This window comes from Haliotis cracherodii, unplaced genomic scaffold, assembly GCF_022045235.1.
Source record: "Haliotis cracherodii isolate W230 unplaced genomic scaffold, xgHalCrac1.p SCAF_8, whole genome shotgun sequence".
In the NCBI taxonomy this organism is placed as follows: Eukaryota; Metazoa; Mollusca; class Gastropoda; order Lepetellida; family Haliotidae; genus Haliotis; species Haliotis cracherodii.
In genome coordinates, this window is record NW_027266341.1 from 14,366,503 (window position 1) to 14,424,753 (window position 58,251).

Sequence of the window (58,251 nt, forward strand, 5' to 3'; positions counted from 1 at the left end):
TGTTCTACTATGTTAAATACCCTGGGCCTCGTTCCAAAATTGATCTTAGCTCTACGATTGTCGTAATTCAGTGTTAAAGTTTGGGAGTTTCGATCGTCGTAGCGCGAAGATTGCTGTGTAAACGGGGCTCTGGATTCCTTCGCCAACAAAATTCCGTATCGGAAGTGACGTCACAATCTTTCTCTTATGTCCTTAGCAGAGCATTTCCCTCGCTCATGAATGAAAACTGACTCGACGGTTATTGTAACGTCATTTAATTTGAATCGAGGTCAAAACGAAGCTAATGCAACGAATGTGCCCAGGCTATTAAGATGATATAACACCCTAGATTATCGAGGATGTCCAACCACATGTGTATTGTAAAGTGTTCAACTGCGCTGATGAAACATCAGTCACAGGGGTCCAGCACGTGTTTCCAGCTAGGATGAAGGGGTGGTAATGATTGGGGTGATAATATGGCCCGATGTCATGAGTTCACAGTAACTTCACGAAAACATAACCAGGAAACGATTTGACCAATCCAGCGAGAGCACCTTTCCTTTTACAGGTGTGACAATGCTTGTTGGTTTTAAACGATCTTAATACCACACATTTATAGTCTCAACAGTAACAACTCGTGAACTCGAACTTCCTTAACTCGACATGTATGAAAATGTATGTCCTCAGTAGAATCCTTACGGGTACTGATGACTCCGTTTGTCTCGAACTACTGATAACTCGACGTGTTTTCTATAGTTTACACGAGTTCGAATTAGCATTGTCTTTATGGTGTCTGGCACAAAATATGTATACGAGCTACTCAAAGGAAGGTAAGAACACCCGTTTTTTTATTTGACTGTATAGTTGTCTGTCTTGTATCGACAGATCAACTATAGTCATATAAAACAATCGGGTGTTCTTTAACTTCTTTTTAGTAGTAAACATAAGGCCACGGCAAATCGATTTATTGTTCTTTGGATTTTTACTTCCGAATGTGCATTTGTTTGTACTTGACAACCTGTTTTGCTAAAAAGGCTGGAGTTGGATATTTTATCATGGAACATATTAATCTACCGTTATACTGATTCTATATTTCTTTTCTTCCCTTTGATCTAAAGCATAAGTGGCCCGAGGTCCTATAATCTTTGATAGAGCTGCAATCCTCATCCAATACATAAATACTGTTATCGTGGGTTCAAAGCCATCTCGCCTGAATAATAATCCCTGGTTTGTCAGAACCAGACTGGTACCCGTGGGTGTCACCAAAGTGCCCCCACACCCCACACCACCCCACCCCAACCCCCCTACACATTGTGTCCTATTTCGCTTTCAGCCCACGTTGAGTTGACACGCCGTCACGCCATTACTGAACTACTGCACAACGTGGCGTTGAACCCAAGTCAGAAAATAATTATCAGCCTATCAGTACAATTAAAAACAATATCCTGTCGTTAACCTATCTAGTGAAATATTCATGACAGGTAATATGTTCCGGGGGATGAGTCCGGCTTCAGTGGCGACTGTATTCAACACAGTCCTTGTGGCCAGTACAATGCATCTTCATTACTGTAAACTATCAATGACGCCAGAGCTATGTTCTGAAGCCGGTCGGATAAAGGGTTAAGCATTAACTATTAATAACAGATTGATCTGAGCCGTGAGGCAAGGCCATGATGTCCACAGATGTGATACCTATCGAATAGCCAGGTAAAATCGCCGTTGATAAGCCAGATGTTCGCTAGATAATTATCTAACGATTCCTTTATTGACCAAATACATTCCAGCCTTGCTCGACTTTTACCTTCTGATCTAGAACAGTGTGTATCGAAGACAATTAACTTGAAATACATCTGTTTTTGTTGATTTTGTCCTTCACGGTACGCAAGCCATCCTCGATAAACCAGGGTATTATATCTCTGTTCTACTATGTTAAATACCCTGGGCCTCGTTCCAAAATTGATCTTAGCTCTACGATTGTCGTAATTCAGTGTTAAAGTTTGGGAGTTTCGATCGTCGTAGCGCGAAGATTGCTGTGTAAACGGGGCTCTGGATTCCTTCGCCAACAAAATTCCGTATCGGAAGTGACGTCACAATCTTTCTCTTATGTACTTAGCAGAGCATTTCCCTCGCTCATGAATGAAAACTGACTCGACGGTTATTGTAACGTCATTTAATTTGAATCGAGGTCAAAACGAAGCTAATGCAACGAATGTGCCCAGGCTATTAAGATGATATAACACCCTAGATTATCGAGGATGTCCAACCACATGTGTATTGTAAAGTGTTCAACTGCGCTGATGAAACATCAGTCACAGGGGTCCAGCACGTGTTTCCAGCTAGGATGAAGGGGTGGTAATGATTGGGGTGATAATATGGCCCGATGTCATGAGTTCACAGTAACTTCACGAAAACATAACCAGGAAACGATTTGACCAATCCAGCGAGAGCACCTTTCCTTTTACAGGTGTGACAATGCTTGTTGGTTTTAAACGATCTTAATACCACACATTTATAGTCTCAACAGTAACAACTCGTTAACTCGAACTTCCTTAACTCGACATGTATGAAAATGTATGTCCTCAGTAGAATCCTTACGGGTACTGATGACTCCGTTTGTCTCGAACTACTGATAACTCGACGTGTTTTCTATAGTTTACACGAGTTCGAATTAGCACGTCACTTGATCTGCCTACACTGTGATAGCAGCGGTCGGTAATTTCAAGCTTTATCTTCGGTAGCGTATAAAAATTGAAATATGAATGTTAAAATGCTTATCAAATATTCATTTGATCGATTATACAAATATTTCCGTCACGCCTGGCTACAAGATTGTCAACCTTTCGTGTTGAAGCATGCTAACATAGCATAGTGTCATATGTTTTGAGGGCGGTCGAGTAGCCTAGTGGTTAAAGCGTCCGCTCGTCACGCCAAAGACCCGGGTTCGATCCCCGACATGGATACAATGTGTGAAGCCCATTTCTGGTGTCTCCCGCCGTGATAAAGCTGGAATATTTCTAAAAGCGGCGTAAAACCATACTCACTCACTCACTCACTCACTTATTTTTTGGCCAAAATGTTATGTCTATTTTCGGAGTTGATGGTTGTATACGGTTCCCCAATGCGTATTTAACATATCGTCCAGTGCACTGCACTAATTCTCGTATATTATTACCCTGTGGGAATTAAAGGTGTATCTGGCCTAAACTGTAACATGTTTGTCGTTAATAGTTAATAAAATAGGACGTTTATGGTATGGTGATAAGGCTAATTATGGAAGCGTATAGAACATAAATTGGCGTTCACTCAATTTTATATCGCCAGCGGTCATCGGTTCAGGGACAGAACCGGGAGTGGACATTGGAAGGTGCAAGGCGAAGGTCAACTATCTACAATCTATATTGTTTTCTGTGTACCTGAGAAACATCAGCTGACTTGAATCAGCTGTTTCCAAGAAGAAGGTTAAATTAATATCAGACATTGATGTGTTTCCAGGCATTAGGACCGTCTAAAAATAATGAAACCTTGTAGGATTTCAATTTTGGAAAGCTTGCCATTTGATTTATAATCAAAAATAGTGTTCGACATTATTTTCAAATCATTATAAAATACAAAACTGTGCACCCCACAAAATAAATATGCGTCACCATCCCGTATCAGTCATCAAAAATGTCACAAATACAGTCGACTCGATATTTAACGGGCCTGTGTGGTAGCCTAGTGTTTGAAGTGTTAGCTTGTCACGTCAAAGACCTGGGTTCGATTCCCATATTGCAAAGGAGAAATACTTTTTAATAATAATCCTTCAGGCTGCTGAAAACTTAGAAATTGTCGGCAACAATAGTTGCAAGGTGTTCTTTAAGACAATATATTCAGGCTTGTAATTTTTAATTACAAAAATATCTAAACATTTCTAATCCTCAGTCAAAATGCCTGTCCCACTCCCTAACAGAGAGCATGTCGCGTTTATGTCTGATAATCCGGGACACCGTCAGTTGCGGGGACCATCCTCGATGTTCTAGAGTATTATATCTCCATTCCACCATGATAACCATTCTAGGCCCATTCGCCACCAAGGCTTCGTTTCGGAAGTGAAATCATCATCTTCTTCTCTCCTGTCAATGACCTACCACAGAATGTCTGTCGACTAAGGGTGTAATGTAATTTAATTGACCCCGTGTTGATTCCGGGTCAGAACTGGTCCCCAGCAAATTCTGCTGGTCGTAAGAGGCGCCTTAATGGATCGGGGGGTTAGGCTCGTGTCATCGTACCCCGACGGCGTGGAACGTCGCTCACAATATCAGTCACTGGATTGTCTGATCCATCCTCGATTATTTACAAACAATTTAATTGGACAGGTATTGTTAGCGTCGTTGCAGCGAGTGCATCCAGGATATCAAAATAGAATGTAGATAAAATACACTGCATCATCGAGGTTGGGCCTGACCCTACATCTTTATGAAGTTCTGTAAATGGTTAAGAGGTAAGGTGAAATGGGGCTTTACGTCGCGTTCAAGATTATTGCACTTATATAGCGACGTACATGCACGTACGTGTGTGTGTGTGTGTGTGTGTTCGTACGCGCGTGCGTGCGTGCGTGCGTGCGTTCGTGTGTGTGTGCTTGAACTAGTTCCGGACTAATGCCGATTTTATAGTGCTAGCCCACTGAGATACCATGCCGCAGTTTAACATGGATACCCCACTCAGACACAGTATACTGACTCCGAGCCGACCAGTCCTTGTTTTAGCCCCTTAATGCCGAGCGCAAGACAGGGTAACAACAAGTACCATCTTTAAACATCTTTTGGTATGACGCGGCCGAGGACTGACGCACTACCATTAGACCACGGAGGCGGTTTAAATTGTTAAGAAAAGGCTTTATGACTTTATATGACCACCGTACCAGTCTGTGACATATCGGCTAAAACATGACACATGCCAAAGCCGTATATACGTCTTTGCACATGCTGAACGACACTACAAGCAAATTACAAACCCATCAACCCACCAGATGAAGATCGTAAACGTGATTCTTAAAGCCCTGGGGGTCAAAGTCAAGACACGGCCACATACGACGAGAGCCAGCATACATACAAATATTGAATCGGGCTGATATGTCAAATGCTTCGAGTATCCGACCCACGTTGGCTTTTGTTGTTCCTAATTCTGTATAATCAACAATCTATATACCTACACAATGGTTTCCCTTGATGCAGACACAGACTTATTGATCCTCTTATGCAACTGTGGCTTAATTAATGGATTCCCCGACCAGCCCTCGTCTCCCGGGGGTTGCTGAAACACGTGATACGCCATGAGGGATATGCAGTTGGTTTAGCATTGTGTTAGGTGAAACTGTTGGAAGTTATAGGCTTGATGGCAGAGGAAGGCAGTGTAAGCCAACAGTATTAGGTCGTCAGTGTATTTCTAACAATGACTGACTTCTGAAGGACAGCTGGTTGTCACAAGGGAATAAGTTTCGTCTGTTCGAATATATTTGAATAAGTCTGTAGACAGTTTTCACACAGCTCCGAGTCGAAGCTGATAGTATAGACTGTTGTTATTTGGGTTTCATATTTGATAGAACAACAGAAGCTGTTTGGACGGTGGATGGTGTTGTTGCTTGAGAAGTGGTGAGTGTGTTGGGATTAAAGGTGGTTTAGGCCTGGAGTAATTGTCAGTCCAACATTAACAAATCTTTAGAAGTCTTCCTTCTCAGTCTCATACTTAAAATTTATGACGTTTCTGTCGAAAATAAATTAATTATCGAAAAAAAATTAATTGTCCCCGAAATTCTTGAAAAATATGATTATGCTTCAGACTGTTGAAAAACATAGTCTGTCACCCAAATTCCTTTTGTTGCAAGGTGTTTTTCTTTTTTTATAATCTACTTTTTTTTAATTAAAAAAATATATCTGGTTTTGTATATGAAGCTGAAAAAATATTTGATCTCGATATAAAATCTCCCATATCCCCGAATATCTAATGGTCTGTCCCATAGGTTCAAACACGGCACCAGACAATCCACCGAAGTGTCCCTTTAACGCTGCTTTGAACAGTATTTTAGTAAAATCACGGCGTGTCAGTTTGATGTTGGAGGAAGCCCGAAGTGATGCAGGTCTCAACGTTCACCATTTTGGTGAAACCAACGAGCACAGGTTTGGTGCTGACAGAACAAGGATCTTCGTCAGGATGAAGAGGGATTCAAACACATGAGACGCAATGAGAACACAACGGGGCCACCAGGGCTCAGGAAAGAATGCACCCATCTTTGATGGTGACTAAAATTACACGAAATGGTTTTGATAACATTTGTATTGTTTTGGTAAAATCCAATTTTCAAGTGCATACTTTCTTTAGCCCGGCACATTATTTGACGCTTGTTGGTGCGATGTAATATTGCTAAAATAACATGAAACCCGATTCATATTAACAGACTAATTGTGTTATTATGTTTTATGCAGTAGAAATAGGGCGAAGGAAATACATGTATTTGGTATGAGGAATTATCTCCTGTTTGGGAAGTAATGAATAGAATCGTGCGTGTTATTATGTATAAGATTACACAAAAACTTAAACATAGATTGCACTCTGGGCTCAGTGAGACCATTACTTACGTTCTGACGTCACCAGGTGTGAGTTCCGTTGACTGTTGGCGACGTTACTGGATTTCTTTCCACTTGTCCTTCATGTGCCGTGCCCAGCTTATATAAACTGATTGTTACGGCGTAACTCAACGCTATAAATCATTTCGAAAAACATGATGCTGTAAAGATTTATTCGAAACTTTAATTGTCATTTGACGTGAAGAGCGTTGATGATTTACAGGATCGTGATCACTCAATGGACATTGACGCCAGGACTTTCCCATTTTAGCGAAATACGGATTGTTCTTATTTTTGGATAGACTTCATATGGGGTTCTGATGTCATCGTCTCCATAGCAACAGAAAGCGTGTTGAAAAAAGGACGAGTCCTCAGAAATGAACTTCACACATTGCACCCATCCTCTGGAACCCTGGTTTCGGCAAGAGCTTACTCTTTTAAGATGGATGTCATCGATCGGTAAACAAAGACTGGAAGACCTAAATTAACACGTGACTAAATACGTCAAAACGGAATTCTCTTTCTGCACACGACACCATCCAGTGCTACAATCATTAGTTAGGACATGTATAGAAGAGACTTAGCGCCGCTACAAATACACGATAATGTAAGGCTCGCTTGGAGTGTTTGTTTGAACGCTGCACTCAGCAATGTTCCAGCTATATGAATAATCTGTGAATAATGAGTCTGGACCGGGCAATCCGGTGATTGGTATTATGAGCAACGATCCACGCCGTCAGGGCACTTTGAAGCTCCATCAACCAAGTCACCGAGCCTGACCAACCGATCCATAAGTCCCGTTTTACATCCAGCATAGGTCAGTAGGGACGAATTCCAACCCGGAGTCTCCACGGATGGACGCGTTTTCAATGGCTGCCTAGAAGAGGATTACAAATGGCCGTTCACATCGGTACCAGACATGTCCATTGCATGTTCATTTAATATTTACCTTTGCTAATTATTTCACCTGTCCCGAAGTAGGGATTCGAGTGAACTATGGCCTTGTCCAGAGTTTCGGCCCCGAGCCATGCCAGGATCCGCTAAATGGATACTCTCTGATTATGAACCCTGGTCTGTATGTACGAGGGGATATCAAAAGGTTTTGAACCTCACACAGTATTCCTAGTCGAATGGTACAATGCGCTACACCTGATGTACATGAATGTCTTAGCTACTGATGCTATGTAGAAACATATTGCTGGCTGCAATTTTTGTCACAACACCTCGTGGAAGAGACCTAGCCCTTGTGAATTGGCAAAATGGACAAATCTGAGTACAGAGCTGTGATAAAGTTCCTTGTCCTAGAGGGTCAATCTGCCAAACAGGTGGGAGAGTGATTGACTGCAGTTTATGGAGAGTCTTCCCCATCGTGTCCAACTATCAAACGGTGGGTGAAGGAATTTCAGCGTGGCAGAGAGAGCTCAGAAGATGATGCCCGGTTCGGACGGCATCAACCAGTACCAGCCCTGAAAACATGGACACTGTACACAAACTAGTGATGGAAAACCGCCGTATTACTCTCCATAAGCTAGAAGAAATAGCAGGCCTATCATATGGATCCATACATAATATAATTCATGGCAAACTCCACATGTCCTAAGTGTGTGCCAGATGGGTCCCGAGAATGCTAACAGATGACATGAAGCTATCAAGGGTCGCCATCAGTGGAGCCTTGCTAACTCGGTACAACGCCAACCCAAATGATTTTCATTTTAGGATTGTAACCAGTGATGAAACCTGGGTTTATCATTATGATCCGGAGAGCAAACAGGAGTCGATGGAATGGAAACACGCCACATCTCCAAAGACAAAGAAGTTCAAAGCCACCAGATCCACCAAGAAGGTTATGATGACCATCTTTTGGGAGAGCAAAGGAGTGATTCACATCGACTACCTGCCCCATGGCACCTCAATGAATGGGGAGTATTTACGCCAAGTTATTGAAGCAGGTGCGCCAATCCATCAAGGTGAAACGCCGTGGAAAAATCCGTCGTGGGATTCTGCTTCACCAGGACAACGCACCAGTCCACACGAGCCGTGTTGCAATGACAGCTGTGCAATAATGTGGCTACGAACTCCTCCCTCACCCACCCTATTCTCCAGACCTAGCCCCCAGTGACTTCCATCTCTTTCCCAGGCTGAAAAAAACACCTCCGGGGCCGGAGATTTGAAGATGCCGATGAGCTAACTGGTGCTGTGGAGGGTTGGTTAGGGGACCAGAATGTTGACTTCTAACGATCGGGCATCAGTGACTGGCAAACTAGGTGGAACAAGTGTGTGGAGTTGGGAGGGGGACTATGTTGAAAAATAAAGTAGTAACAATCCCATTCTTTTACTTTTTCTGTGTGAGGCTCAATTTTTTTTATATCCCTTCGTGCTATATGTTTACAACAATGAGATCAACTTCCATGATTGTGTCTCCGTCTCTTTGATTTTACCGCCCAAACAGACACATAATTCCGTGGTTTAAGGTGAGGTGAGGTGAAATTGGCTTTAACGTCGCGTCCAAGATCATTGCACTTATATAGCATCGTGCATGTACGTGTTGTGTTTGTGTGGCAGCTTGTACTAATCCGGACTGATACCGATACACTACCGATAGTGTTAGCTCATTGAGATACCATGCCGCAGTTTAACATGAATGCCCCACTCCCGACTCCGAGCCGACCAGTTCTTGTTAAATGCCGAGCGCCAGACAGGGTAACAACAAGTACCATCTTTTAACGTCTTTTGGTATGACGCGGCCGGGGATCGAACCCCGGACCTTCCGCTCTCCGGGCGGACGCTCTTCCACTAGACCACGCAGGCGGTCCCATATGAAAGGGGCCATAACGACAACATGAAGATGGTGATCTAATATCAAGGATATTCAAAACAACTCATTATTGTGAGTTTTGCCTTGTAAGCAACATCTTGCAGACGTAACAGGAAACGATCCCCCCTCTCCCATCCCTTAGTTATCCAGTGTGTAATATTTCCATTCTTTCATGATATATAAGGGGCGGTCAGGTAGCCTAGTGATTAAAGCGTTCGCTCGTCACGCCAAAGACCCGGGTTCGATTCCCGACATGGGTACAATGTGTGAAGCCCATTTCTGGTGTCCCCCGCCGTGATATTGCTGGAATATTTCTAAAAGCGGCGTAAAACCATACTCACTCACTCACTATGGTATATATCATTGCCGAACTTAGTTTCAATCACGAAACTGTTTCATTTGATTGGACTGTTATCGTGACTCCAACGGCTATCGTGACGACACCAAATGAAGCTATACTCGCTGTATTCATATGTACAAGTAAACTGAGAGGTAAAAGAAAGTGGACAAAGTTTGTTTTTATGTAATTACGTCTAATAATATATCTGTTTAACAATCACTCATTCCTGCAACCTTTTAAAAAGCAATCAGTGGGTGGGTAATATAATTGGTTAAATAAAGACTGGGTTAAGAAATGAATTTGCAACATGACGCCAACCATATCTCAAACGTTGTAAATGTGTGGCGAAGAAAGCAAACTTATTGATTTTTAAAGACAAGATAAGTTGCTTAGTACACGATTTTTTTTAATTTGAAAAAGTTTAAATCAAATTGTATTTGTAAGAGTAGAACCACAAAGAAGTAATCTTTAAGTGTTGACTAAGGGCCATTATAGTTCATTTCTGAGATATGATATCTTTAACTAAGAGAATTTCAATTGAAAATCAAACATGTGAGGAATCAGGTGAGAGGATTCTCTTGCCCCTCAGTTTGTGTAACACAAAAGTACACGGAACAATTGAATATTGGAATAGATAGCTCCAGTGCAGTGCACCCCCACGCACACCCTCACCCTCACCCCCCACCCCCCTACACACACCCACACCACAACCACACCCACGACCACACACACACCATAACACACACACACACACACACACACACACACACACACACACACACACACACACACACACACACACACACACACACACACACACACACACACACACACGACGCCTGCTGCCAACACACTGCACGTGGTGGTTGATGCTGACCAAGTGGGGAATATTCATGCACATGGCCCGTTTCCGGAATATGACGTTGTGTAAATATCAACTACTGCACACATTTTCTGTACTCTATATTTATGCAAAACATAATTGCACTCCGAGGCATTCCTGCCGCTGAGTGAGAAAAAGTGCAAACAATATGCGTCATTCATATAAATAAAGCATCACATTCTGAAATTGAAATGCTCTTTTCTCTTGTGCCAAGCCGCAATGTTGTCTAGCCTCATGACAGATGATGCATGCATATACTCAAACACTGAGAGACGGAACACAACTGCAGCATGTCAGTAAAAACATCATTACCTGTTTATCAATGTCGGGACAAAATAGGCCCTAGGTTCATCATGATTTCGCAATAGGCGATTAAAATAAGGATTGGGTGGTAACAATGTGTGTGGCAAGGGGGGAATTAGGCGTCAGAGCTTTGAATGCAGGGGTGATATGTTCTTTCATCATGATTCTGATACGAAATAGACCATCAATGCATCGGTTAACCGACTCACCCGTAACACACATCACGTGATATAATGACCCGTAACAACCACGTGATGTAAGGACCTGAATATAGCAGGACATGTACAACTAAACATGTGATAATTGAACGTGTAACACAGACCGTGATATAAGACCCGTAACAGACAACGTGATATAAGACCCGTAACACAGACCACGTGATATAAGGACTTCTAAAGCAGACCCACCTATATAAGGACCCGAACACAGCACATTAAAGGAGGACAATAGTCATTTAAACACGTCACATATGAACGATGCAGGTTCTATGGTATCAGAACATGCAACAGATAAAGGGACTGTAACACTGACAAGGCCGTAGTTAACTTTCTTTTTGACAGGGGGGTCAAATATTTGTACAAGTATTACTTGGCCCCAACTTGATTCAAATAAAACTGTTTCCTATATAACATCCAGAACTGCGCCCCCCCCCCCCCCCCCCCCCCTTGACTGACCACGTGATATAACGACATGCAAAACTAGTCACGTGATAGATTAAATTTAACAGACAACGTGATATAATGACCTTTAACACAAGCCCAGTAGCACAAGGACAGCATGAGTTTCGTTTGTAATGAGCTTCCAACTAAATGTTATGTGAGGTTTATTAATGGCACACCATGTACGTACATGTACGTGAAGTACAGGAGAATATTTCAACAAGCAGTTAAGTCACTCGTCCGGTCCCACATACCGTTACATTGGGTCCAAATTAAGTGGGATATATAATTTAGTGATAAAAATATATATGATGGGATACACTTATACATTGATTAAAACTGCAGCATACAGTGCAATAATTGCAGTACAGTAAACTACGGTTATAACGAACACGCTTATAACGAACTGACCGATATAACGAACCTATAGTGCCAGCAATTTGTTGTATGTATGCTGTATATATGCTTATAACGAACAACGGTTATAACGAACTAAACTTAGTGGCCCCTTTGAGTTCGTTATAACCGTAGTTTACTGTATTACGCATTTGTTCAATTGCTCCATTATTATTCCCATAAGACTCATTGTATCGCAGAGTTATGTACAACATGAATGGTTAGTTTAGTTGGAAGTTACCATACAAATAGACCGCCTCCGTGGTCTAGTGGTAGAGCGTCTGCCCGGAGAGGGGAAGGTCCGGGATTCGATCCCGAACCTCATCATACCAAATAAGGTTAAAGGAGGGTACTTGTTGTTTTCCTGTCTGGCGCTCGACATTAAAGGGCTAAAACAAGGCTGGTTGTCTCGGAGTCAGTATACTGTTTATGAGTGGGGTATTCATGATGTAGTTGTATGATGAAGAACGTGATGTACGTATAGCTGTGTAGGGAATAACGTGATGTAAGTGTAGCTGTGTGGGGAATAACGTGATGTACGTATAGCTGTGTAGAGAATAACGTGATGTAAGTGTAGCTGTATGATGAATAACAAGATGCAAGTATAGCTGTGTGGCGAATAACGTGATGTAAGTGTAGCTGTATGATGAATAACATGATGTAAGTATAGCTGTGTAGGGACTAACGTGATGTATGTGAAGCCGTGTGGGGAATAACGTGATGTAAGTGTAGCTGTGTGGGGAATAACGTGATGTAAGTGTAGCTGTGTGGGGAATAACGTGGTGTAAGTATAGCTGTGTAGGGAATAACGTGACGTATGTGTAGCTGTGTGGAGAATAATGTGATGTAAGTGTAGCTGTGTGGGGAATAACGTGATGTATGTGTAGCTGTGTGGGGAATAACGTGATGTAAGTGTACGCGTGTGGGGAATAACGTGGTGTAAGTATAGCTGTGTAGGGAATAACGTGACGTATGTGTAGCTGTGTGGAGAATAATGTGATGTAAGTGTAGCTGTGTGGGGAATAACGTGATGTATGTGTAGCTGTGTGGGGAATAACGTGATGTATGTGTAGCTGTGTGGGGAATAACGTGATGTAGGTGTAGCCGTGTAGGGAATAACGTGATGTAAGTGTAGCTGTGTAGGGAATAGCGTGAAGTAAGTGTAGCTGTGTGGGGAATAACGTGATGTAAGTGTAGCTGTGTAGGGAATAACGTGATGTAAGTGTAGCTGTGTGGGGAATAACGTGATGTAAGTGTAGCTGTGTGGGGAATAACGTGATGTATGTGTAGCCGTGTGGGGAATAACGTGATGTATGTGTAGCTGTGTGGGGAATAACGTGATGTAGGTGTAGCTGTGTAGGGAATAGCGTGAAGTAAGTGTAGCTGTGTGGGGAATAACGTGATGTAAGTGTAGCTGTGTGGGGAATAACGTGATGTAAGTGTAGCCGTGTGGGGAATAACGTGATGTTAGTGTAGCTGTGTGGGGAATTACGTGATGTAAGTGTAGCTGCGTGGGGAATAACGTTATGTTAGTGTAGCTGTGTGGGGAATAACGTGATGTAAGTGTAGCTGTGTGGGGAATAACGTGATGTATGTGTAGCTGTGTGGGGAATAACGTGATGTAGGTGTAGCCGTGTAGGGAATAACGTGATGTAAGTGTAGCTGTGTAGGGAATAGCGTGAAGTAAGTGTAGCTGTGTGGGGAATAACGTGATGTAAGTGTAGCTGTGTAGGGAATAACGTGATGTAGGTGTAGCTGTGTGGGGAATAACGTGATGTAAGTGTAGCTGTGTGGGGAATTACGTGATGTAAGTGTAGCCGTGTGGGGAATAACGCGATGCAAGTGTAGCGGTGTGGGGAATAAAGTGATGTAAGTGTAGCTGTGTAGGGAATAGCGTGAAGTAGGTGTAGCTGTGTGGGGAATAACGTGATGTAAGTGTAGCTGTGTGGGGAATTACGTGATGTAAGTGTAGCCGTGTGGGGAATAACGCGATGCAAGTGTAGCGGTGTGGGGAATAACGTGATGTAAGTGTAGCTGTGTAGGGAATAGCGTGAAGTAAGTGTAGCTGTGTGGGGAATAACGTGATGTAAGTGTAGCTGTGTGGGGAATTACGTGATGTAAGTGTAGCCGTGTGGGGAATAACGTGATGTTAGTGTAGCTGTGTGGGGAATTACGTGATGTAAGTGTAGCCGTGTGGGGAATAACGTGATGTTAGTGTAGCTGTGTGGGGAATTACGTGATGTAAGTGTAGCTGCGTGGGGAATAACGTTATGTTAGTGTAGCTACATAATTCCTGGGCTGATGTGAATGCATCCAACATGGCGATCACACAGTAAAGAAAATATAATTCTAATTGAAAAATATAATCTAAAATTCGAAAAATTAGGAATGGTTCATTTCGGAACCGGGAAATTGACCTACGATAACATTTTCATATATTTTCATTTTAGATCTAATTGGCCCCAAATGTCTATTATATTATTGTCCTTTCAACATTTTGAATCGTGATGACATGAGTTGAAACGGGGTTAATTACGTTAAAAGTAGCACGGAAGTCATCGCCCGTCATTCATTTTAACAATACAAGGAAGCTGTTGGGTTGTAAGAGATATATCCTGCTATTTGTTCTGAGTGTACACACGTTTTAAATGATTGACACCTACCCCGCGGTTCAAGCACGGTGGCAGAATGTTCACAGCAGCGCTAATATGCGTTGAACAATATTCCTGGAGTGGGCTCTGACGCCCACGTTGACAAGGCCTGTCGCTCCAGGCATGCTAGGCGATATGTTGATTATATAATTTCTTTATTCAGCTTATTTAATATAATATTTATGTTATTTGTAATACATATTCGGTGGTTATATTATGTCCTAAATGTGTTCTCCTTTCCTCTGAAATTGTTTCTTCCGTGTTGTTCACAGATCATCAGGAAATAGAAGTTCAGTCATAAACACCTGACACGTTATTTGCGAAATGTTTTTATCGTGGTTTCGATTTCGAATGATTAATCGCTCATTTCAACATTCTTCAATGACTGTTTACTTCAAACAGTATCGTTTAAAGGTACCCAGGCCAGTCCTGTGTCAACCAGTGTATAGATGGTGTCCAGCATATGTACTTACTAACCAGTGTATATAGATGATGTCCAGCATATGTACTTACTAACCGGTGTATGTAGATAGTGTCCAGCATATGTACTTACTGACCAGTGTATAGATAGTGTCCAGCATATGTACTTACTAACCAGATTATATAGATAGTGTCCAGCATATGTACTTACTAACCAGAGTATATAGATAGTGTCCAGCATATGTACTTACTGACCGGTGTATATAGATAGTGTCCAGCATATGTACTTACTAACCAGATTATATAGATAGTGTCCAGCATATGTACTTACTAACCAGGGTATATAGATGGTGTCCAGCATATGTACTTACTGACCAGTGTATAGATAGTGTCCAGCATATGTACTTACTAACCAGATTATATAGATAGTGTCCAGCATATGTACTTACTCACCGGTGTATGTGGATAGTGTCCAGCATATGTACTTACTAACCAGTGTATATAGATAGTGTCCAGCATATGTACTTACTAACAAGTGTATATAGATAGTGTCCAGCATATGTACTTACTGACCAGTGTATATATATAGCGTCCAGCATATGTACTTACTGACCAGTGTATAAAGATAGTGTCCAGCATATGTACTTACTGACCAGTGTATATAGATAGTGTCCAGCATATGTACTTACTGACCAGTGTATAAAGATAGTGTCCAGCATATGTACTTACTGACCAGTGTATATAGATATCTTGTGTATACATTTATTGTCTTGTGTATACATTTACTGTCTAGTGTATACATTTACTGTCTTGTGTATACATTTACTGTCTAGTCTATACATTTACTGTCTAGTCTATACATTTACTGTCTAGTGTATACATTTACTGTCTAGTGCATACATTTACTGTCTTGTGTATACATCTACTCTCTAGCGTATACATTACTGTCTAGTCTATACATTTACTGTCTTGTGTATACATTTACTGTCTAGTGTATACATTTACTGTCTTGTGTATACATCTACTCTCTAGCGTATACATTACGGTCTAGTCTATACATTTACTGTCTTGTGTATATATCTGCTGTCTAGTGTATACATCTACTGTAGTGTATACATTTACTGTCTAGTGTACACATCTACTTTCTAGTGCATACATTTACTGTCTTGTGTACACATCTACTGTAGTGTATACATCTACTGTATAGTGTATATATCTACTGTCTGGTGTATATATCGACTGTCTAGTGTATACATCTACTGTAGTGTATACATCTACTCACTAGTGTATACATCAACTGTCAGATGAATACATTTACTGTCTGGTGTATATATCTACTGTCGAGTGTAGACATCTACTGTCTTGTGTAACCTGGATTCATTCATTGCATCACTTTATCGTCATTACGACATTAAATTCAGTGAAGAATGATTTCTCTCCTGCTGAGACGATTGGAAGGACAGTGGTGATTTGAACTCGCTTTAGTGTGTTTGCAAACCTGGAGCCGGAGAAAACCTGGGTTGTAGCAGTTACGTCCCTTTGACCAGGCGAGCCTTTCAATTTCAAAAACGATTTCTAGTCTGGTTTGAATGGACGCCTTCTCGTAACGGAATACCTTTTACGTTGTGCGCAGTTTGTGATTCGTACTCCATCGTATATACTCCTCTCTATAAATCCGTATACGCCTCATATACACAATTTATGGCATATATAATGTCTATACATGTGTACTAAACACACACACACACACCATATTATGTACATTATCTATATTCTCCGAGATCATGCTCCATGTGCACTGTCTATGCTGCAAGCTATCTCATGGGAATTGTGGTACATATGTTCATATTTATAAACAGGGAAATATTATCTGTGTGGTACAACAATATGCTTATTTAAGAAATCATGAAATATAGTCTACAAGCCAAGGGGATGCACTGTAATCATGTCCAAGGCGATTAATTGTATTAGTGTCTTTAATCCAAGGGGTTGCACGTTTGTGTCATTAATCAAAGAGAATGAACTGTACAATGAACGTTTAATCCAAGGGAATGCATTGTAATCATGTCTTTACTCCAAGGGTTTGCACTGTATTTGTGTCATTAAACCAACAGGGTGCGCTGTAAAATGTTCGTTTACTCCAAGGGAATGCATTTATTGGTATATGTTTAGTCCACGGAATGCATTTATTGGTACATGTTTAGTCCACGGGATGCATTTATTGGTATATGTTTAATCCACGGGATGCACTTATTGGTATATGTTTAGTCCACGGGATGCACTTATTGGTATATGTTTAATCCAAGTTATGCACTTATAAGTGTATATTTAATCCAAGTTATGTACTTACCAGTGTATGTTTAATCCAAGTTATGCACTTACTAGTGTATGTTTAATCCAGGGGATGTACCGTTTTAGTATTGGTTTAATCCAAGGGAGGAACGTCATGGTGTATGTTTAATCCAAGGGATGCACTTATTGGTGTATGTTTAATCCAAGGAATGCACTAAATGGTGTATGTTTAATCCACGGGATGCACTTATTGGTGTATGTTTAATGCAAGGAATGCACTAAATGGTGTATGTTTAATCCACGGGATGCACCTATTGGTGTATTTATAATCCACGGCATGCACTTATTGGTGCATGTTTTATCCAAGGGATGCACTTACGAGTGCATGTTTAATCCAGGGGATGCACTTATTGATGTATGTTTAATACCAGGGATGCACTCTGTAAGTGTATGTTTTATCCAGGGGATGAACTTATTGATGTATGTTTAATACAAGGGATGCACTGTGTTAGTGCATGTTTTATCCAGGGGATGAACTTATTGATGTATGTTTAATACAAGGGATGCACTGTGTTAGTGCATGTTTTATCCAGGGGATGAACTTATTGATGTATGTTTAATACAAGGGATGCACTGTGTTAGTGTATGTTTTATCCAGGGGATGAACTTATTGATGTATGTTTAATACAAGGGATGCACTGTGTTAGTGTATGTTTAATCCAGGGGATGAACTTATTGATGTATGTTTAATACAAGGGATGCACTGTGTTAGTGTATGTTTTATCCAGGGGATGAACTTATTGATGTATGTTTAATACAAGGGATGCACTGTGTTAGTGTATGTTTAATCCAGGCAGCATGACATACAAATATCCGATGTCAGTTCATATTGTAAAATGTTATCTTTGTACTGAGACGTTAATACACTGAGAATAGTTAACTTTAAGGAATTTAAAGATTTGAAGAAAAGACTTTGTTAAAGATTCTCAAAAACCTCCTTCTCATAGTTTCAATCATGCGAACTCACCTAAACATTACCCATACTGGGTTGAATGATCTTATGCAATAACAATTAGCGATTCTCAATCCTGACTGGTCAAATGAAGCCATATGACGTCGCAGTGCTTCATTGTTGAGGGGGCGGTCGGGTAGCCTAGTGGTTGAAACGTTCGTTCGTCACGCCGATGACCCGGGTTCGATTCCCGACATGGGTACAATGTGTGAAGTCCATTTCTGGTGTTCCCCGCCGTGATATTGCTGGAATATCGTAAAAGCGGCGTAAAACCAAACCCACTCACTCATTGTTGAGATAACTACGATATAGCGTTATCCATTGTTCACGGCGTCACAAATTGATTACATTACATCATCCGAACAAAAGGCTGTCTTCAGTGAAGTTTCTCTGTATGGATGACATTCATACGTTTTTTCCTCATTTTCTCTCTTAAAATGTCAATGAATTATATACAGAATAACCTACTCTAAACTCGGAAGATTATCTGCCCCTCGACAAAGGCTCTGGATTAACACCATTCATTCATTCGGGACAGATGATCCGTAATTCCCCGCAGCTCATTGGTGATTTTTTCTAAATGTATACCATTGAAGCGACTTACAAAGTAAATAAAGTAGACACAATTTATGGATAACAACTTCTTTAATACTGTAAAGGCGACGTTTCGGTATAGATCCTTATACCGGTGTCAAGCAAAACTGAATGAGGAACATTGTACAGAATATTAGTATTAAAGAACATGTTATCCATAAATTGTGTCTACTTTGTCATCCGTCAACTTCTATGTAATGCATATCAAACTATACATTGACAAGGTAAACAAAGAATATTAAAACATTTCTATCCCCCTTTTTTAGGCGATAGGGCCCACCTGGGCGATAGTTTACATAGGCTGTATTGGGAGAAACCTTGACCCCCCGGGCAGATAGGGGTGGCGCAGCCCTGACCCGTCATCACAAAGCTAACACGTTCCCGGGGTCAGATTGTTCCGCTTATTGCCCTCACCCAGATCCAGAATCCTTTGATGTAGGTGTATGTCTATATCGAGACTGATGCAGCACTTCTACTCATAGGAACCTTCTACCCACCTCATTATGTGATCATAGGATAAATATTTGTCCACAGCTATTGAATTCAGCTGCAATCATCCCACGATGTCCCCGCGTGGCTCTATAGTTCGGCTTACATATATTCCGAATATGCAACGGGTTCAACTTGTTTACATATATAAGGAAAACGAGACTCGGAGAAGTAAGATACGTATTTTGACTTGTGATGAGCCTTAGATAAAGAAAGGCATATGTTTAATACGGGGTTGCCCTAAGGTAGGTGGTGATCACGCATTTGCAAGTCATCCCCGGGCAGTGTGAACATACGATACAAACTCGCATGCACGTTGCTATATACGTGCAATAATCTTGAACACGAAGTTTAACCCCATTTAACATCGCCTCATAGTAAGTAACCCTTAAAAATGTAAATTTTGAGTGCTTTATGTATCTACGAATCTACTGTAATGTGTTAGTCTAATATTTTGCGTTGCTTGCCAAATATTGTCTCCCTGCCAAAGTATCAACTGGCTTTAGAAAGGCGTACATTTAAACAAAACTCGGATGTTTCTTCGCAATTGCGATTGCCACATGGCTTTAAAAGTTACCGAGGATAAAAAAATATGTCCAACTATTTGTCTCATTCATTGAAAGGCCGCTTCACTGAGACAACCGTTATTAGAAGGACACTTAACGCCTTTCTCGTAACACTGTTTGTAATTTGTCACCACACTCAGCGAGGAATTTAGCGTCTATGTATCACACACATGGTTTTGTCCAGAGCATATATGTCCGATATACCGGGATATGGTCACTGGTGTGTCCAGTCGCCATTGACGTCCTTTTGGGGCACGGGTGGCCCAGTCGTCCAAGGCGCCGTGATTCGCTGTGCAAAATTGCGTCCCTTGGACATGCCAGAAACCTACGACTGTGGCTTCGAATCCCGGTTCGTCCCGATTATGTTTCTAGGTTTGTCAGCACGATACCCGTGCTCGTGGGTTTCGCCGAAGTGGTAAACGTCTGAGACCTGCATCACTTCGGACTTTCCTCCCATATTAAGCTGACAGGCCGTGATATAACTGGAATACTGTTAAAAGCGGCGTCAAACCCAACTCACTCACTCACTCACTGACGTCTTTCAGACACTGGGGATATGTATATTTCAGTTGCTTGATATTTAAGATTTTTCAGAGCTTGGGGACACTATTAACTTCGTTGCTGGATTATGTCATATTATGCAGTGTCCGCCATGGATATTGTAATAGTCAGCCTCGGTCGTAAACGATCGAGTCCTTCAGTTTTCGCTTTCGTTCCCGAAATTGTTTGTCTGTGGTTGAACGCCGCATTCAGTAATACTCCAGATGTATGACGGCGGTATGTAGATAATCGAGTCTGGACAAGACAATCCGGTGATTGACATCGTGAGCATCGATCCATGCCCCATGACATGTATCAACCAAGTCAGCGAGTCTGACCACACGACCCCGTTAGTCGCCTCTCATGACAAGCATCGTCGCCTTTAACAGAGAGCATGGGTTGCTGAAGACCTATTCTACCCTGAATTTCACGGGCCTCCCAGAATTGCATTGGATTTTATGACTGTTTGAGATATCATTATTTATTATTACATATGCGTCCTGTGTGTGAAACCTATGCATATTGTAGGTTAAACATCAATTAAATGTATCATCCGAATATTACTATCACAGACTCTGTCGTCAGTGATTCTATCAACAGTGACATTATTCAATCAGTGCACGATTATATTGTCCAAACTACACGACTCAAATATCCATTACAATATTATACAAATCAATGTTGAATAAAATATTGAAATTGGGATAAATGTATATGAATTATATGTATGTACATTTATATTAAACATTTACATATTTATATTAATTCATAAGCAGCGTTCTGTATTTCAATAGTTTGCTTGTATACGTCCGGAATTATGTTTCAACATAATTTATATTAATTCATAAGCAGCGTTCTGTATTTCAATAGTCTGCTTGTATAAGTCCGGAATTATGTTTAAACATAATTTATATTAATTCATAAGCAGCGTTCTGTATTTCAATAGTCTGCTTGTATAAGTCCGGAATTATGTTTAAACAAAGTTGTGAGGTAATCTGTTTCGTAACTCAAATTTTGTCTTCTTCTTTAATATTAGGACTAATGAATATGACTGTTAATCAAAACTTACATCTGAATAGTATAAAACGTAAAAATGTCATAGATTACAATTTTAGGAGATGACTGTTCGAAACCGCATAGAAATAAACACTTGGCAAGGCCTGACCGTAATGATAATGAGTTCACAAGTCATTGTGACTGTTGTGTTTAATATTACATATGGAAAGGACATGCTTTGATCTTCGCGGCCATGCATCACAACCGGTGTTTGTATTGAGTACGTTGCAGAACACAATGGGAGCATGACTAATTACTTATGGACTAACATCTAATCTCTGAAATTAACATACGGTATTTTAAAGAGAAAATAAGTTGTTAAATTATTGTTTTAAACTATAATAAAAAGGAGCCAAAGGACTTTCTTCATTTTCACATTCTATAAGTCTAGACTTGCCAATTATCATAGACTTGCATAGGTTGTTGGTCTACTGTGAACAGTCCGACCACGAGATGAACTTACAGGTGTAATAACAAACTTGTTTCAAGGCCACCTGCGACTGTGACGCGAACCTTTCAGCTGAGGATTATTGCAGTCTCAAGACAAATCTGTTTTTTCAAGGAGAGTGAGGACCGAATGAGAGAAAAACATTTGGAAATCAATGGAACTTAAATTGAAATTGGGCTGTTATTTGTCGCAGACATGAACATACTCCTAGTCTGAAAAGAAAAAGGTTTTGTCTAGACTTCCTGCACTTCTCACCGGCAAACTCTGTCCTGACACTGAAGCTGCTGTGATACATGATACTATGATACATGATACTATGCTACATGATACTATGGCGTGACTTCGACACGCTGTACAATCCTCTGTCACACATATGATAAGACATGAATAAACCTATTCCTCAATGCAAGAGATTGGTTGAATTTGTTTTAGACCTTGAAATCGAAGTTCAAAGGCCGTGATATAACTGGATACTGTTAAAAGCGACGTTAAACCCAACTCACTCACTATAAGTATTGCTACTGTGTCTATACTTTCACAGACGATGTACAATTCATGGTTAAATCCATTAATAGGATAGCAGAAAAAACGAAAAAAGGTGAAAAGCGATGTTAATGCATTATTGCTGGAACCTACTTTAATCACCAGCATGTACCCCAATTGGGACCGGACTAATTGTTGGCCATGCAATGTCTCTTGTTATACATACATGGGCCGATGCACTCGTATTGAGCGACTGAACATTTGGTAGTTTTGAAGAGTTGTAATATAAAGGGTCTGTCACAGAAATATAGCTAGGAAAATTCAACATATTTTCATCGCAAGTGCATTTATACCCCAAAACATGTACTGTCACCAGGTATCTATAATAAGGCTATACACCATCATGTTCATGAAACGCCGTGAGTATTGTCTGACGCCGTTGTTAGCAACATTCCAGCATTATCACGGCGGGGACACCACAAATGGCCTCCACACATTGTACCCATGTGGGAATCGAACCCAAGCGTTCGGCGTGACGAGGGAACGCTTTGACCACTAGGCTACCCTACCGCCCCGAGTGAGTGAGTGAAATGTACACGATGGTCTGTAAACATCATCAAATCTGGATCAGACAAACCAGTAATTGGTAATATATGATGAAACGCATTGACACAAGTCTCTAAGCCGATCCGTCAACCTCAGCGTGTCAAAAAACAAGTAAACATTGCAAGATATTCGTTGCATTTTGAGTGAGATTCGGCCAAATCACGGACTGAGAGGCGGGCCTTGTTAATGAGGATGTAGGCAGTGAGTGTTGGCTGGTTGGTTGGTTTTACGAACGGTCATCAATATTCGAGTTGGGGCCTGGCAAACCCGTGACATATGTATGTGAACGATCCACAAAGTCGCGGCACGATGACGCACAGACAACAATGTCATACGTTGTGGCCAGGCATTCTTCATTACAATGATCTTTCGAAATCATGATATGTTTGTTTCTTAGTTTTTTATTTACGCCGCACTCGACGGTCTGTAATAATCGAGTCTGGACCAGACAATCTAGTGACTGACATCAAGAGCTTCGACCACGCAACTAGGATACGATGACCTGCATCAACCAAGTCACCGAGCCCGCCGTCCCGATCCCGTTAGTCGCCTCTTAACACAAGCGTAGTCGCCATTTACGGCAAGCATGGGTTGCTGAAAGACCTATTCTACCCCGAATCTTCACGGGTCGCGCCAAGCATGAGGAATCGAATACCACAACAGCTAGCGATTTACTTACTACAGAAACCCTCCGTTGACACAGAAAAACATGTTGTTTTTTGTTCAAAATACAAGCTTTTAAACCAGGCAAAATTTAGTCAACAATTTTATTTTACATGTATGAATATATTGTCTACACCTCACACACATGATCCTGGCAAATATATATTCCATTGTCTAAGAGCATTACAAAAATTTAAAAAATATCACAATATCAACACAATACAGTTCCTATATGATATGATATGATATAATATAATATAATATAATATAATATAATATAATATAATATAATATAATATAATATAATATAATATAATATAATATAATATAATATAATATAATATAATATCGAATAATTTTATTTAAAACACCAATCGAATAACTAAACGTTGGACTATACTCAGTTTTGCATTAACTGTACAAATGTTGATAGTGCTTTCGAATTATAAGTTTTGGGTCACCGACCGTGAAGGTCGCAGTGCACATACAGTGTTACTGCCAAATGAATGTACAGCGTGACCTTTTTCAGATCTATATATTGGTGGTAGGAAACCCCAATGGAATTTCTAGATCTACTGAGGGTTTGGATTTGTCACCGAGAAACCACTTTACAACAGGACTGACAAGCAGAGCATCTCAACACACGCCAAGCTGTACACTAAGACACACCTCCCAATAACAGATGATGTATCTGCAGTGAGAAAATGAAATTGCCAGAGCATCGTGTTAACAGCCAGCAGGTATTGTGTTGTTCCGCTCTTAGCAACATCCCAGCGTGAACACCAGAAATGGGCTTCTCACATTTCACCTGTCTGAGGAATCGAACCCAGGCTTCCGAGTGATGGACACTTTGTCCACTGGGCTACCCTTCCCTTCCGCCCTGAACTGTAATGAGCTCTCTCACAAAAAAATATGTTTTGAAAAGCACACAAAACGACCTTGACAAACTGTAATGCAAACACACGTACGGTGCATAGAACGACATATTACCATATAGTGTAATAGTCAAAATGTGCTCCAAAGTATCATTGCAAAAAAGGAACTTACCATTGTGTAATGACAGTTTCGAGTCAATTTCATTCTTAATCTCTGTATCGGTCATGAATATTATTTAAAAGTTCTACTTTGATCCAAATCTTCAAGCGTAGTCAACAAACCGAACTGTTTCTTATTTTTATAGTTCGTTTAATTACCAGCAAGAACAACATTCCAAATGTTCCGACAACCCACTTGACCAATAGTCCGATACTAGGTAAACTTTGCATTAGGATTGGTCAGTAAAATCAGAGCTGTGTTATAATTCTATCGCCCGTTTGATTTTCAATACGAATTATCTCAGTCTTCAAATCAGAAGAGCAAATGTTCCCAACAAGCCATTGACCAATACCGGATACCAGGTTAGAATGAGGATACTTTGTCCAAATCAAAACGAGATGAAGTACTCCTGAGCGGAAATACTAGAAGATGTCCCGGTACAGCTCTAGTAGAAGAAGCCAAGCAGGAAGGCCGTGACAACCGCCGACACAATAGCGGCGATATTCGCCACCCTCCGGGCGCGGGGATGTTCGGATATTGACGTCATCTTCTTCTTGATGAGATCCCTTTCCTCCTTGGTGATCTTTGGCTTTGGTTTGTCATCGATGCCGCACAGCCAGTTGTACAGCTTCCGGCCCACCGACTTGTTCTTTGCTGCAAGCATTGAGGTGAAGGTGTGAGGTGAGGTGAGGTGAGGTGAAATTAGGTTTAACGTCGTGTCCAAGATTATTGCACTCATATGGCGACGTGCGTGCACGTGTGTGTGTGTTTGCCTGCTTAGTGCTAGCTCACTGAGATACCAAGCCGCAGTTTAACATGAATACCCCACTCAGACACAGTCCTTGTTTTAGCCCCATAATGCAGAGCGCCGGACAGGGTAACAACAAGTACCAAGTACCTCTTTATCGTCTTTTGGTATGACGCGGCGTACTGCTCTCCGGGCGGACGCTCAACCACTAGACCACGGAGGCGGTCTAGATGAAGGTGTGGTGAAGCGTAGTAACATTCAAGGTTATTGTACTTATATGCCGACGAGGGTGTACGTTTGTGTGAGCGTGTGTGCATCCATGTGTGCGTGTCTCTCTGTGTGTCCGTGTGTGCGTTTTGCTTGTACTAGTAGTTTACCAGTTTAACAGTGCTACCCCACGGAGAGTATACGCCGAGCGGACCAGGCCTTGTACCGTGTAAAGATACGAACGTTAACTATCTAAACCACGTTGGTCGTCACGTGTAACGTAATGCAACCAGTGACTGTCAGTAATTCTTAGCACCTTCAAAAGTCGTAAACTCGAGGTCCCTCGGGGCCTCCGAGAATGTCGTCATTACCTTTGCCCATACCAAAGGTAAGAATCAGCAACGTGAGATTAGATACCTGTATCTGATATGTGATAGCGAGTTAACAAAACAAATATCAATTTTCCTTAGACCTTTCTTTCATTAATTTATTTTTCTTTTGTTTATTCCGAAAGAATACTGAGCTAACAGAGTAGGAAGTATTAAATGACAAAGGAGAAAACTCACGTATTGGAGTTACTGGCTCGTCATCACCATCCTCAGGACCAAAGTCATTTTCAGAGTCCGACTCCTCGGCGTCCAGCGGGTCATGGCGGGTCCACCACGTGACACGGCGCAGCTAAACCAGGCAACAGTTAACTTATATTTAATGTGTCCCAAGAAAAACTAATACAAAGTTCTATATGAAATGGATTCTACAGAGAAGGTGTATAAATGAATTAACGTTCAAAGGGGTGTTTCCGTATCTCTTGGGAAATGAAGTTTCATCTGAAGCAGACACGTGATTCGGTCATTCAGGAAGTCACATCTTCATTCTTGAATCCCACCCTATAATGACGATCATCCTGCGTTGGATATTTCCATTATATGATGCACATCCTTGTCCCATTCGCACCATGTTATCGGTACGGAAGTGACGTCACCACACCACCTAGTGCACACTCCGGCGCAGTGGTGACTCAGCATAACACCACTGCCACAGGCTAATTTGCATATCATGTGACCGGACTTTTCTCTTGTTTGTAAACAAACGCGCTTTTTCAGAAATCAGTGTAGAACGGATGCAAGTATTTGGGGGCGATTTACATATTGTTTTGCAACATTATATAGATATGCTACTACAACTGCGACAGTGAGTTGCATGACAATATATATTTATACATCAATGTGACCGTATCACTAGCTCTCCATAGGGCTTCGATGACAGCACGTGGAGCCGTACAGCCAATGTAAACAAAGGATAACTACGCAAAAACAAGTAGATTTTCACGTATTAAGATACTTTCTTAATGTACCGTAAACATTCTTTGACATTTGTTTATGAAAATGTGTAGACCTGTCAAACATGAAACGGATGAAAAGCATATGCAATATCTTGCATGGACTGTGAAAGATGTGACGAATCGTCACATGGCGCTGGCCTGTGGCAGAGGTACTATGCTAGCTGGCTGCCGGCCGCATGGAACTCTGGGTAGGAGAGTGCCCCTAGTGATCTCACTCGTGACAACTTGATTGGTTGGCTACTTTTTGCGTTATGCTATTTGAATCGTCCTAGATAAATATCATGGTATGAAAATACACCATTGTAGCTGACCTGTGCACCACTGATGTTGCCTCTATTGTATCTTCTACAATTTCTGGTTCTTTTCTTTTCCTGCCTTTACGGACCATAGTGATGAATGGAAATAATTGATGTGAACTCTCTAAGTACTTATGACAAAATGATACTGTAATGCACAGACAGGTCATTTTATAGACGGTGACATGTTGCAAACCTAACGGCGAGTGATCAACCACCGATAGGTCGCCACTAGGTTGCAAAGAGTCAAAACCCTTGTGTAGACGAAACCTATCGCCGCACAGTGGAAACCAATCAGCGATTAGAACAACATCACTTGGGGACCTCTAGGGGACCAATGAAACCTCCGAGCGGCGGTGTCGGTCGCAGCCAGTCTTTTGCGCATGTCCAAATGACTGGTTACGACTGAATGGGTTTTGCGACCGCTCTGAAACCTTTTAGCGACCTCAGTGAAACCTTTCAGAGACCCCTGAAACCTCATTGCGACTATCAAATATTTTGTCCCCCAGGAGGTTGCATCGCGGTTGCATTATCCGCGTGACTGAGGCTTAACAGAAACAGTTGGAATGTCACAATGTATTACCTCTTTCATCATCTTTTGGGCAAATGTGTGTGTCGGGAGGGTGGTGGGTATGGAATCGGGGTTTAATATTTACCTTCTCTGGGGGTCGGGGTTTCGTCAAGAGAGATATGATGACGGTTGAGAGGACGGAGACACCGGACAGGATGATGGCGAAGTGAAGGAAGCCGATTTTAGATAACACTACCGGTCTGTTGTCTACATCATCGCTGCCGCAGAAGGGAGCCGGGTAGGAGAAATCCATCCCCATTCGGATGACTCCAGCCACCAGGCTGATCATAAGACCCCAGAACGCACCCTGATAACAGAAGCAATTTTGTTCTCATACGCCCAGTTTACCAAGATGTACACAGGATAAATAACTCCATTATGTACCACTTTCATATTACCTTTAAGTTTAATGAATAAATGTCGTCTGTTAAAAAGTATGTAATGTCCTGAGCAGCTAATATATTCATGCAGTAACGAATTGATAACACGAGAGCTAAAACAATGAAAAATGACTTCTAAAAATCTACTTTGTTTTGTATTGTTTGATTGTTTGGTGTTTAAAGCCGCACTCAGCCAGCTGTAAATAATCGAGTCTGGACCAGACAAACCAGTGATTTGTATTATGAGCATAGTTCCACGCAATTGGGATACGATGACATGCATCAACCAGGTCAGCGAGCCTGACCACCCGATCCCGTTAGTCGCCTCTTACGACAAGTATAGTCAATGCTGAAGACCTATTCTACCCCCGTACATCTGCTATCCACTTGCACTATAGGCACGTGACTTGTCAGTATTGCTGCAATAATGACTTGAAATATAAAAATATAGATACCTGAGATTATTTCATGTGATATTTCTATATAACAGCCTTTGATATTTCACTCTAAACCTGATTAATCTGCCTTCGATAAACGAGTGAGTGAGTTGGGTTTAACGCCGCTTTTAACAGTATTTCAGTTATATCACGGCGTGTCAGCTTAATGTGGGAAGAAAGCCCGAAGTGATGCAGGTCTCAGACGTTTACCATTTCGGTAAAATCCACGAGCACGGGTATCGTGCTGACAAACCTTGAAACATAATCAGGGCAAACCGTGATTCGAACCCACAATCATAGGTTTCTGTCTCGCCCAAGGGACGCAACTCTGCTCAGCGAATCGCGGCGCCTTAGACGACTGGGCCACCCCTGCCCCCTCGATAAACGAACAGCTGTTATGAATATATTTCATAAGATAACAGCTAAAACGATTTCAATATAATACACGGCTGTTTGTTTGTTGTTGCTGCTGTTGTTGTTGTTGTTGCTGTTGTTGTTGTTGCACAATATTCCAGGGATATGTGACGGCGTTATGTAAGTAATCGAGTTTAAACCAAAACATCCAGTGATTGACATCATGACGATCGATCCAAACAATGGGATACGATGACATGCAACCAATCAAGTCCACAGATCAATTTAGTCGTCTCCTACACGGGCTGCTGGGGACCTATATTCTTACCCGGAATTTTCACTGCAGGGATGTTCATTAATCAAGTAATTAAAACAAGACCTTGTTAAACAAGAAAATGTCAATATTTATGTGACCGTACTAAAAACTTAGTTAGAACCGTGTTCTAATATTATGACTTATTATCGGACTTCTAAATATGACTTGACATGTGTTTTATTCAACTTAAAATGTTTTAAATCTTTCTCGGAAGAAGGAATATTGGAGAACATGATCCAGGATATTACAGAAACGTCCTGTCTCCTTGATGCATGCGTCTGGCAATAAGAGAGAAAACTGACTGACTGACTCACTCATTCACTCAATCGCTCGCCCACCCACCCACCCAGCCAGTCACTCACTCACTAACTCGTCCCCACTCACTCACTCACTTACTCACCCGCCCGCCCACCCTCCCACTCACTCACTCGCTCGCTCGCTCGCTCGCCCACCCGCCCGTCCAGCCACTCACTCACTAACTCGTCCCCACTCAATCACTCACTCACTCACTCACTCACTCACCCGCCCGCCCGCCCGCCCGCCCGCCCGCCCACTCACTCACTCACTCACCCCCACTCACTCGTTCGCTCGCTCGCTCACTCACCCACTCACTCACTCACCCCCACTCACTCACTCACCCCCACTAACTCACTCACTAACCCACTCACTCACTCACTCACTCACCAACTCACTCACCCCCACTCACTCACTCACTCACTCACCCCCACTCACTCACTCACTCACTCACTCACTCACTCACTCACTCACCCACTCACTCACTCACTCACTCACTCACTCACTCACTCACTCACTCACTCACTCACTCACTCACTCACCCACCCACTCACTCACCAACTCACTCACTCACTCACTCACTCACTCACCCCCACTCACTCACTCACTCACTCACTCACCCCCACTCACTCACTCACCCCCCCCTAACTCACTCACTCACCCACTCACTCACTCACTCACTCACTCACCAACTCACTCACCCCCACTCACTCACTCACTCACTCACCCCCACTCACTCACTCACTCACTCACTCACTCACTCACTCACTCACTCACTCACTCACTCACTCACTCACTCACCCACTCACTCACTCACTCACTCACTCACTCACTCACTCACCCCCACCCACCCACTCACTCACTCACTCACTCACCCACCCACTCACTCACCAACTCACTCACTCACTCACTCACTCACTCACTCACTCACTCACCCACCCACTCACTCACCAACTCACTCACTCACTCACTCACTCACTCACCCCCACTCACTCACTCACCCCCACTCACTCACTCACTCACTCACTCACTCACCCCCACTCACTCACTCACCCCCACTAACTCACTCACTCACCCACTCACTCACTCACTCACTCACTCACCAACTCACTCACCCCCACTCACTCACTCACTCACTCACCCCCACTCACTCACTCACTCACTCACTCACTCACTCACCCACCCACTCACTCACTCACTCACTCACTCACTCACTCACTCACTCACTCACTCACTCACCCCCACCCACCCACTCACTCACTCACTCACTCACCCACCCACTCACTCACCAACTCACTCACTCACCAACTCACTCACCCCCACTCACTCACTCACTCACTCACTCACTCACCGGCTCGGTGGTCCTGTTCCAGAAGAGTGCGAGGAGGAAGATGCAGGTCCAGGGCGGGGCGGTGTAGGATGACACGGCCTGGAGGTAGCTCCACAGTTGACCACTCTGCGCCGCTTGAAGGATGGGGAGCCACAGGATGCTGATGCCGATCAACACCAGGACACACACTCGCCCCACGATCATCAGCTCCGACTGGGACGCCTTCGTCCTGAACCTCTTCCAGATGTCCATGGTGAACATGCTGCTGGCGCTGTTGAAGATGGAGGTGAGGGAGCTCATGAGGGCGGCGAGGAGGGCGGCTAGCATCACCCCCTTCAGACCTGTTAACACGCGTGGCAGAGAAAATCAGTTGCCTTAATCTGAATAAAACTGTCTGTCTGTTATTTCTGTGACTAACTCAGAGTGATATGACATGCACAGATACATCAGTGGTTGATAGCGTGAGCACCAACCAATCTGGGTCAGATCATAGGTAAATATCGGTATACCAAATATGTCCCGAAAAGAACTATAAACATCTTCATCATCCATACTTGTAACCTGTCCTCATGTTAATAGCGTATCTATGGAATCATAGAAGGGACATTGTCGCCCTAACAAATACAAGCAAAAAGTGTCGAAATTAATCAAAGCGCGACAACGCCACAATGCGACAATTGACCGAAATGTCGCGTTGTCGCGCTTTAGTTAATTTTGACAATTTTTGCTTGTCTTTGTAAGGGCGACAATGTCCCTTCTGTGATTCCATACTTTTCAGTGGCAAAGCTTGGAAATGGGTTCTGTTCTGTATGTGACAGAGACAGGCGTCAACTCTACTGCAGCACCGTTCAAAATTTGAATAACCCATCAAAGATACAAAACAACATAAATGGCAAGCTGGAACATATTGCAGATACTTTATATAAATATGTATTTTCCCCAGACTTGGAGAAATAAAATAAGTGCACCTACCTACGGGCATTTTTCGGAGGACCAGAAGTGGGTAGGCGATGTTGGTGCAGCCGGCTCGGTTCTGACAGACTCGCTCGCAGTGGTCGGGGTCGGCGCAAGCAACATCATCTACGAGGAAATGTTGAACATGTACACGGACGCCAGCACGCATATGTTGTCAGGGTCGGAGTGGTGTTGGTCCGTGATTGTACATATATGTGTAATGCCTGTTCAATATAGAACATTTTCAGATGCAGCAATATTGCAGCCATGTCCAATAATTCCACGTGTCTCCCTCAACTAACTGGGGTAGAACCCATAGTGGCCGGGCGTTATGTTAGGCTACACACCGGGTAGAGGAGTATATATGAGAAACAACTCACCAGGGTAGAGGGGTATATGTGAGAAACGACTCACCAGGGTAGAGGGGTATATGTGAGAAACGACTCACCAGGGTAGAGGGGTATATATGAGACACAACTCGCCAGGGTAGAGGGGTATATATGAGACACAACTCACAAGGGTAGAGGGGTATATATGAGACACAACTCACCAGGGTAGAGGGGTATATATGAGACACAACTCACCAGGGTAGAAGGGTATATATGAGACACGACTCACCAGGGTAGAAGGGTATATATGAGACGCAACTCACCAGGGGATGGGGGTATTCGGGAGACACAACTCACAGGTGTGAGGGGGGGGGCACAACTCACCGGGAAAGAGGATTCGGCTGATCATGCCGGGGACAATCCACAGGAAGAAGTTGAAGATCTTCAGAATGGCTGCGAACACGGAACCACCTTTGGCATGACTCAAGTTTTTGGCGGAGAGACATCTTTGTACCATGATCTGGGGGCAGAAGGTATACAGTGTGTCAAATACGAATAATCAAATTCAAATGTCTGCTTAATTTTGGAAACGTATTACTCAGTTATCTATTGCCGCTTCACGCCTCAATTCATCAATCTTCATCTCTCAAGGGGGCACGGATGGCCCAGTCGTCTAAGGCGCCGCAAAATTTCATTAGCCAATCATATAGAGGATGGCCAATGATATAGAGGATGATATAGGCCATGTCTCTATATCACACCTGCATGATGTTGTCCAAAGAAAACTTTCTCCTTGTATTCCCTAACTGAATGCCACACCTTTTTCTTACCCCGCCACACCCACCTGATCAGTGCACCACACCCACAGCCCGAGGGTGGTAAGCCCGAACACGGTGCCCGTCCAGGGAAGGTCTCCTTCTACTGGGTCCCTAAAGATGTGGAAGAAGTCTTTCCTCGGCATCCCACACTGGTACTTCTCTGGGTCCGCCAGAGTGTAGTTGGTAGCGGCCGTGACGTACTTCCGCATCATTTGTTCCCAGCCACCGACCTCCATGAAACCTGGAGAGCATTGTGCGCTGTACTTATATGTCTGTTTGTTTGTTTATTTGTTGTTTATCGCCACACTCAGCAATATTCTAGCTTTATTAGACTGTAAATATTCAAGTCGGGCCCTGTCAATCCAGGGATTGATATTATGAGCAACGATCCACGCCGTGGAGTACGATGACACGCAATCAGCCATGTTGACCACCCGATTCATTTAGTTACCTCTTTGGGCCGGCATAGATTGCTGGGGACCGTCCCAACCCAGAATATTTACGTTGAAAGAAGATTCTGAATGTATTTTTATCTCAACTGGAAGTTAAATCTCTACCTGAAATAAATACCTTGAAGGGTTGATAATTTAAAGATATATTTACGGGGATCAAATTTGCGTAAATGTTTGTTATTTTCGTATCCTTTTTAGCGAAGTTGCAATGTTGCGATGCGAAGCAATTAATAATATACGAAACTAAAACTATATGAAGGTCAAGGTCGGGAAGAGTGTTGTTGACTCACTGATGATCATGAGGATGAAGGACGCGATGAGGAGGATGATGGTCTGAAGGGTGTCCGTGTAGATCACTGCAGCAAGGCCGCCTGAAAATAACGATGTTGAAAAACTTCAAAAAAAAGATCGAAAAATGATCGAAATTGATCGAAAAGTGTTGTTTATGTAAATACAAGGAAGGCTATTTCGAAGAAGACTTTACGGCAAGGAAGGCGACGATTCCCGCCTACAGTGGCAACCTACCAGCTACGGTGTAGATGGCAGTGACGCCGAGGATGACGACGACACACACATATAGATTCAGCCCCAGCAGCTGTTGGATGAAGATGGCGCCCGAGTACACCTCAGCCTGTGACAAGATATACATCACAGTGTTATCAATTAAAACAATTTATACTTTTATTATATGCACTCCCTAGTAAGAGCTCTAGATAGCCATTTAGTATACAGTGAAGTCCTGTTTTGTAATGTTATCACTGAAATCAACAGGAATAACATTTATCCGGAATAACGAAACATTGTTTCGGAGTAATTTATATATGGAGTGTCCCAAGCAGTAACTGTCCAATAGTTGAGGTTTCGTGATTTACAGGCTCCTGACTAAAGAGGTTTCACTGTAACTGGTAAGCTGGACATGCATTAATGGTAATGATCTCGGTTTATTTTCTTGGATTGCTAGGTCGCTCGCTGTACTACACGGAATAAATGTGTCATAAATGAGAGAATGAATATTGGTTAACGCCGCAATCATTTCAGCTACATAACCGGATGATCAGGCTCGCTGACCTGGTTGATGCATGTCATCGTATCCCTATGCGTCTGTCGATACTCATGAAATCAATCACTGAATTGTCTGCTATAGACTGGATTATATAGAGACCGCCGTCATACAGCTGGAATATTGCTGAGTGCGGCGTTAAACAACAAAAAAACAATCAAAATCAAAGTCCCACTTCGACAAGCATGAAGTATTGACCGGGAATCGCCACAGGGTAGACGCGAAGTTTTGTTTGTTAGTTTGTTTAACGCCAGCTATATGACAGCGGTCGAGTCTGGAACAGGCAATCCAGCATCAACAAAGTCAGCGAGCCTGACAACCCGATCCCGTCCGTCGTCTCTTACGACAAGCATAGTCGCCGCTTACGACAGGCATGGAATGCTGAAGATAAATTATAACCCAAAACTTTATGGGTACATGTGTCGTGGATTTACCGTTATTCTGGTGAGGATGTACAAGATGAGGGCCAAGCCAGACAGGTACACTCTCAGTCTCCTCCCCCCAAACCTCTTCTTCAGGTACTCCGGCATCGTGAACGCCTGTACAACAGAAAACACTATTATTAACACAGTTATCGAACACGCATTGAGAAAATCACCAGTGGGTGGGTGAGTTTCATTAAAGCCGCTTTGAACAGTATTTCAGTTATATCACGGCATGTCAGCTTGACATGGGAGGAAAGCCCAAACTGATGCAGGTCTCAGACGTTTACCACTTTGGTGAAGCCCACGAGCACGGGTATGGTCCTGACAAACCTGGAAACAATCTCAGGTCGAACCTGTATTCGAGCCCCCGATCATAGGTTTCTGGCACCCCAGTGTTAGGATAAGTTTTATTCCATACTGAAAGGCCTCAGGCCCATAGTACAATTCTGTTTTCGGGAGTGGTTACAGATCCGTTTAAAAGGTCATATTCTAAGTATCTTTATCAGTTGTTGACATGATCGTTATAAAGTTTTGTAGAGTGGGATGTACATAACAAGGCAGATCAATATATTTTCTTCTATGGTGGTCGTACTTTGGACAGACTAAAAGAAAATGAAACTCATCTTTAATCACATTTAAACCACATTGCTCACATATTCTCATTTATCTGGCTATGTTTCTATGCCTTCCTACCTCGATCCTAAGTCCTCTGAGAGCTGCATCTAAATTGTGCTAAACTTATTCTAAACCTTTTAAAGTTGATGTCAAACAAACACCCCAGTGAAAGTCCGTTAATCCCACCGTCGTTCTTCCATGCAATGAAATCTCCATGATTAACCAATTTCCGGAACAACGAATCACGGTACGTTTTGACATGGGTTTACTAGTAGTTACCGACAGCAATAGTCCGAAAGCAAGGATTCTGGATTAACGAGGTCGGTTATCGAGTATTTACTGGAGTTCCGATAATAAATATTATGATCAGTGCATATAATTTCACAAATGATAGATTCTGCCGTTTCAATTGCATTAAACTCAATTCTTAGTTTTGCTACCGCACAACAAAGCTCTTAGATATGATCTTAATGAGATTGCAGACATTTCGAAGTCATTTCAAAATCAACATTTTGCTAAGTATATATATATATATATATATATATATATATATATATATATATATATATATTAGTAATTAGTAAATTTACGGAAGCTTTGTTGAAGGCAGCAGATTTTACAAAGCGTATGATTGTTCAGCGTCATGGACGCGACAAGCCGTGGTTTGATAAAGAATGTGGTTATCACAGAAGAGAAGCCTTCCGACTACTAGATGTTTTTAATAGGAAAAAGGATAATGTTTCGTTACAAGCCTATTCACTGCAGCGTAAAACATATATGGATATCGTAAGGTGTAAGAAAAGAGCTTTTAATGATGTGATTCGTGACAGACTTTCATCCAATATCAATAATTGCAAAACATTCTGGGAAATGTTAAGAAAATACACTGGTGTTGAAAAAAGGGAATCGTCTATCCCCATTAGTGACTGGTTTTCGCATTTTAAAAATTTATTCCAAGATATGCATACCGATTTCTCTTGTGATATTACGAAAGATGGTGTAGATTATCCTTTTGATGATGTCACATGTTCTATCCTTGACAGCCGTATAACTGAAGACGAGGTGTTGCAAGCTATCAATCAATTAAAAAACTGCAAGTCGCCAGGATATGATTCTCTTATTTCTGAATTTTTCAAAGCATCAAGTGATTTAATAGTACCATACCTAACAACCTTGTTTAACATTTTATTTGAAAATGGTTCGTTTCCCGAGTCGTGGTGTACTGGTGTTATTATACCTCTGCATAAGAAGGGCGATTACTCAAACCCCAATAACTACCGTGGTATCTCCTTGCTCAGCACTTTTTGTAAACTTTATGTATCTGTACTTAATTCAAGACTTACGTTCTGGTCTGATGCGTATGAAAAAATTTGTGACTCTCAAGCTGGTTTTAGGAAAGGTTATAGTACTATTGATAATATATTTATTCTGCAGTCTGTAATCCAGCATTATCTGTCTAAGAAGCGTGGTAAATTATATGTTCTTTTTGTTGACTTTAAAAAGGCTTTCGATTTTGTAAATAGATCTAAACTTTGGCTAGTTCTTAAATCCAGAGGTGTGTCCCCAAAAATGTTAATTGCATTAGAATCCATCTATTCCTGTGTTAAAAGCTGTGTTAAGATCAGAAATTGTTTTACAGAATGTTTTGATTGCCCTCTAGGACTTCGGCAAGGCTGCGTAATGAGCCCATTCTTATTTTCTATTTTTATAAACGACTTAGCTTTGTATATAGAATCAACATGCACTCCAGGTGTACAGCTACACCCTGACACTGTACAGATTTTTCTATTGTTGTTTGCTGATGATGTTGCACTTATTGCTGATACTGTGTATGGCCTTCAAAAACGCATAAAAGCTCTGGAAAGTTTTTGTAGTAACTATCATCTAACAGTCAACTTGGATAAAACTAAGGTAGTGGTATTTAAAAACGGGGGTATTTTATCAAAATATGAAATGTGGTATTTCAAAGGTCAAAAACTTCAGTGTGTAAGTTCTTATAAATATCTCGGTACCATTCTTTCAAAAACTCTCTCCTGGTCTTTGCATGTTAATAGTGCTGCTTTACAAGCTAAAAAGGTCCTATTTGGTGTCATTAAATCTCTAAAAATGCTTCAACCTCTTCCTTATGACTTGTTTTTCAAAATTTTTGATTCTAAAATATCTCCAATTCTTTTATACGGTGCCGAGATTTGGGGTGTAGATACCTACAAAGAATTAGAGCAAATCCAGATACTAGCATGTAAACGCTTTCTTGGGGTTAAACAATCTTCATCAAATCATGTGGTTCGGGGGGAATGCGGAAGGTACCCTATGTACATATGTGCTTATGAGCGTGTAGTTACTTATTGGTACAGAATTTTACATTTGCCTGAAAATAGATTAGTTAAGAAATGTTATAGATTATTATTACTTGATGTTAATAATGGTAAGATCAACTGGGTCTCTAAAATCAAACACATTCTCTGTTCGTTTGGTTTTGGCTACATATGGGAGATGCAATTTAGTAATAATAGTAGAAGCTTTATCTTGGAATTTGTAAACCGTTTAAAAGCCTCGTCTGAGCAAGATTGGCATGCAGCTGTTTCATCTAGCACTAAATCCAAGAGTTACTCTCTTTACAAAATTTCATTTGGCTTAGAAAGCTATATCAAGGTAGTAAATGTTTCAAAATTCAGAGCTGCTCTTGCTCAGTTGAGATGCTCCTCCCATCGGCTGCGAATTGAGACCGGTCGATATATTAAGGAAATTAGAGAACAGAGACTGTGTTTGATGTGTAACCAGAATTTTATTGAGGACGAATATCATTTTGTGCTTGTATGCAATGCTTATAATAATTTAAGAGCTGAATACATTCCTCCTAAATATTTTACAACCCCTTCTAAAAATAAATTTAATGCTCTTATGTCATCCACTAACTCTATAATCATACGAAATCTAGCAGTCTACGTTTACAAAGCTTTTCGACTTCGTTCATTACATACAGTCTAAATATTTATTTGTGTATATGCATGTGTATGAATGTGTATGGATATGGATGTATATGTAAACTAGTGGTAATTCTTTTTTCTCCCTCTCTCTGTAAATACTTCTGTGTAATAGGCCTACGGCCTAACACTTTTTTGTGAATAAACAATATATATATATATATATTGTTTTTGACACAATGTTGTTTTTAAAAGAATACCTTAATCCCGGGCAACCCAATGTTCCACTTACAACGGCTATAGGAACGGTGTGGTAGCCTAGTGGTTGACGCTTGTGTTCGTCATGAAGGCCTGGGTTCGATTCCTCATATGGGTGGAATGTGTGAAACACATTTCTAGTGTCCCCCGCCGCGATATTGCTGAAATATTGCTAAAGCCGCGTAAATCCCCACTCATCCACTTACAACAGCTGTCGTAGTCGGACTCTCAGCCGGCGGACAGAGGCAATCGTCACCACTCGCCCCTTTCCGTAACCTGCCCCGAAATAACACGAGTTGGTTACGAATGGGACAGAGGGTCCGGCATGAGCATTCAGAATGCTAAAGCAGGTGATAGAGTGATGGTGGTGGTGTTGCTTACCCCGCTGGCGACGTAGACAGGAACGAAGATCCAACCGAGAGCAATCAACAGGTAGATGGCCTGACAGACACAACAAGCAGAAATAATACAAAGTATCGGAAAAAACTTATTGACATACATTATAAACGGCTTGAAGCTGCATGATTTATAGCATGCCCATTAGCCGTAAACAGTGTAAAAAAACGGTGCAAAAGTGGAAGGAAGCCATAAAACGTTTAATATAAGTAACCTTATTTGTTACTTTGTCTAAAAAAACTACATTTCAATAAAAATCAAGCCCATGACACCGACATTAATTCATGATAATCTATCTTACACATATCCCTATGTGTAGTTACACATGATATACCCACGAACCTTGTTTTAGCTACAGACAATTTATTTTACACATGAGCCCTGTGTGGAGCTACATACAATCACTTATACACATGGACCCTGTTTGGAGCTACAGATAATCACTTATACACATGGACCCTGTGTGGAGCTACAATCACTTATACACATGGGCCCTGTGTGGAGCTACATACAATCACTTATACACATGGGCCCTGTGTGGAGCTACATACAATCACTTATACACATGGGCCCTGTGTGGAGCTACAATCACTTATAAACATGCACCCTGTGTGGAGCTACAATCACTTATACACATGGGCCCTGTGTGGAGCTACAATCACTTATACACATGGACCCTGTGTGGAGCTACATACAATCACTTATACACATGCACCCTGTGTGGAGCTGCATACAATCACTTATACACATGGGCCCTGTGTGGAGCTACAATCACTTATAAACGTGCACCCTGTGTGGAGCTACAATCACTTATACACATGGGCCCTGTGTGGAGCTACAATCACTTATACACATGGACCCTGTGTGGAGCTACATACAATCACTTATACACATACACCCTGTGTGGAGCTACATACAATCACTTATACACATGGGCCCTATGTGGAGCTACATACAATCACTTATACACATGCACCCTGTGTGGAGCTACATACAATCACTTATACACATGGGCCCTGTGTGGAGCTACATACAATCACTTATACACATGCACCCTGTGTGGAGCTACATACAATCACTTATACACATGGACCTTGTGTGGAGCTACATACAATCACTTATACACATGGGCCCTGTGTGGAGCTACATACAATCACTTATACACATGCACCCTGTGTGGAGCTACATACAATCACTTATACACATGCACCCTGTAAGGAGCTACATGCTTTCATTTATACACATGGACCCTGTGTGGAGCTGCAATACCTACATGCCACTCGTATATCGCACATGCAAAGCCGCCTGCCGCCGCCGTTCCGGCCAGACCGATGAACATGGGGGCGCCAACGTTGCTGGCATAGATGGACGCTCCCACCTGAAGAAAATCAGACAAGTGTAGACACAACAAACAAATGCCATGATTGTTTTAGTAAGAATAACCTACACAAAAACTACATTTGTATGATAAGCACCTTACCAAATATATATATATATCGTGTATATGTTTGTCGGAGATATTTGTAAAAGGGCGTGTTAGTGAGTGAGATGGTTTTAACGCCGCTTTTAACAGTATTTTTGTTGAATCACGGCGTGCCAGCTTGATGTGGGGGAAGCCCGAAGTGATGGACGGCATACGTTTGATCTGACTCTTTGATGAAATCCACGAGCATGGTGGATGAACATAGGATGGTGGATCTTTGGATTCGGGCCCTACTAAGGGACGTAACTAAGTGGAGAACTGTTAAGACCATGCTGGAGCTGGTGTTGTACTGCTTGCTTGGCTTACACCAACATACATTTCCTGATTTGTTAAAACGTGTGCATGTCAGCTTACACAGCGCGTCGACCCGTGGAGATCCGGGTTCAGTAACCCATGCTTGCCGTAAGAGGCGACTATGCTTGTCGTAAGAGGCGACTAACGGGATCGGGTGGTCATGTCATCGTATGTCAGATCATTAACGCAGGTCGTAAATGTGGACAGTTTGTTTGTAAAGCATGGTGCTGTCTGACCAATGACATAGCGTCTGACTAGTGGTCACAAGCCGGGTCAATTTAAGATTCCATCCCACGAACAGCTGATCCTGACACAGTGAAGGTGCTGTCTGACCAGTGACATAGTGTCTGACTAGTGGTCACAAGCCGGGTCAATTTAAGATTCCATCCCACGAACAGCTGATCCTGACACAGTGAAGGTGCTGTCTGACCAGTGACATAGTGTCTGACTAGTGGTCACCAGCCGGGTCAATTTAAGATTCCGTCCCACGAACAGCTGATCCTGACACAGTTAAGGCAGGCAACTCTGCAAAACACTCACATTCATCTTGCGAGCAAAGGGTAGCAAAGCGCATAAAGAGCAAATAGGTACAAATTTGTGATGTCGATTCTTGATGTCTCCAGACCGCGATATATTGCTAACTGAGGCGTCAAACACAAGTCACACACCCACACATACATCTTCAGAGTGTAGAAAAAAAAGTCACATTTCTAGAATGTGGTTGGGTTTTTAGGATCAGCAGATCCTGATGGCTAAGGGACATAACTCCCCACCGTCCTTCCTAGCCATGTCAATAACAGCTTCTCAACGTCCGACAACATCATCGGAGTAGACAGATTAACCCACTTCCATATTTATTTAAACGGCGCATGCCATTATGAAAGCCACGTCATTAGTCGTGGGCATGTATGTATGTATGTATGTATGTATGTATGTACATGTATGTATGTATGTATGTAGAATAGGCCCTCAAAGGTCACGGGGGACGAATTGATAAACAGAAGACATTGTTATTACCTCAAGGTCTAAACGCATGCCAAGACATCACCTTGAGCCCATGCGTGTTACCACAGAGATCACTAAATGTTTGTAAGATGAAGACTGCATTCTGTGTACTTAAATCAGCCGAACTGTCTGATCTCGGAACGAACTACCTTGGCAATATACTACATGTATAACTGCGTACATCTTCCCGAGGCAAGTGAGTTAACTTACTATAAAAGTGCAGTTTCCACGTGGAAACTGGACTTTTAAAGTCAGTTAACTCTCTTGCCTCGGGAAGATGAACTGCGTATTTCCACGCTACAAAGCTGAAATGCGGAGAGTGTCGGTACATGTAGTATGATGTCGTGTAATAAACCTATATTCTGACTTCTGCAGAGACACATCGCATTGTTTTTTTTCAGTTTTTTTTTATTCTAATTGATGAAACGCTCACTTTCGTCATGAGTTTAACATCTGTATAGTGTATGCATGAAACCGTGTGGCCTTCGCTGTTGTTTTGTTTGTACTTCTAAACATGGCTTTCCGATGCCGCAATTCAATCAGAAGGAAAACGTCATGTCTTGGGTTACAGGCATAGAGTTCTTATTCATTTATGACGAAGTAACTACACAAATCAATTAAGATTGAGAACTTGAAAAAGAGTTATTATTATTATTATTATCATCATCATCATCATTATTCCGCAGGTATCCAGGTACTAGTATCTGCTCAAGAGCGGGTTTTTGAACTGTTCCCCGACCAGTGGATCCGTTCGCATTCCAGTTAATATTCTCATCTCCTTGAGGAGTATACAACCCATGCTGCTTAGGGGAAGAGGGTTTTTACATTAGGCTCTGCTATTATATGACAATGGTTTCCTGTAAAGAATGTATGATGTTTCTAGATTTATCAACACTGTAATTGTGCGCGAGGATTTCAAGTGGTGAAGACTAATACCTGATAATCTGCAGGCTGTCCTGTCACATCAAACGAACACGCTGTCAAGTATCTTAAATACTGTTTGAAGCGGAGTTCATCTCGCTCACTCACTCACTCACTCACGCACTCACTCACTCACCACTCAACCACTCACTCACTCAACCATCCACTCACCCACTTACTCACTCAACCACTCACCCACTCACTCAACCACTCACTCAACCACTCACTCAACCATCCACTCACTCACTTACTTACTCACTCACTCAATCACTCTTTCACTCACTCACCCACTCACTCACTCACAGCATGTCTGGTTGATGTCGGAGTCCCTCCGAGGTGGCGCCCTCGTTGAAACCCACAAGTAAAGGTATAGTGTTGCAAGGCCAAGGAACAGAATCGGGGCGAATCCTATATTGTGTTGACATGTATGACTCAAATGTCTTCTGTTATTCAATCGACGTCAATATCTCCCTGGAAATGAACACGTGAGATATGTACAACGTGACTAAGACACTTGAACGATGTCAGGAATACAAACACTGTCAAGTGTCTTCCCAGATCGTATGGCCTTGGCGCGTCCACATGGACAGCCCGGACTTTTGTGGCGGACATCTTCACGACAATAACCTGCTAAGTGTTAGCTTACACATCTCCACGGACAGCTGATGATACCGGGCCTTTGTATGCTCCGTACCTAATGATACCACTTGTGATGCTGTTATTCGCCCTCGGAGAGAGATCGCATATCGGAGTTAATGATTTGATGTTAATGAAATTATCTTGTTCATATATAAGTTTATATTTACGTCATCTGCGTCGATTTAGAGCAGCATATCTCATTTCGGTATCTCGGAAACGAACATAAAGGGTCACTTCCGAATGGAATATAATATAGGCCAAGTTGCCCACCAACGTTTCGCAGGGAGGTATCGAGTGAGAGATCTGATTTTAAAGAGACTAGAAAGAAACACACTTGTATTAATGATTAATATGCAGACTGGTGTGTATGGCGGTCATTCTGGTGTAATTGTACTCTATCTATACTTCTGTCACTGACGTTTGAACGGAATGACCACGTGACTATCACGTGTAGTATACAGGTGATTGGATGGTCTATGTCACGTGACTTACCGGAAACCAATGCATCTCCTTTCCAGCCAGGAAATACCCGGCTGTACTGTCTCTGTTTGGTCGGAAAGTGGACTGAAAAAGAAAAGGGAAGATCTTAGTTTGGTATTCACTCTCGTTATGTTGGCTACATCCATTTTCATGTCAAGCCGTTACAGATTAAATCTTAACAATTTGAAGGACACACTCAAGAACATACACTTATGAACCACTGCTATGTGCATATTGAAAAAAACATTGTTACGCAGCCATTGTGTTTATGTGAATGAAAGTTCCAATTAAACATTTACAACTATGATACTGAGACATGTCACATCTTCCTAAAATCCACTCATTAATCAAACAATTCCATCATGTGCTGTCAGTGCTATAAGCTCCGACGTTCATACAGTTTAGCTCTCACTCTATGAACGTTCAGAAGTTCTTAATAAATTGCCGGGGGAAAATAAGTTTAAACTTGAAAATTGGATTTGATACAAAAAATACTAACGTCAGCTAAACGTTCCTAGGATGAAATAGTCGCCGAAACCCTGCAAACTTAAGGTCCTATGATACCCGTATCAAATACCTTACATATACAAACAACGGATCGATATTTCTTGTTTGTCTCATTTTAGTCACCTTACAAACATGGGTGTATACTTTTCTTTGCTCGACAGTATAGTGAGTGAGTAAGTTAGTTTAACGCCGCCTTCAACGGCGTGTCAGCTTGATGTGGTAGCATAGCCCGAAGTGATGCAGTTCTCGGACAATTACCGCTTTGGTGAAACCCACGAGCACGGGTATGGTGCTGACAAACCTAGAAACATGGGGGCGATTCTGTATTCGAACCAACGATTATAAGTTTCTGGCGTGACCAAGGGACACAACTCTGCGCAGCGAATTGCTGCGCCTTAGACGCCTGGGTTACCAGTGCCCCTATACAATGTAAAGTGTAAGTAAATGATATTTTAGTAATATCCCTGCAGTATCACAGCGGGTGACATCAAATTGTACCAATGAGGGGAATTGAACTCGTTAAACAGAACTTGTTAAAGCGTGACGGGCGTCCGCTTTAACAACTAGACTACCCCACCGCATGTTAAGATAAACGGGATATATGATAGACTACCACATATATCTATAAATCTATTGTCTCCGCTCACTCACACTGACATGACCGACTAGTGTACCGACAGATCTAGTGCATCGTCCAGTTGGCTTTGTACAGTCACGTACAGCGATGATATATGCCTGCCAGTCTTGACCGATGTGTACACCATGCGGGGAGGGGCGTTGTGGAGATTAACGCGCCCATATTATCTATACTACAGGGACCACACCACATCAAACGACTTGGGTGGAATTTGGATTATCTTTGTTCAAATTTGTACGGCGTGTTTCAATTCGTCAAATGTCAACGTTCATGACTGAGATCATGAAAGGGCAATTCGTTCAACATGGTGTTCAACAGATCTAGATCTTCAAAACTTTGGAAGGTCTCTTTTTTCAAAATATAAAGATCCATTTGTATTTTGGTATAGAATAATTTAACCCAAGTTTACAATTTCCCCCAAATCAAAGGTTTGAACAATGTTTGTGCTGACTTAAACTACTCATATCAAATCGCTTCAAAGATTAATGCGTATTAAAACTATTAATCGTTGACAATCGTTGATCATAGAGAAAAACCCGATTAAAAAGTCATGAATATGATGAAAATGCATTTTAAATAAATAACTAATACATATTATTAAACTGGTACAAAATAACTCAACACTTACCCATAATCCAACGGAAAGCACCAAGACAAAGTAGACTGCAATGGAGACATAGTCCCCCGCCTCTAGAACTTCCACCATCTTTCTAAACCTCCGACACCATTTAATTACAAAATGCAAAACTGACCAAAAGCACCTGCCCTGTCTCCTGCAGGTCGAGACGAGCAGCCGGGATATTCTGAAAGCGACGCGTTCGTCAATCTACCTGTCAGGTTTGGGTCATTTTACGGTAAGTAAACAGGCAAACATTGGTACCGGTGCCCGAGATCCCAGGGTGGCCTTTAAGGGTGGAGGAGCCTGGTAACTTAAAGCTCGGAACACGAGAAGACGCCGTGCATTATCATATGTGTTGTCCAGACAAATATGGTCTGTATATTTTAAAGGGATTTGCCCTTGAATCTTGGGTAGGTTTCACCGACCCAGAAACAAGCAGCTGTACATGCAAATGGTGACCCATCTATTTACTAAATCTAGCTTACACACGTTCCTCAATGGATCGGTATCATGTTATTTACATACTCAACAAGTTTGTGCATCGTAATGGTGTTTGAGCAATGACAAGCAAGACAACAAAGACGAATATTATTATTTTATAACCGCGTTATGCCCACTCATCTGGAGCCTCTGCATAAATTACATCCTAAACCACGCCCATTGTATCGGAACTGGCCAATGAAATGCAGACTTATATGTCGTTCAGCCACGAGAATCCCAAGCTTGGATTAAACCAGACAGAGGGGTCTTTTATTGCATTGAAAGCAACCTTGAGATGACCTTTCGTTGCATAAAACTTCAGGCTGAAATAAGAATACATATGTTTCAGAGAATGTCAGATTTCATACGGTCGAAACGCCCGACTGTTCAGAAGATACAGTACATCATTAACACTATATTATATTCTCCTATATAAACTAAATTCAACTAAATTCATAAATGTTAAAATATCTTCAACTGATATAAATATAAATTCTGTGTATGCGTGTTCGTGCGTGTGTATTTGGTGGTGGTGGTGGTGGGTGGGTGCATGGGTAAGAGGAGTTATGATACGGGTTTCTACTTTGGAGAAACACCTGTCGGCTATCAGGGTCCTTGAGGGGAGATACGAATCGTCATCCTGACGTCATTACCGGATTAGCAGGATCCGGACTGACGAGTGTCCACTTTATGACTGTCTTCACTGAACAATATCACTGCGAGTTATTCACTGATTGGAAGAATGATAAAGTTTACCAAGCCCCTTACACCAATATTGATGTTGGATTCCCTTCTTTGATGACACGGACCACATTACCGCACTGGCAGATGGGAACAGGGTGATGTGACGTGACAGATTTATGACAGTCAGTGCGGTGTGCAGACATACATAAACGTGGGAGCAACATTTCGTCAGATCCCACAAAAATATGAATAGGAGCCACACTGTTATGTTGTGAAACATTCAATTGTACATAAACACACAAGTGTGTGTTTCGTTCAGGAATTTACACATATAACTGAATTGCTTTCTTGCCTTTCAAGATAAACTTTCATACAATATACATCAAGATTCGCCTACGTGATATCTCAAATGACACCCACACCGACAAGTATGCTGTTTCAAGTTGCAAATGGACAGTCGTGTATGAAGATGCACAAACACTTATGTAGACTATTATTATTTATGTACACACACATATATATGTATGATTATGAAGATGCACACACACATATGTATGATTATCAAGATGCACACACATATATGTATGATTATCAAGATGCACACACACATATGTATGATTATCAAGATGCACACACATATATGTATGATTATCAAGATGCACACACACATATATGTATGATTATCAAGATGTACACACATATGTATGATTATCAAGATGCACACACACATATATATGTATGATTATGAAGATGCACACACACATATGTATGATTATCAAGATGCACACACACATATGTATGATTATCAAGATGCACACACACACATGTATGATTATCAAGATGCACACACACATATGTATGATTATCAAGATGCACACACAAATATGAATGATTATCAAGATGCACACACACATATGTATGATATTCAAGATGCACACGCACATATGTATAATTATCAAGATGCACACACACATATAAGTATGATATATCAAGATGTAAACACAAGATGTACACACATTTATGTATGATATATCTATCTACACACATATATGTATTATATATCAAGATGCACACACCTATGAATTATATATCAAGATGCACATGTATATTATATATCACGATGCACACACCTATGAATTATATATCAAGATGCACATATATATTATATATCAAGATGCACACACCTATGTATTATATATCAAGATGCACATATATATTATATATCGAGATGTACACACATCGACATATAATATTTCACTCGTGAAAATATTAGACTCTCCCCACTTCACTCGATGACATAAAAGTGGTATTTGAGAAAACACATTAAATATCCTCTATATATTATATATCAAGATGTACACCCATCTATGTATTATGTATCAAGATGCACATATATATTATATATCAAGACGGTACACACCTATGTATTATATATCAAGATGCACGTATACGTATAATATATCAAGATGTCCATATATATTATATATCTAGATGTACACACATCTATGTATTACAATGAATAGTTTTGGTATTTGACGAGCGAAAGCTCACCCACCCAACTATTCACTGGTTTCATAAAATTGGTATTACGCTGAAACTCGTTTAGTATTTTATTCATTACTTGCCATTTATAACTTTTTTTTAGAATTTCACTCTCGTGTATGAAAAGGCAGACACCGACACGATCCACAACATAGTCCAATTGAGTTTAACAGAATAATACTTCAAACACATAAAACGTTGACACATTAATTTCATAATAATGAAGAATAATTTAGAATTCAGGCGTCCGTTCCACAAAATTATCGTAGCGCTAAGGTTATCGTAACTCACATACTTTAACAGAAACTTACGACTCTCGTTGCGCTACAGTACAATCGCCTTGTTGAATGGGGCCCTGCACAACAAAGTTTACAATCACGTCACAATACCCGATGACGTAATTAGTGCAATTGTTTTTTGCAAGATCCACCGGAGAAACAATGTCATATGACGTCAGCCTAACAACAAGGTTGCTGGAGTCATTGAGTCTACATAAGCTCCCCTCTGTGATCTATCATCTCCAAACGCAATGTCGTTGAATAAGCCAAGGGATGCCGAGAGCTTTCAAAGTCGTTAGTGGAACTTGTTCCCGTAGTACATAAGCACGCACTTTGGTATTACACAATCAGTAATACAGCTGTATGTTTATTAAACAGGTGATCTCTTCACGGGCAAATAATAAATATCTATTTACACACATACATATGTATAATGTATCAACATGCACACATATGTGTATAACATATTCTAAAGTGTTAACCAGAGACTAATAAGAAACTGCCATTTGAATGTCCCTAATATAGTATTACACACACACACACACACACGCACGCACGCGCGCGCGGTCACGTATTTTACCTTAATCGCCTGCAATGACAGCTGAGCATGCCGTGAACGTGATTTCCTTGACAACCTGTGGGTGATCTATTTATCAAGATATGTCAACAAATGCACACAAAGGAAGCACAAAATAAAATATGTACAAACAAAGTTGTATAGTATACATAATCGGATTTAAAGCCACAAAATGAAATATGTTTTCAGGATATGTAGTGCAATGCTTTGATCAAGGACGAGAGCTGAAGTATGTTAGTTAGAAGTTCACCACCTGAAACACACACAAATACTATATTTTTATGGGTACAAGATAAAGTACATGTACTAATTTTTTGTCATATTTCAGTAAGAAGTATCCAACATTTTACTTCATATCATCTCTTTTCGTGTATGTAATTTGTCGCTGATTATATAATTTGTCGCTGAAAAGAAACGTTATCTGTAGCATTAGAACATTTCGACCAGGATGAGGTTGAACGAGTGAGCTATAGGAAGCGTCTGTAAAATGCTACATTTCGCACGTAGAACATCTTACACGATCTTGTTGGTAGGGCCCGCTTAGTGCGACGGAGAACCTCAGGGCGTGGAGCTGTGAAGGTGTTATTCACAATCTTAAATACATGATAGTACAATGATAGTATGTGGCAATGATAGTAGCTCGTACGCGTACGGACCATTTGATAAACAACTCAGCCTCCATCTGCTTGAAAACAACGTTCAGCCTCGATAAAAAGTCTCGAGCGCAATATCATCACAGTATTTCGTGAGCAAAGTCATGATCTTTTACACGGAGACACGTACACGAGATACAGTATGCCTGTAACACTTATTTTTTAAAAATCATCTAAAATCTTCCATTTCAAGAGGCCATACCATGCAAGTCACTGTGTTGTAGTCTTGAACGCGGTTATTGATGCCACTTCCCCCACTGTGATATGACTGAAACAGAAATACCATTTCAGCATCATTTACCTTTACTTGGGAAAAACCCAACCCAACATAAACATGATTACCTAGGAAACGTTATCAACTAACACTGTTTGTTCAAAAAACAGAACAGGACCAATCAATGAAGATACTTGTATTTTCAAAAGACGTGAATGAACCTAGAGTTAGGCTAGGTGATCCAGGACAACCGCACCGCAGCTAGAGTTAGGCTAGATGTGCGTGCGTGCGTGCGTGCGTGCGTGCGTGCGTGCGTGCGTGCGTGCGTGCGTGCGTGCGTGCGTGCGTGCGTGCGTGCGTGCGTTTCGTACATTACAAACTACATGTAACTACTTTTGACCGAGTATCATGTGTAACGTGTGCAAGATGTTACGACTGCCATGAATAGACGGCTGTGAAACATTGAACAAACCAACGCCAAACTGGTCAAAATAACTATAGACCCACCACAAATTGCAACAGAAATGTTTTTAGTTGATTCATATGTAACAAGCCTTCCTTAACATCATATCAAAAATCTAGAAAAATCTAAGTGGGGGAACATTTTCAAATTCAGTCATCTTTACTATGGCGTTAACTAGTATTTTCATACAAATATTATAAATATTTGATTTTTTTAAAATTATTCAATGTTAACTGTGTAACATATCAAATAAAAGCTACTAATACAGGCTTCATTATGCTATACCTTTTCATAATCTATCTTGTTTTGTTTGATAGAAATCAGCAAAAATCTGTTTTCAGCTTTCAATAACTCTTGTCACAAACAGCAAGAAACGGTCATATGCTGACGGATACATCCCATCAAGTTGTCAGCATAGCACACACACATGTATAGTTAAGGTAAACACATGTATTAATCACAGTTCACTATCTTCAAAAGCCTCAGGCTGTTGGCAGTTCAAACAAGACATGCCACGACATTCGCCACACAGTGAAGAACACTGCAATCCGTGACGCCTACAGCTACACTGGTTTGAACCACACATGCTTGTTTTACAGTTGCATTTGATTATGGTGAGTAGTTCTTTGGGAGCTGCTGGTATATCTGTCAGCTGAGGAATCATTCTTCCATCAATAACTTTCCAACCCCATTCTTCTGCTGCAACTTCATCCACTGCTTTCCATTGCTGCACCTGGTGATAGACCCTCATGCTGTGAAATTTTGCAGCAGCTGATGTTGGGGGTAAGCTTTGAGGGGTGACGTAAGTCATACTTGATGCGACCTTCTCACAAAACCGACGGTATCTTAGGTCATTTAGATCTTCACCTTGTAAAGGCACAAGAGAGCCTTTTCTCCAGATATTATTATCTGTTCTCTGGTGATATCCTGCTCTGGCTTGTCAAACATCTTAGCATACTCTCTGAAGTCAGGGCTTGACTGAAATTTTTTCAACGATACTGCTTTCCCTATGCTGTGAATTCTAGATGTTGTGTCACAACCCAGTATGGCATGAATAAATAACAAATGCTGGGTTACACTGTGGCCAAGTTTTCTCCTTGTTGCATTAATGTCCCATATCTTCATTGGTTTTCTTGAATTTGACTTTGGTGAAGAATGAAAGAAAATGTCATGTGATTCTTCTCTTGCATGGTAACATAGCAGGACAATAAGATCAGTGTCTTCTCCAATCACTACAATTGGTGATGTCTGTGCTTGCTCCACAGCTGTTTTTGCAATGAGAACATCTGCATCTTCTTCTGCATGGACAGTTGTGCATCCTGTTTCTTTCATTTTGTCACTAAGGAGATTGAGAAATCTTTGTTTGTTCTTGGCGTTCGTAAGGAATTGTTCTTTCTTGGACTGAATGATCATGTCACCCTCAAACATTACAGTTGCGCCAACTACACCCCCGGTTCTCCTCAGATGTGTCATATCCTTTGTTGCAGGGTTCTCGTTGTAGCCATCAAAGACAATTGTTGGCATGCCATAATGACTGGTTACATAATTGCAGTACATGCCACATACATCATTGTAAGTGATTCCACGAGGCCATGGTAAACGCTGCAGTAGTGATCCACCATCAAGAACATACCGAACTTCTTTTGGAATCGCCACCGTGTTCCTGACATCAAGCATTTCCCAGATGGCATTAGAGAGAAGTGATTTATTAGCTTGCTTCAGTAGAACAGTGGAGTCAAACAAAGAAGTTGGATATGTACACAGTTCATACTTCATAAGTTCCTTCAAGTTTCCTGATGTATCACCAGCTGCTGTAACTAGTCTCTGGAACAAGAGTCGAGGGTCAACAGACTCTGCAATTTCCTCATCTTCAACAGATGGTTTGCAATTTAATGTCACAGCTTGATTGGATTTCTTGAATGAAAAGTCAGATACATTTTTGCCAGACATTGAATTCAAGATCATCGATCCAACACTTTGTGCTTCATCTGCGTTTACTGAGTTATTAGCTGTGATGCCATTGGCAATATTTCTGAGGACAGGGTCTTCATGAAATGGGTCTCGATCAGTGAGGTAGTCTACTAGTTTTCTTACATCTGATGTATTTCTGTGAATCCTCCCCCTGGTCATATCTGTATGTTGTTCACTACTTCTGTTTTCAACCTGAGTCAACTCTTGCATTGCATTGTTTATCTCTGTTCGAGCAGGCATGGACATCAACCATACAAGACGTTGTGTCTCGTTCATTCCAGTTCCTCTTGTTAGTCCACCATTTGTTTTTAAACTTCTCATGAGGACTTGCTCGATAACTAGATCAGAGGATAGGCCTCCCCAGAATCGATCAGATCGTCGAACAACGTGGTGACCATCCTCAAACATCTTGTGAACTTCAGGATGCATTTCTGGAAGTTGTGCCATCATCTGTAGGTATATATGAACAGACTTTGCATAAAGATTGTGCCCAGAAGCAGCAAAGTATGGTAGCATATGTGATAAGGATTTGAGATGGAGATTCCAATTGCCAGTTCTCTCACCTCGAATGAAACTCCTTAGGATATCCACCATTTCCATGTATTGCATCCACAGCTTTGCTGTTCTCAAGTTCTTCATGGCGTCCTTCATTGTTTGAAGTCTGTCGACAACTCTTGACAATGCTTCGGATGAGCTAATGTCATCAGTAGAAATAGTTCCTCTGATCAAATCATCAAATAGAGTACATACTTCGGTCAGATCTTCATTGTCAGGTGAGCAATCTGGGTGTTCCTCTGTCACTCCCTCCACTGGTTCCTCTGTCACTCCCTCCACTGGTTCCTCAGTCATTCCCTCCACTGGTTCCTCAGTCATTCCCTCCACTGGTTCCTCAGTCACTCCCTCCACTGGTTCTCTCATGACTGCTTGGACTTGTCCTTCCAACCTCTGTTCAGATTTGTTTGGTGAAACTTGAAAAACCTTGGCTAACAGCAAAGCATTTACACTGGTTTCTACAAGGAGATGTGCTCTAACAGCTCTTGCTATTGCCTTTCCTGAAAGGATGTACGTTACTGCATTGGTTGCATAGATGACGTCCAGCAGCTCAAAGAGTCCGGATCCTGACATCAAATGGCCAATGCAACCTAAGAAGCTCATCTCTGTGTGCAGGCCACCAAGTCTCAGGACAATTCCCTGTAAGTCACTTGTATATGGCTCTCTGTGAATAATCATCATAGCTTTCCACCACAGTGGTTGATCAAAGGTAAGGACAGGTGTAATGTCATACTTCCTTGCTTGGTCACACACAAATAGCAGTGTTGAATATATACATGTCAAGTCAGTTGGATCCATGTCAATCATTGGCAGAAATACAACGGATGCCTGTCCAGGATATGATCCCTTGTGAACTGCCTGCATCATTCCAGACCAGGCTGGTCGGGAGGGCCTAAGAAGCCAGACAGTCTTCCATAACAAATCAACTGATGATGTTGGATCGTAGGCAGCAAATTCTGGAAGCTGGGTGTATTTCAGCTCTGATCTCATTTCAAATGGTTGTTTGTAGAAATTAATCCTAATCTTTCCAATTGCAGCTAAATCATCAGCTGCAACTTCTGTTCTTGGAATAGGTTGTTGGTGTTTGGTTCCTGGTGTTATGGTTGCTATGATGCCCATCCCGTGGAATGTGTTACGGCCGTCTAGTGTCCTGACATTATGATCGACGTTGTCAGCAACAAATTGTACAAATCTGCCAGATGTTATGTTTGGTAGGTCAATACCCTGGTTCACAGCAGAAGAGTATTCAAACTTCTTTACCTCGGAGTAAGAGCTGCAAAATCCAAGACTTGAAAGGGTGTCAATCAGATATTTAGAGGCAAAGTGATGATGCAGCTGTATTGCTAAGCCGATTTGAAGGGGGGCTCTAAGAAGACGTGGTCTTACAGCTTGGGCAATAGCCTGTCCAATAGAGGCCAGTTTCAAGTTGATATCTTTTCCAACAAAGAGGGTTTGTAGAAGAAGTTTCAATGATGAGGGAAGATATTCTTCATTGCCCAAAATGTTAGAAAGCTCGTCTGGTGTGGGATATGTGTTGGTTTGGACATTCATAGATTTGATGTCATTCTTTATTAGTTTAGATGCTGTTTGTAACAGTCTCATCTTTTCCTTTTCAGGATCTTCACTTCTTGGCTTTTGATAATGTTCTTGTAATATCTTTGATGCTGTTGTTCTGAGTGTGATAACATTTGGTTTCCCATTTATTTCCGTTATAAAAACTCTGTCACCAAAATACTCTAGTAGTTGTTGTTTCATGTAGGTAAATCCATAGGCATCAGTATCACCTTGAAACTCTTGCATCTTCATTATGAGATCTTGAACTGAGACCTGTTCATCATCAACTTGTTCTAGGTATTCAGCTGTCTTCAAGAAAGCGTCCTTCTTTTTCAAATCATGTTGTCTTCCTAACTTTAGTTTTTTCGGTGTATCATTTTCATGGGAAAATTGACGGGGGATATCTTTGTTTGTCCTGAAGTTGACACTGCATGTTTGATGATATATAGCATCGACAGCATGGAGATCTTGTGCAAACTCTAATCTCGAAAATATTTTCTCACTCCAACTGTCCTCTCTTGTCAAGCATGTACTTCTAATCTTGTCTCCAAATTCTTTAGTTCTCACAGGAAACACATCTACAATCTTCCTCTTTCTGGAATACTTTGCAGATCTTCCACAAAACAAACAGTTTGTTTTGAAAGAGAAAGTAGGTTCTTGAGAACGTGTTCTTGACAAATTGTGAGAATTTAATTTTTCAGGTTTTTTGCTGCTTGCAATATAATTTGGATTGCAATAATTACTCCTACATTTTGTATGCACAGTTTGACCTGCCTGAACGTATACTGAGTCACAGCGGGCTGAACTAGCTTTGTTTACTCCGCGACTTCCTTTCTCTCCCAAAATAACAGTTTCCTTGTCATCTGTAAAATTGTCTTGACAGAGAGGACACTTATCCATGGAGTACACAACCTGCAAGTAGTAGGATCTTATTAAATACAAATATCATTATAAGTTCAGAAACATTCCAATCAGGTATGAGAAACAATGTAACTGTTGTAATTGTCTAATTAAATTTTAGGTGCCAGGTCCATGTTCATTTACGTTAACATTGGCATGATGTTCCAGTCCTAACCATTTTCTAACTTCACAAGGTACATAAGATAATTAATGTTACCAGAAAATGTAATTTGTAAAGTACTTTACAAAATTTCAAATGCAAAGGATTACTATAAAAAATATAAAAAATACCTTTCGGTTCAAGGTTCCAGGTTAATCACTCAAGTGGACCTTGTTGTTAGGTACATAGTACTTAGGTAAAAAAGTTTGGCAGGAAACATTTACAAACAGAGGACTCTTTATCTTGATATATTTCATGATTGAGTACATTTTATACAGAATTTCATTTGTTTATGATATCCATGATAGTTTATCTTGTAAACTACTTATGGGTACATACCTGCTGGACATGAAAACGACAGAATGGTGCCAAATATGTGCTGGGTGATGACCTTGTTAGCCTGTCTCCTAGGTAAACATGGCCGCCGATGTGCTACTTGTCGGAAAACTTATATTTGTCAAAATTTATTTATGACCTTTACTTGACATATAACTTTTTATATTTATATTTTTTCAATATGAAGATTTTCAAACAAATAAACAATTGTTAATATTATTGAATAAATATAGTTAAGACAAACAAAAACTATATATATGATTAAATGTGAATATATGTGTTTTTCGCTATTTTTTTCCAAAGGCAGATTACATTAGTTTTATGCAGATTAGATACAAACTATAGATACAAAAGGACTGCTTGTGACACAAGCTTTCATTTGATATGTAATATGATATGGTTAAACAAAAAATGAAACATTCATTTTTTTCATTTTTTTTGTATTTTGTATTGATTTACCACTAAAGATCATACCCAAACTAAACAATTTTCCCCAACTTAGATTTTCCTAGATTTTTACTATGTTGTAAGGGGATGTTTTCTGTTCATGAAACAGGAGAAATAATTTCTGTTGCAATTTGTGGTGGGTTTGGTAGGATTTGACACTATATTGACCGGACTATCGTGTTTACCCGAATACCGATGTATACTTTCAAAAATGGGGATGTTCCGATCTTTGAAGACACTGTTGATTGTCTTGCTTGTATGTTGTACGAGAATCTGTACTTTACTCAGAAAGTGTTATCCCAAATATAACATGTGTTACATTTGACCACTTTCTTAATGGCATTGTGTGTTCATATCTTTAGGCCATGGGAGCCGTGCCAATTTACACTTGTCAGAAGGGTACACATAGTACGTGATCTAGACAACCAGATGTCGGACTTTCATTTTTGTGGAAGCTTCGGTGTCTGAGTGGGTTAGATCGCTGACTTCGTGTGCTGGCGATTAGGTGCCACACTCTGGCAGTGTGGGTTCGAATCCCGGACGGGACTCAATCCCCCAAAAGTAATAGAATCTGTACTTTACTCAGAAAGTCTTATCCCAAATATAACATTTGTTGCGTTTGACCACTTTCTAAATGGCATTGTGTGTTCATTGTATGTTGTATGTTGAAACATGGAGGCCAGGTTGACTGTCAGTAATCACATGTCAGGACAGACCGGAAAGCTCCGAGCACTTGCGAACCTACAACCATCCCTCTCTGTCAGGACATTCAGTATAACGCAACAATCATGCCGAACTTGTTGAACCACTAAGCCCAGGAGGATGCAGGTCTAGAACTTCACAGGTTTATCCCCCTTGTCAAAGTTTCGTGCAGCCAGCAGCTGAAATTATTTTTGTGTACAGTGTTTGTTCTGGAGTGCACCGCCGTAATCGACAGAGGGGCACGTGCTGGTGGTGTGAGGGCCTCGTGTTCAAATTCGGATTTCTTTGGCCCGAGAGTTTAAGATGCGAGCAGTTCCCCGCTGTGGGTTTTTGTGTCGGGGGAAAATAACAGAGTACCAGAACAGACCTCCACATCCACCCCAACAGGTACCAACTACCCGGATTCTCCATCACCCTAGTAACGCGTGCATGGGCTACACACTCTTGCAGTGTTTATGCATATTCGTATAGGTAGGTGCAGGTTCTACATCTATTAGGCCGCTTGCGACATGTATGTTACAGTCCATGTGTAAAATGTGATTCACTTAGGCAATTTACAAAATGCCTAAATATTTAAGTCATTTTAGATATTGACTGAAACATCACAATAGCCCCTATAATAGAAAAATATAAACATTTATTTTCGTATTCTTTTAATCGTTTCATTTTCAGTCACATGGCGATGAAATTAAACATAAAATTGTTTGGAATTCGTTATAATAATAAAATAAATGGAAAAAAATAATTGTTAACTGACTGAAATAGTTAGGCGTTTTGTGAATTGTCCAGATGAAAATTTTACACATTGACTGTAA

General features: G+C 41.3%; 1 protein-coding gene and 1 long non-coding RNA gene across 2 annotated transcripts in view; both read right to left on the minus strand.

Moving 5' to 3' along the window:
- Window positions 1–24,110: 24,110 nt before the first annotated feature.
- LOC139450408 (sodium/glucose cotransporter 4-like) lies at window positions 24,111–46,265 on the minus strand. Its single transcript, XM_071232098.1, has 14 exons — window positions 45,933–46,265; window positions 44,173–44,244; window positions 40,612–40,716; window positions 39,324–39,383; window positions 35,155–35,259; window positions 34,186–34,291; window positions 33,951–34,031; window positions 33,235–33,449; window positions 32,775–32,910; window positions 32,080–32,187; window positions 31,129–31,448; window positions 28,082–28,303; window positions 26,354–26,465; window positions 24,111–25,486 (listed from the first exon to the last, which is right to left on the minus strand). Exons 1-14 carry the CDS (start codon window positions 46,008–46,010, stop codon window positions 25,278–25,280), a joined length of 1,929 nt encoding a protein of 642 aa, XP_071088199.1. The 5' UTR covers window positions 46,011–46,265; the 3' UTR covers window positions 24,111–25,277.
- Window positions 46,266–49,490: 3,225 nt separating this feature from the next.
- Window positions 49,491–58,251, minus strand: part of LOC139449473 (uncharacterized) — an 11,433-nt gene continuing 2,672 nt past the window's right edge. The window contains exons 2-3 of the long non-coding RNA XR_011652180.1: window positions 50,340–50,405; window positions 49,491–49,542 (exon numbers count right to left, since the gene is read on the minus strand). This is a non-coding gene — a long non-coding RNA (uncharacterized lncRNA). The remainder of the gene's footprint in view (window positions 49,543–50,339; window positions 50,406–58,251) is intronic.

Coding starts and splice junctions, on each gene's coding strand:
- LOC139450408 (XM_071232098.1), bottom strand. CDS start 46,010: ATGGTGGAAGTTCTAGAGGCGGGGGACTATGTCTCCATTGCAGTCTAC. Junction 40,717..44,172: donor AGGAGATGCATTGGTTTCCG/GTAAGTCACGTG, acceptor GATTTTCTTCAG/GTGGGAGCGTCCATCTATGC. Junction 28,304..31,128: donor GGAACAGGACCACCGAGCCG/GTGAGTGAGTGA, acceptor TTCTGTTATCAG/GGTGCGTTCTGGGGTCTTAT.